Source organism: Lactuca serriola, chromosome 6 (genome assembly GCF_051521515.1).
Source record: "Lactuca serriola cultivar US96UC23 chromosome 6, Lser_US96UC23_V15, whole genome shotgun sequence".
NCBI classification, from domain to species: domain Eukaryota; kingdom Viridiplantae; phylum Streptophyta; class Magnoliopsida; order Asterales; family Asteraceae; genus Lactuca; species Lactuca serriola.
In genome coordinates this window covers 37,753,733-37,825,821 of record NC_136413.1, presented here as the reverse complement: position 1 = coordinate 37,825,821, position 72,089 = coordinate 37,753,733, and the positions used below count along the sequence as shown (strand labels likewise).

The 72,089-nt window shown below is 37.1% G+C and overlaps 4 protein-coding genes across 5 annotated transcripts in view; all 4 read right to left on the bottom strand.

The window, feature by feature from the left end:
* The window catches only part of LOC145057882 (ARM repeat superfamily protein), a 10,428-nt gene extending 3,604 nt beyond the window's left edge, over positions 1-6,824 (bottom strand). The window contains exons 1-34 of one of the 2 annotated variants that reach the window (XM_079005798.1): positions 6,652-6,824; positions 6,484-6,574; positions 6,347-6,401; positions 5,967-6,098; positions 5,780-5,851; positions 5,584-5,674; positions 5,380-5,475; positions 5,164-5,242; positions 4,999-5,062; positions 4,781-4,884; positions 4,598-4,700; positions 4,355-4,444; positions 4,184-4,261; positions 3,936-4,103; positions 3,662-3,838; positions 3,451-3,540; positions 3,235-3,300; positions 3,052-3,150; positions 2,865-2,939; positions 2,719-2,778; positions 2,510-2,599; positions 2,264-2,385; positions 2,063-2,192; positions 1,920-1,999; positions 1,701-1,836; positions 1,526-1,607; positions 1,284-1,429; positions 1,109-1,189; positions 930-1,030; positions 678-862; positions 495-604; positions 282-410; positions 109-183; positions 1-24 (exon numbers count right to left, since the gene is read on the bottom strand). The exon at positions 1-24 is cut by the window's left edge and continues 110 nt beyond it. In XM_079005798.1, the coding sequence (XP_078861924.1) occupies positions 1-24; positions 109-183; positions 282-410; positions 495-604; positions 678-862; positions 930-1,030; positions 1,109-1,189; positions 1,284-1,429; positions 1,526-1,607; positions 1,701-1,836; positions 1,920-1,999; positions 2,063-2,192; positions 2,264-2,385; positions 2,510-2,599; positions 2,719-2,778; positions 2,865-2,939; positions 3,052-3,150; positions 3,235-3,300; positions 3,451-3,540; positions 3,662-3,838; positions 3,936-4,103; positions 4,184-4,261; positions 4,355-4,444; positions 4,598-4,700; positions 4,781-4,884; positions 4,999-5,062; positions 5,164-5,242; positions 5,380-5,475; positions 5,584-5,674; positions 5,780-5,851; positions 5,967-6,098; positions 6,347-6,401; positions 6,484-6,574; positions 6,652-6,688 (3,318 nt within the window). In that variant the 5' untranslated portion in view covers positions 6,689-6,824. Of the gene's footprint in view, positions 25-108; positions 184-281; positions 411-494; positions 605-677; positions 863-929; positions 1,031-1,108; positions 1,190-1,283; positions 1,430-1,525; positions 1,608-1,700; positions 1,837-1,919; positions 2,000-2,062; positions 2,193-2,263; positions 2,386-2,509; positions 2,600-2,718; positions 2,779-2,864; positions 2,940-3,051; positions 3,151-3,234; positions 3,301-3,450; positions 3,541-3,661; positions 3,839-3,935; positions 4,104-4,183; positions 4,262-4,354; positions 4,445-4,597; positions 4,701-4,780; positions 4,885-4,998; positions 5,063-5,163; positions 5,243-5,379; positions 5,476-5,583; positions 5,675-5,779; positions 5,852-5,966; positions 6,099-6,346; positions 6,402-6,483; positions 6,575-6,651 lie in introns of those variants that run through there. The other variant, XM_079005799.1, reaches the window with a different exon arrangement.
* Positions 6,825-10,510: 3,686 nt separating this feature from the next.
* Positions 10,511-13,028, bottom strand: LOC145059316 (uncharacterized). The gene is made up of 5 exons (XM_079007170.1): positions 12,606-13,028; positions 11,579-11,747; positions 11,333-11,460; positions 11,154-11,224; positions 10,511-10,897 (listed from the first exon to the last, which is right to left on the bottom strand). Exons 1-5 carry the CDS (start codon positions 12,754-12,756, stop codon positions 10,793-10,795), a joined length of 624 nt encoding a protein of 207 aa, XP_078863296.1. The 5' UTR covers positions 12,757-13,028; the 3' UTR covers positions 10,511-10,792.
* Positions 13,029-18,005: 4,977 nt separating this feature from the next.
* LOC145057881 (transducin family protein / WD-40 repeat family protein) lies at positions 18,006-22,174 on the bottom strand. Its single transcript, XM_079005797.1, has 12 exons — positions 21,859-22,174; positions 21,478-21,693; positions 20,204-21,394; positions 19,949-20,130; positions 19,619-19,850; positions 19,344-19,550; positions 19,090-19,218; positions 18,931-18,999; positions 18,708-18,830; positions 18,552-18,602; positions 18,280-18,457; positions 18,006-18,178 (listed from the first exon to the last, which is right to left on the bottom strand). The coding sequence occupies exons 1-11, from the start codon at positions 22,096-22,098 to the stop codon at positions 18,293-18,295; spliced, it is 2,805 nt and encodes a 934-aa protein (XP_078861923.1). The 5' UTR covers positions 22,099-22,174; the 3' UTR covers positions 18,006-18,178; positions 18,280-18,292.
* A 12,995-nt stretch (positions 22,175-35,169) lies between these two features.
* LOC145059656 (uncharacterized) lies at positions 35,170-35,813 on the bottom strand. Its single transcript, XM_079007469.1, has 2 exons — positions 35,792-35,813; positions 35,170-35,723 (listed from the first exon to the last, which is right to left on the bottom strand). Exons 1-2 carry the CDS (start codon positions 35,811-35,813, stop codon positions 35,170-35,172), a joined length of 576 nt encoding a protein of 191 aa, XP_078863595.1.
* Positions 35,814-72,089: the final 36,276 nt, after the last annotated feature.

The window sequence follows — 72,089 nt, the reverse complement described above, 5'->3', positions numbered from 1 at the left end:
ACAACCATTGAGAGTAGCCACCAACTGTTTTATCAAATTTCCAACAAAAAAAGTATATTAATAATCAACACTCAAACAAATTTCATATGAAAAGTCAAACAGTCTTACCTCATCTTTTGTTAACAAAACACAAACAGATGAAATGACACGATTAAACACTTCTGAAGGATCAATAGATGTGTCCTAATCACACACAAAAAAAACAACATATGAGTAATTTTTATAGAAAAAAATCAGGGCATAGTATTATTGTATTATTGTATTATTGTGGTAAAGGTTACTTTTTTCAAAATGGCAATAACGTCCTCGAGAGATGACAAAGCAGCATAGGAAGATTCAACAGGTGTGGTGTAACTAGAAGCTACATGTCTTGGGAGAGATAGAGATATATCAAAAAACTGGTCTAAAATCTGCATGGAGTAAATAAAGGTAAAAGAACAATACAAGATTTTATAAACTTTTTTAAAAAACATTTAGTAAAAACTTTTAAATACCTGAGCAGAAACTTTTCTAACTTGAGAATTTGTATCAGCACAACGTGGAAGATACACTATCACTCTATCTCCCAAACACAATGCATCTCTACTTGGCAAAAGAAAAGCAGCTGCAATTCCATATCCATATATCATAATTCATTTATAGAAAGTGAAACATTTTTATAAAATATAAAAACTTACATGGTAAATTTGAAACATTTGACTTTGAGTTGCCAGTGACACAAAGGGTACGAAATTTGAGAAGCATTTCATAAACTGCATTGCATCCTCTTTTTCTTTGGTAATCAAGAGGTGAAGAGACAATGTGATCGATTTGTTTCAAGATATGTAAAAGTTGCTCTGCACGACTTCTTCCATCTTCCCCACTATAAAATATAAAAAAATTTATATAATGTTGTGGAGTTTTATGTAAATTGTTAACAACATGAATACCTTGTGAGAAGAATTGCACATAGAAGAGTGATGAGATTGTCTATTAGAGGATTCACAGCTCCAGCTGGATCATTAGGTAAAGAAAAGAATCCCAATGTTGCCTGTAAAGTAATAAAAAAAATTGAATAAGTAGACTAGAAAATTAAAAATTTTTAAAAAAAAAAAAAATTTAATGTCACCTTCATGACAATATTTCGCATTTCGGTTGTTAACTTTGGATCCACGGATACTAAAGTAGTGCAAGCACTTAAAGCAAGGGCCTGAAATACATGTAACAAAAAAAAAAAGAATAAACATTGAAATAGTTCTTCAGAGTGATTGTAATTTATAAATTATTAAATTAAAATTAAAAACCTGAGTGTGTAAAAGCTCAACACTTAAATCAGAAAAGCCTTCTTCATCATGTCTACGCATTAGGGTTAGTATGTAGTCAAGCAACTGGTCTCTTTTTTTCAATGGGAATGAAATTCCACTTTCAGCAGCATTAATAACAGCACGCCCTAAAGAATATAAATAAGATTTTTTTTAAAAAAATTAAAAAACAAGTAACATATTTGTAAAAACTGTCTATAATATAGTAATAATAATATACTAACCTAGTAAGTCAATAGCAGTGATAACAGCTTGTTTTGCACTAGGGTGTCTTACAATAAGAAGATGTGATAACATATTAGTGCCCTAAAAAAAAGAACACATAATTCCATGAGAAAATTTGAAAGAATACATGAAAGACACAAAATGAAGACAATTATTTGAAGTTTTTAATGTTACCACAAGTGCATCTATTCTGGCTTCAATTACAGTTGAAGGAGCATATCTTGCAGCATATCCATACATGAGAGCTAATGCAGCATGAATGTCATCAGAATCTTTAATCTTAGTTTTATCTGAGAAGAAGGATAGAAATCTGCATTTCAAACAGTCTTTTGTTGTCAAAACTAAAGATAAAATAAGCATAAACAATAAAAAAAAGTATATTATATATAATACCTCTGTAGAACACTTTCTCCAATATTGTCAAGAATGTCTTTAAGTTTATCTAAAACAGTATCCAAGTGGGATGCTGCAACCTGCAAGGAATTGACATGGATTAAATTTACTTCACAGGGGTAATTTGGTAATTCCATACATACCAATCCCATGGCTTTAGCCAAACCAAGTCGATTTTCAGGAATGGTGATATTTGCTTGTTTGTACATCCAGTCAATTTTATCACGAACATAAGTCCTGTTATCAACTTTCTGAAGAAGTATACCAAGACATCTGTAGGAAAAAAAAATATATTCTCAATAACATAATTTAATAAAATAATGAGAATGAGAATGAGTTCATACCTGTGAAGAAGTGCAGAATGCTCATCATCAGATGTATAAAGCTCATACTGCTTTGCAAAAGCATTTCCAAGAGAAATGACCCAATCAGTGTCTTGAACAACATCCAAAGTTTCTGCAAGAAACTGCAAAAAAAAATATATATATATATATATATATATATATATATATATATATATATATATATATATTAACACATTTTTAATGACATGAAATGTAAAATCTCTATTTGGAAGTGATGACACATACATTGATTATCATATCATCCCATGTTTCTTGATAATTAAGGTCTTGTTTAAGGTCTTCAGTGTCGCTGACATAAGCTTTCATTTTTGGAATCTAGAGCTTACCAAAACAATATATTAGTTAGAGTTAGGTCAAAGCATCAAAACTAAACCAATCAACATTTTAAAAATAAATAAATAAATAAAAAGATTATCGACTACATAACTCGGTACCTCATCTTGCCAAAACAAGTTTATGTTTTTTGGAAATAGTGAAGCCAAGTAACACAACACCTGAAAATCCCATGTAAAAGCAAAGTAATTCTCTATTTTTATTAGTAAAACTAAAAATAACTTACAAAAAAAAAAATATAACTTACTGTTAAAATTTGAGTAGCAAGTTGTTCTCTTGCAAGAGGATTGTGAAGAAGCACCACTAAACGTGCAAAAAGCTCCTGAATTTGTTCATTTGAAAACCAATCATTCAATCATTCAATCAATAACTTCCATTTGCTTTCAAATTTCAATCAATCAATCAATCAGTTGAATTTTCTTTGAATCAATTACCTCAGGGCGTGGAATATCAACACGAGTTCTACATTCACGTATCATTTTATCATTATGAAGAGCTCTATGTCTACACATATCTGATATGCATCTGCAAACCTGTAAAATACCTTTTCATTATTCTAAATTGTAAAACTTATAATTTATATCATATGTTGAGATATAAGAGAGATTTCAACATACTGTGGCAACTGCACCAGTGTATAAACGAGGTATGATCATCTTCAACATAAATGGCCACAAAACATGCTGCAAAATTCACATCCGTTTAGCTATTGTGGAACATAAAAAGTAAATAAATAAATCTTTTAACAAAAAACAATGTCATACTCATACATGTTTATTCTCATCATAAAGAGGGAAATTTTGGACAATTTATTAAGGTTCAACTTACTTTACCTCCATTTCAGGAATAGTTATGGTTATTAAAAGGAGACCCTTTTCACATATTGCCCTTAACTCTGTTGGACGAACAGCTCCAATCTTTACCTTCAAGAAACAGTGAAAAACACACACACACACACTCCATTTGTTAGACATTATACAAACAATTCACAATCACACATAGATGAAATACAAATTACAAATTACAAATTACAAAGTTACAAACCTCTGATCTCTTTTGCTGAAAGGAATAATAAAGATTGCTAGGTCTAAATGGGTCCCTCAAGCTCACAAGATCATCAATTTCTTGATCTGACATGGCACAATGTCTTACAAGATATTCAACAAACAGCTCCCCAGAAGGACCAATCAAGTAACAGTGGGAAGCCATAACAACTATTAGCTGAAAAAGAGGAGGAATGAAAGTTAAAAGTTATGTTTAAAATCTAAATTTTAAAATTTGAACTCACAATATTGGAAAAGTTGAAAGAAAAACGTACTTCTGCAAGTGCTTTACGAACACCCAAATTTTGCTCTTCTAATAATACTGTAATGGCTTCAATTAATGCTGGCCTTTTATTATGCCAAGCTTCAGATAACCTTGGTAAAAGATGCTTTAGAACACATAGAGCACCAAATGTCATTTGATCTTCTTTCAACTTGGATTTCTGTATAAAAAGACACATGTTAGTTTATCAAGAAAGTTATTTTTGTAATTATGATATGAGGAAGAAACTATGGGACTCACGCTTAGAAGAAAAACAAATAGATCTGCAGGATACACCAATCCAACAGTGAGAAAGCAATGTTGAACTTCATTATATGTCTGCAAAAAAAGGAATATATGAACAGCATGTCAATGAAAAATCAGATATTTGAATTTGTTGTCATTGAGAAAAGAAAAAAAAAAAAAAAGCACCTTGAGGCCAACACAGAAATTTGAACGCTGTTTGATGTCAGTATAACTACAAACAACTGGTAGAAGTGTTGATAATACAACTGTGAGATCCTGAAAAAATTTAACATATAACAGTTGTCATTGAACAATTAGCATTCAGCAATGTTTCTACAATCACAAAAGGCAATTGGATTTGTTGATTAGAACCCTGAATTTGTTGGAGAAGAAAGTATCAAAAGATTGTGGTCTTAGACTCTTACTAACCTCAAAATCAAGTAAAGGAGAACCGTTTTGAGGGAGTGAAGCATTCAATAGATTGTGAAGACTACATGTAGCCAAAAAGGCAATATCTTGATCCCTTTTATACCTGCATAAATGACAAAGATTTTGAATGATCATCATACTATGTTTCAATCAAAAATCATTATGAATGATCATCTATCTTACAATTCCAATATAGTTGGAACAAATTTTGGTAAAGATGCCTTCAATAATGTTCTTGTAACAAGCCCAACTAACTGACCCAATGCTTCTACAGCAGATGTCCTAACCTGAAGCAGAAGCAATATTACCAGAATTTTTCATTAAAAGAAACACCCAAATTACTATGTTTTTTAGTCCCAAGTTGTGTAATTTTAATGATGTTGTAATTCACAATTGCAAACCTTAAGATCACGTGAAGTTGCCCAATTTTGCAATAATAACTCAAAGGCAGAATTTAGAAATGACCTGCACTTAAACCCATAAGATCAAAAAGAAAGAAAAATAGTGTTTACATATATCATAGAATCAAAAGGAAACAACAATAAAAAAGAAAAATGATTTCTCACGTGACATCACTATCAAGAATTGATGAAAGAGGGTACTCCACACTGTATTGCCAACAGGCTTGACACCAACACCTGAAAGCTGGAAAAAAAAAAACAATAACACAAATAAAAATAAATGTAAGATTAGAGATAACAGATGCATGTGTATGAAAGAACCAATAGATGATAGTGAAAAGGAATCATGGAAACAAGGAGTTAAAGGGTCTTTCAGCATACCATTTGCAAAAATTGGCCGATGTTGATCTTTAACATTCCCTAAAATGGGAAGAACTCGGGAAAGCACACCTTTAAGTCTTGGGGTAAACTGCAGAGCTTCAAATAAATGATCATAGCACCAAAAGATATTCAGTTTCAGGACTTAGTTTTGAACACATGAAAGAAGACTCACAAGGATGCTAAATAGTTGGATAGAGGACTAACCATCAGAAGTAGCAAAGTCTGCAAGTATTTGAACCATAGCTGGAAGAGCTGAGTTTTGTGCAGATAAGTGAAGAAATAGTTCTTCCATCATCTATGGAAGTAAATCAGAAAGCTTGAACAATCAGGCATACATTTTGGAACAAAGATAGATGTGAAAGAATGATGATATTCTTTTTGACTGTTTCTATCTACTTACAAGGTCTGGTAAATGAGAACCAATAGCAACAAGTAGAGATGAAGCAGCCCTTTGCCAATCAGCTTTTATTTCCTACATGGCATATTAAAAGATAGATGCCAAACAATATTATAAGCATTATATTACAAATTTTGAAATGATTAACAATTACAAAAACAATACCGAAAAAGACTAGACCCAAATTTACCTTTGATGAAATGATCTCAGCAGTGGCAAGTTTAGCAAGTTTGGTCATATAAGCGGTGTCAACTTCCCCTTCTTCAAGGGCACTAATTGCAATTGACATGACTGTAAATACACCAGCAATATTCCCAAACCTCTGCAAATAACAGGAAAAAGAAGTTCAAATAGTCTTTCTTTTTTCTGATTACGTGTGTAATTTATGTTACAGTGAGTGATAAGCCGTATAGTAACACGATGCTTGCTGTGAAATTAGAGTCGCCTTTACCAAATTTTGAGAAGAGTGTTACAGAAAAAATACAGCTTTATTAGTGCACAACTATTGAAATTACAGTAATTGTGGAAATAAGAAGGCTTTGTGAGTTTATGCAATAAGAATGTAAATACCCGACGGCCGCCTCGAGATACCGTTAAGCAACAATCAAGAACTAAAAGCGGGTTCCTGCAATTTCATTCAATTTCAATTCACCAATTCAATTAAGACTGAAAACTTAACATTACGTATAGAATACACGTATGCTTACAAAGGAGCGAGGGCTTTAAGAGACGCCATGGACGCTTGCTTAACCATTGGGGATTCATCAGCGAGCGATGAAACCAGAACCTGAATCGCCTCTGGGAATCGAAGATAAAAATATATGATGAAAATTCTGATTTAGATAATCGAAAAAACCGTAGAATTAGGGAAGTACCAGGAGCAGGAAGCGAGTTTCCAGAACTTGATGCCATCACTGCATTGAATCAAAGGAAAACAAAGAAGAAGATGAAAAGCGAAGAAAATTGGATCGCAAATTCGCAGTGAGAAGGAAGAAGACAGCCCGTCGTGTATAATTGCCAGGTGGCTTGCGGTGCTTTTTTATTCACCCTTCCAGAAAATTAATACATGTCTCAAAGTTCCTTAAAAAATATAATGATTATATGATCCTAAAATATTTTTAATAAAATAATAATAATAATAATAATAATAATGTTATTATTATTATTATTATTTTGAACAGCAAAGTAGGATGACTATTATTTTATTGTTATCTCATAATAAATATATATGAAAAAAAATTCATTTGAACGGTTAAGATTGCAAGATATATGTCAAGTGGTTTAGTTTGATGTTATGGTTTTACAAACCAAGTTATCTACATTGCAATTTGACAGGTTTGATAATTTAGGCCAAAGGATGAGAAATGAAGGATAAGATAACTGAATTTTGTTTTTTTTTTAAATTTGTTTAACTATTTTTAAATTTATTGTTAATATATTATTTTTTTTAAGCTAACATTAACAGTTCACTTTAAATTAGTAATCGAACTCGAATATTGGGTTCATCAATTTTGTAAATTTATCAAACAAGTAATACAAATTATTATAGAAGATAATCTAGACGAACCATAACAAAGCAGACCCAAAATGATATAGAAGTTTTTGTCATATAAATAGATGTACCTATCACAAGCAATTATAGACGGTTTGCTTGATCGAAACAGGAGTTGTTTGAAACAGAAGTTGTACTATTGCAAATAGGTGGAAATGGTGATTAGAACTAGGACCATAGTAAAACAATTATATGGGGTATAGACTATAGAGACATCTTGATGCACTTATTAACATTCTAGAATATGTTCATATTTCCGAACAGAAAGATATATGGCGATAAGATGTAGGGGTTGCGGAAATTAAGGTAGCTAGAATTCGTCATTTAATGGATGACACTTGGTTGTCGGATGGTACAAGGGCTTCTCGATGAAACATGTTTATTCCAAGGAATATTAATATCTTCCTTTGGCGTGCTCTCCTTGATTGACACTATGGGCAATTTGGAGACATCGAAACGGTGTTATGTTTGGAGACATAAAACTCATTAAATCTTTACTTTTCGATAGCATAATTAATTTTTCATTGAGTTGGTTCGTGCATTGTTACAATAAGGTTAAGGTTAGTTGGGTTGATTGGTTTAAAAACCTAAGTCTAACTATTTTTGTGTAGCTTTCTAGCTTCTTGCTAGTTTCGTTATAAAATACAGATATTCTATAAAAAGTTGTACAACCAAGGCACTCTAAAAAGACCCAAGCTACTACATCTAATTCGCAGCATAAGTTGCAATGAAGTCGCAGAAGTTGTTCCCGCCATATTGTTTAAGTTCATACAACGTTGACTACGACGTACAATCACAAAGCATCTTGGTACTCTGTAACCTCTCTTAATGTTGAGGTGATTGGGAATGGGGTGTAAATCAGGTATCATCAGGGTCGGTCCAAAGATATAGTAGGCACAAGGCAAAAAGAAAAAATAGGCCTTCAAATTCATAAATATAATAAAAATTAAATTGAAAATAGACACGGCGTTATAAAATTCATTATTAATATTAAAAAACACAAATATTACCACAACATTACAAAAACAACTAACTAAAAAAACTTATCCTACCATTTTTAGGTAAGTTAACTTTATATATATATATATATATATATATATATATATATATATATATATATACATATATATATATATATATATATATATATATATATATATATACTCTAAGAATTTTTGGCCCTTTAAAGACATGGACTATGGACGACTGCCCAGGTTGCCCACCGTCTGGGTTGGGATTGAGTATCACAAAAGTACAATGATAACATATGAACACCGACTCATGTACACGTCATATAATGGGTAGTTTTGTTGTAAGTAACATGAGACCTCGTGTCACTAAATGTGAGACGTGCAACTAACAGAGCTCACATCTTAGTGGATGTACGCTCAAAAAATATTTTGCTCACGCCTTAATGTTGAGTGAGAAGTCAACATATTTACACATCAAGACTCTCCTAAGAAATAATATCTTTCATCCCTTTAAACTCTTCTTAACTCTATAAGGTTCAATATCACATATTAAATGTAAGAACTTCGTATGAAAACACTAATTCAGTAAACACCAAAAATGAATAAAAGTAGAAACCATATGTAGTAGTTTGCACGGATTTACATACCTCTTAGTATGGCTTTGCACCCATGGTTTACAAACTTTCCTCATAAACACTTGTCACTATTCTTAGGAATAAAAGTAGAAAGCCATATGTAGTAGTTTGCACGAGTTTGAAACCCTCTTGGTATGGCTTTGCACCTTATTCACGTCTTTACAAATTTTCCTCGTAAACACTCATCACCACCTCATATGAGTAATGAGAAAATAAATTACACACACAAGCTCAATGTGATCTACATCTACAGGGTAGGAGGGAAATATTCTTATTCATGAGCTTGAAAACCAATAGTATGTTTCACAAATATTCTTATTCATGAGCTTGAAAACCAATAGTATGATTGAAACACTGGCTATTCGATGTATTATATAGGTAACATATAAAACATAGCACTAACTAGAACAGGTCGGGCATAGATACACATATCAATGTAGGTTCATACCGAAGAGGCCCCCCCTCCCCCGACCACCCCATGGGATAAGTGTTTGTCGTGTACGGATTCGGGTCTAACGAACCTCAACCTACTCCGAACATTTATCTTGTCGATATCGGGTGTCAAGTTTCTTTACGGGTCGATATCCATTCGAGTCATCAAATTTCAAGTCACATTTAACATATATGCATGGTTTGTACAAGTCCTCTATAAAGTTGTACAAAAATATCTTTACCAAAATTCTTATAAACGCATACCTACATGATACGACTTTACCAAGATCTTGTAAAGTTATACACCCCCCTAAACAAGTTCCCAAAACCTACTAGCACGATGGTATGCCTATCTGTGAAGTCCTACAAAAACTCATCATCACACATTTGATGTGATGGGACGATTATTGGAACCAATGTCACTTTTTAATATGGAAAACATTAGTTACAAATGAGTTCGCTATCTTGTAATGGTTGCATCATATTATCAGTAGACCACCACATTGAAGGAGTACATGAGCTCAAGCAGTTATTTGAGAGAATTTGCAATAAATACGAAAGAGTACCTGAGTTAAGGGTTATTTGAGAGAATATGCAATGAAGTGGATGGTGATAGCCGATAAGCAATTACTCCCGAATTGTTTAGCTATTCAACCCCATTTTGTATGAATTAATAGTCTGGATAACATAAGTTATACGTTTAAAAAAACCATCATCTTTATCGACATCTTTAGATATAAAACTATAGTGTGATACAATATACATTGCTAAGTTTTGTAGTTTTGAAAGTAAATTAGCCCAAAAAAATTAAAGCTTTATCCTCATTAAGACATGAAAATCGTGTCTCACATTTATATCATAATACTCAAACATTTTTTATATAATATGCTTTGGTACTTTAATGATATTTGTTCAAACATTTTCTATGCTCCCATTTGTTTAAAACTTCTCTTTTTCTGACAATGACTATAGTGCATTAACTATGAAATGTTTCTTGTAAAATAAATTTCACAATTACTTCTTGTAACCAAACTTTGGTTACAAAATTGGTTGTCTTGTTTTCAATTTGTGAAAGAGTTTATACTTTTACACCCTCATGTTTTAATAATGAACAAACCAGTCCTTGGTCTTTGAAACATTGCACTAACAATATAAACTTCATGTTTGATGTTCCTCTAAACAAATTGAGGAAACACCAAATTCTGATTCCTCAAATATTATAAACAATTTCAACCTATCTTGCAAATATTCAGTATGGATTCTTATAATTTAGCTCAATGTGGAGTAAAAATGCAGCAACTATACATACTCCATAGTTTCTATACTCGTGTTCATAAAAAAACTTATTCCTATTTTCAACTTTAACAATAAACTGAACACTTGTATTATAAAATTATCAATTGTAAATTTTAATAATTGGATTCATTCATGAAGAGCTAAAAGGTGATCCAACAGGTGCAGCAAGTCCAAGAGATCGCATTATTTTAAACCTTCTAACTTTTCTTGATGTATATAATGGGCAACTGACCTCCTACATAACAATAAAAACATGTCACTTTATATCTATATTTTTAAATAATTTGCAAATTTGGTCCCTGAGGCTTTTGTATTTCCTTTTTGCAAGTTTGGTCCTTGCTTCAAACATACAAAAACCTTAAACAAGAACCAAATTTTCAAAAAGGAAAAATTTAGGAACCAAAGTGAAAAAATGAGATAAACTCAGGGACTAAAATTGTAATTTATGAATGTAGAAAAAAAACAGCAAATTTGAGCACCCTTTAACTCACATCAAAATGGACTTTTGGTTTTCTTTCACGCTTGCTTCTTGCTCTACCTGAACTCGATGAGTTATCCCTTTCTGAATGAGCAAAAAAGAAAATATAAAATGTTTGAAGAAAATTGGAGCAATTTTTATAAAAAGTTACAATATTTCCTCTTTTGGAAACTTTCAAGATTTGAATTTTACCTATTTGATCATGTGTTTTAGCCCAAACAACACTTCCAGGAGTTCTGGATACTTCACTGATTTCTGTTGGTTGTGATCTATTAGGATTCAGCTCCAAATCCAATGCATCATTTCTATCTTCATAATTTCTATATTCCCACATAAAAAAGATAAAAACTTTGAGAATTTATATTAAGGGTACCAAAAAAAAGAGTTAAAAATGCATTCTTGATATTGAGGAAAGATTCAAGTGTTAAAAGTTAAAACCTGTTACTGCATGGTTGAACATGTGCTTTTTGACCAAATGATTTAACATTGTTTTCAGGCTCAATGGATTTAAAAAATGGAAAAATTGTATTTGTACGCCTTATTGTGTCATTTGACATATTTAACCTCCCTATAGTGTCACTTGTCTGAATCTCTCGAAGCTCTATATCTGTTACATTAAGAAAAAAACAGAAAAAATGGAAGATAATTACTTGTGTTGTCATAATAAACAAAAAGACATCTTTTTTAACCCTAAAAAACACAAGTAGACACATGAATTCCATTCCATTTCCCCCCAACTAAATGCATGACAGAATTTAGTTCCTTCATGATCCAAATCCTTCAATTCCCAATTCCATTGATGGATTTTGATTCATTCAAAAATAGTCTACACCTTTTAATTTATATGTACAACTTTGCCAATGTTATGGGGGCATTCTTTTCACAAATATTCAAATATCTCATAAATGCAATTATCCACATTTCCCTCCAACATTACTTGATAAAGCATATAAAATCAAATCAATCAGAAAGTAGAGATTTCTTATGGATTCAATAAATATTTTCTATTACAAACATAAATTTTGGTCAAACAGATGAACCTATAGAGTATAGACCATTAAGGTTACTCATATGTGAAACCTAAGGAACCTTGAAGTTGAAGGTGCCTTTTTTCCATCAATTATGTTCTAAAGAAAGATGAAACAATCACACTTTAAAAAAAAGGACTAAAAATCATGCAAACTATCTACAGTTTAGCAAATTGTGCACTCAATGAATAGAATAGGGAAATATAAATTGCAACAGGTTCAATTTTATACATACATGAACAAAGGAATCTAAAACTATTCATAGAAACCCTAATCCGAACAAACATGCAAAAGTACCCATATTTTTTTCGGAAATGGCTGATAGATCAAGCCAATTCATACATAAATCAACACATATGCTTCATATATCAAATCGCAAGTCGTAATTTCCGGAACACAAGTTCGAATTTTGAAAAAGGGAAAGAGGTAAACAAGACCTTTGGAGGAACAGATGGGAAGAAAGAATTCAGTGCGAGGTTTGGATGTAGAAGCACTTCTCGGAAGCTGAAAACACTTGGGTATGTGATCAATTTGTCGGGTTTTCTCCGTCTTATTCTTTCTGCAATACACCTTAACCTCCATTGCCATTGCAGCGGTAAGTTGCGAAATAACGAGAGAGATGGAGAGGGAGAATGGAAGGCTATAGCTTTTGATGGATTATTTGGGAAGGAGCATGTATATATGTAGGAATTGACAACGCAAAAATTGGATTGGGGAATCTTGAATGGGTCGCATTGGATCACTCTCTTCTGACCCTTCTTCCCACAAATTTCTTTTGGGGTGAAAACTTCAAATACAAAGTTTCCCAAATGCATTATGAACCCACATCATTCGTTTTCTTTATCGTGTTAACAGAAGTCATTCTATAATAAAAACGTATTGGATAATGTCACCAAGTCATTCTAAGTTTAGTAAGTTGGTTGTTGATATAGAGCTCTAAAGAAACATTTTATCATTTAAGTTTAGAAGAAAAAAACATAAGATCATATAAATTTTTTCTTCAATCTTGGTGATTGATCTATTTGACGATCTTGTGGTGATCGATCTATTTGCCAAGATATCGATTCTTTATTCTATTGTCTTGAATATCAAATTGCTATTAATTAAAAAACATCTTTGGAGCAAGAAGGAACTACACTCGGAAAGATACGTGTTCGAGCATGTTGAGAAATTTAAGACTTTCACAAAATAGTCATTAGACCATGTGTTATACTAATCTTTCATATTTCATTGTCACGTCAATGTCATATTATTTTTCGACATTTATATTTCATTCAATTTTTCACTCTATGTTATGTTACAAATCTTTTATCTTTCACTCATTTTTTTAATCTTTTTAATAGAAAAAACTAGAAAAAAAAGAGGAGAGAGAAGTTTCCGCCACGAGGGTGGAGTCACAACGGGATCGTTGTTGTACGAGCCTGTAATGGCCGACATGGTGTTCTGATGTCACAATGGCTAGTTAGGACTTTATTGTGTGCGGATGAGTATAACACTCCACCTTTTAAAATCTTTTTTTTTCAAGTTTTTATGTTTACTTTAGGTTTAGTTACAAGGCATGTGTTTGATTAGAAGTGAATAAATACACCATACGTACCAATCAATTTTTATAATTTAAATATATTTTTAATCTAATTGTAAGTAAGCATATTAATATCATCCATCGAGAACATTGTTGCCCACCTTTCACTCATGAATATGATGTCGTTTCTTGCATTCAAAATCATCCAAATGGTAACATAAACAAAAGATAATTGCAACTTCTAAAACCTTTTGCATCCATCACCCATATTCAAAAAATCTAAAAGATCATAACACGACCCAGGTTGCCCCTACTGAATCGAGGACCACTCCACAAGCCATTTCCAAACAATCAAGGTGAAGGAGCATGTGAAGAAAACCTGATCAATCAACTTAGAGCAAATGTAGTTTGGGTGGAAGTAGAGAAGATGGATTAAGGGTTGTCTTTCCTCGAGTAAGGCCTCCGTTTTAGTGAACGGCTCTCCTGCTAAGGAATTTGACATATCCAGGGGTATTAGTGTTAGTCAAGGTGATCCATTGTCCCCTTTTCTTTTTATCTTCTCTATGAAGGGTCTTCACATTTCTATTAAAGTGGCATGTGAGCTTCATTATTTTCGTGGGCTTTCGCTTCCTCACAATAATATCTCCTTTTCACATCTAATATGTGTTGACGATGTGATTTTCATTAGCGAGTAGTAGGAAATCAACTTTGTTAATCTCATTCGATTGCTTTGTTACTTTTTCTTTGCTTTGGGTTTGAAGGTTAATTTACATAAGAGTAAAGTTTTTGGGGGTTAGAGTAGATAGTGTTGAGGCTGAAAGACTTTCTAGTATCTTGAAATGTGAGCTCGCTTCTTTCCTTTTTACTTATCTTGGTCTTCCAGTGGGAACCAATATGAGGCTCGTTAAGCATTGGAATCTAGTGATTGATAAAGTCAAGGGGAATCACTCTAAGTGGAAGGCGAATTGTTTATCGTTTGGTGGAAGGCTTACCCTTTTCAACTCAGTTTTAATCAGCCTTCCTCTTTTTTGTTCTCACTTTTTCGGGCTCCGAGAAAAGTTGTCAATGCTCTTTATGGTATTCGTAGGAGTTTCCTATGGGGCGGAGATGAAGATAAGAGAAAAACTCAAGTCTGTGGCTTGGGAGGTAGTCAATAAACTAAAAGCTCTTGGAGGTCAGGTGTGGGATGTCTTTGAGTTGGCTAATTTGGCTCTCCTAAATGGTGGTGGAAGATCAAGAATGGGCATGACTCCTTTTGTACCTCTTATATCAAATCTATTCATAATATAAAACTAATTGATGGAAAACCTTTAGCTAAAATATCTATAAAAGGTGTGTGGCTCAATATCTCGCAAGTCGACATGGATTTTACAAGAAAGGGTATTGTGCTTACTGACTTTTTCAAAAGGAAGGTCGATATAGGAGATAATACATTTTTTTTGGAAAGATATATGATGTAGGTACATTTCCTTGAAAGATGTTTTTCCAAATCTTTACATGTTGGAGCCCAATAAAGATTGTTATGTTTTGGATAAAGTCTTAATGGGAGCTGATCGGGTGAATTGCTATAATTAGGGTGGTCAAGACAATTTATGAGGGGTAGAAAAGGTAATCAGTTTCTCTTTGACCAACCTTTTAGTTACATTTCAGATGTCAAATGATCATGATAGGTGGATATGGAGCAATTCTAAATGTGGGAAATTCTCTGTCAAGTTATTGATGTATGTTCTCCATACTTCTGGTGTGGTGGCTATTGTGGCTCTATTTAAGTGGGCGAATTGGATCCCTCTTAAGATCAATTGCTTCATTTGGAGAATTTTTCAAAGCAGGATCCCTACTTACACAAATTTCTCGAGGAGGGGTATCATTGTCTCTTCCGTTCTTTGTCCATTATGTACTCCGTAGATGAGCTGATTGATCACGTCTTCTTCACGTGCTCCTTCACCTAAACTGTGAATAGGTCTAAATTAAAAACAATTAAAAAAACTTGAGTGGCATGTATGGTGTATGTATCATCTTGCTTTTGTTCTCTATATTAATGCTTGAGCTTGAAACTCATACTTTTTTAGTATGTTTCTATCAATTTTATTTAATGAAATTAATTGAGAAAATAAGGGTTTTACAAAGAAAGCAAAATCACGACGCCACAATGCTTGGTTATAGCGGGATGAAAAACTCTAAGTCGCGGCACGACCTAAGTAAGGATTATGGCGTGACACCGCTATTTTCACAAAATCCTAAATCTCGAGTCTTGGGCCCTATATAATGACACTAACTCCTAGGGTTGCCTCATCTGGTAGCCTCCATTCTCCAGAATCATCGCCCACGAAACCCTAGACTTTATTTCTTGATTTCCTTGAGTTTTTGTCACCTTGATGTGTAGCTTGAAGGAGAATGAAGCTTATTTGGTGCAAGGAAACATAGATCCAGAGAAGATGTATCCTTCTCAAAACATTTTGGAGTTTTTAGTTGATGTGTTACTTGCTTAGATATAGGATTTGGTTGAGCATTTGTCACTTTTGGTCCCATCCTCTTGATGCTCTTGGAGTTTGGAAACTCCAGAGCTTTGTACTTGGTACTTGGTTCTTGTTGTCTTCTGGTGCTTTGGTGGAAAAAAGAATGCACGTTTGTGCTCTCTTGGCTCTATGCAAGAGAGGTCTTACCACTTATGGACTTCATTTAGACCTAGAATATATGGTTTTTTGCATGAGGCTTCCTCATAGATAAAGTTGGAAACAATATCCATTAAGACTACTGATAGAAGGGTTCTGGAAAGTTTGAACCCTTGTCTTAAGGGATCAAGTGCTTAATAAGAAATAGGAATATGCCTTGAAAAACGTGACGCAACCAAGGAAGATTTGCACCACGAATAAGCAATCGCCACTATTTTGTCGCCTAGTGGTAGCGACGCGACCATGAGTTGGGTCATGATGCGTTGACCGTTGACTTTGACTGGTTGACTGTTGACCATTGACTTTTTGACAAATCTGACTTTTGTTTAAACTTTAACTAATTCATCAAAACAAACTTTAATCAAAGCATTAACACCACTTTTCTAACCTTTACAATTCGAGCATTTAGCTACTCTGATTGGGTTGGTTGCGCTGCCTAAAGAAGACACTGGAGAGTCGTTGATTTCATGGAAATCAAAGAAACAAATTGTGGTTCACATTCATTAGTTAAGACAAAATACCATGTTATTGTTTTGACTACAAGTGAAGTCATATGGTTACATTTGCTATTGACTTTGGAATCTTCTCTCATGACCCTACATCATTGGTGTTTTGTGACTACAACTAACTATTCACATTGCATCCAATACAAACTTCCATGATCAACCAAAACATACAGAAATTGCTTGCCAATTTATGCAAGACAATTCTAGATCGTACTATCAAGTTGATGCTTATACGTTCTCAACACCAAACTAAACTGCTTCCCATTATTTTTCACGATGGCTCTAAAAAATCTCTACGAGTACATCTTGAGTGTGATTAGAGGAGACATAAATTGACACGACACGAAACCCGACACGAAATAAACGGGTTTGGATAAGATGTTTCAACTCGTTTAAGTAAACAAGTTGACACGACACGACACAAAAATTAAAAAGGTAAGGTTACGGTTGAAAATTTCAACTTGAATATGACTCGAAAATGATCCGTTTATTTATATGCAAGTTTTTTGAATTATTTAAATAAACTAGAAAGATACAAAACAAAAACAATATGTAAAAGAAAACATTTGGATTGATTCGTTTTGTAAAGTTGAAATGATTTAGCTGTCTAGATCAAGAATTTATTTTCAGTTTTTCCGTTCTCTCCCAAACTACACAATCCCTTTGACCAATCTCTCATCTTCATGTTCTTGTCTTCCGCCTCGCCAACTCCTACTCTTTCAATTTTTCATCTGAACTTGTTATGACTTCATCTATTATGTCTCTAAAATATTAGTTTTTCTTTTCCGCCTACCCAACTCTTACTCTTGCTACATGCTCAATCTTTTAACATCATATGACACGTCGTATTTTAAGGTATACCCCTAACACGAACTCGACACAAAAATAAATTGTTGGACATGACATGACACGACACATTAATTAAACAGATCAGGTTAGAATCAAGCACTTTTTACCCATTTAGTGTTTCGACACCAACTCAACACAATTGCCATCTTTAAGTGTGATGTTGGATATATTTATATGTACTCAAAGATAGTACTTGACTACTCAAATCACTTTGTTAGTTAACAAATTCTATTAGTTATGTGTAGCTTAGCATCTTGGGCAAGTTTACATTGTATATGTGTAACTATGTTTGTTTGCAAGGATAAGAAGATCATTTCATCATTTTACATTTCTTGTTTTCCAATTCTCCTCTCATAATACTATTGAACAAATATTTCAAAAAAAGGTACATTGCACAAAAGCACAATACTCTATAACATCCCACAAAAAACCAATAATTGCCTCAAAACTCCCATCTCCACCTACAAAATTTGGATCAACAAAATGTGTAACTTACAATTCCATAATACAAAAATATAACTTCATCAAACATTTACACATTTGTGTATTTCTGTAAACATACCAATCATTCAAACTCAAGACCACACATGTCCATCATCCTTCTTTTGCTTCTTCTTCTTCCTTCTTTCCCCTTTCATGTCCCCCCTTTCTTCAACGCGTTTTGACTGTTTTGCCCTTATTTCTTGCAACTTGCTCTTTGCATCTCGAAAAGGCGCATCAGATTTTGAAGCCATCAATTGCTAAAAACAAATCAAAGTTATTTCAACTTTAGCCAAATCGATAAAAATGTAATTTACAGATTTACCACATTACTCAAGTCAAAAAAAGTCAAACCTTAATGTGATCCATGGCTGCCAGATTGAATCCAAGAGTATCCTTACATTCCTGAAACAAAAAAGTCAAAATTAAGCTCTCTTTTTTTAATAACCAAATGTACAATTTGCTTAAAAAATACAAAATAAGTCAAACATAATATGTTGACTTTTGTACCTTGACTTTAGCATGAAGTATGTCTTTAAGAAGAGCCAAAAGAGGCCTTGTACTTGTGGTTGCAACTAACTGATTATGATGCAACTGCAATAACACTGTTGCAATCCTGCAAACTAGCTCAACCTAAACATTTTTTTTTTAAAAAGTTAAAAAATAATAATCATTAAAAGCTTATGATCTTTACTTCTTTAGTGAATATTATTAGAAACTTAATAATTTAAACCTTATCAGGATTAGAAGACCAATCTTTTAAATTTGATAAAAGCTTCAAAGCATCTGAAAACGGTAAAGCCTGCAAATATACAAAATCAATTACAAATTTATGTAATGATCTTTCATAATTCATATACAAATACATTATTTTTAAATTTTTTTCACTTACAAGTAAAGTTTGTTCCAAATCATTTGTATGAACTTTTGAAACTGCACGAAGAATATAATCAGAAGGAGAGAGCCCAAGCATGATAACATTTGACCTAAATTCTCCACCTTTTCCCTGTTTCTTTTCCTCCTAAATTTTTCAAAACCAATAAAAAGAAGTTAATGTGCATAGAAATATATATATATATATATATATATATATATATATATATATATATATATATAAAAGGAATTTATAACAAGATCCAGAATTACTTCATTTTCAGCCATTCTTTTCAATTCTTCAGTTGCAATATCTAATGCTTCAATAATCGAGTCAGTTCCTGTGAGGGTATCTTGCGTCTTTTTACCAGCTATAGCAACAGCACCTTCTTCCGGAAGCTCTTGTTGAGGTAAATATCTGTTTTCCAAATTCTCCAAATCAGCCTCAAACATTTCTTCCAATCTTTTCTCTTTTTCTTCCTGAAATTACATAAGCTACATATTAAGTAAAATGTAAGAATATGCCAAGGGCAAAATCGTAAAAATACCTCGAGAAAAAAGGGTTCTTCAGTCCGGTCCCACCGTCTTATTGACCTGTCATGAGACCCCGTGACTACAAAATCACCACGATCACTAATTGATAAACACCAAATTTCCGCATGATGCCCTTCTAGGGTTAAAAGTAACTCAAATTTATCAGCATCCCAATATTTTACCACACGATCTTTCCCAACTGTAAACATGTAATGTGTGTTTCGGACAAATTTTACCCCTGTAACACTACCATATTAAAAAAAAAGTAATCAATTTTATGAAATGAATCGATTTGTAGAACTATAAAGATTTTAACTTTTTTTACTTAATAGAGTAACACTTACCTATCAGCATGAGCAAAAATGGATTTGTGACAATCACCAAAATCCAATCCCCAAATTTTTATATTTTTGTCTGCGGACCCCGTTACAATAAGATCCCCATCAGATGATATATCCATGCACAATACTGGAAGCTTGTGACCATATAATGTAAGAAAAAACTTTGAAGTATCCATGTAAAACACCTGAAAGTTTTCAAGAAAATATTAGCAACTATTCAACTAATATAGAATAAAGAATCAAAAAGACATATCTAACCTTCACAGTGCAATCCAATAGTGCAATAGCAATATGTTTCCCATCAGGGGAAACAGCAACAACGATGACATCATCATTCATTGATAAGTTCTTCACAGTGGAAACCGTTAGATTGACCGAATCTTGACCTTGAATCTTTGTGGTTTCATATTCCCAGAACTTAACATCATGATCAGAACTACCTGTCACAAAACCACCACCATCTGATGTGGCGACAATTGATTGGATGGCTCCTGTGTGAGCTTTTACTACTTCAACTAAAGTGCCACTTCTTACATCAATAATTTCAAGATTGCCACTTTTTGTACCAATGACAGCGAATTTGTTCCCAGGAACAAATAAACTACACAACCCGTATCCTGAATCAATGGTGCGAAGGCAAGAACCAGTGCTAGGGTTCCAGATTTTGACAGAATTGTGACTTGTTGACATTAAAAGAGTGTTATCTGAACTAAGGGTAACACTTCTTACATCAGAACGATGCCCTTGAAGCTCAATGGAACTGGTTTTTGTAGTGGAATTGGTATCTATTGAATATATTTCAAGTAAATTGTTGTTTAATGATATTGCTAATGTAGCTAGTGAGTTTTTGGAAGTGATGGGGGAGAATGAGATGGAAGAGATTTTCTTGGTGGCTCTTACAGTTTGTAAAAGCTTAAATACATCAGGGACTGTAACCTCTGTTACCATGGTTAGGTTTGAATCTTCTGTGTTTCCATTTTCAACCATTTTAGAAGATTTCTTCTCTTTCTTTCTGTTGACTCGCCTTTTTGCTTTACGTTTTGATTCGGTTTCATCTAATACACGATATATCTCCACTGTTTTTCCTGCAGCTTGACAGGCTAAAAGCGTACCTGATTTGTTGAATCTTACTGTTGCTACGCGATCTTTGCTCTGTCTTTGAATTTCACCAAAAGGTTTTAGAATTTCCCATTTGTTTTCAATAGAAGAGTCTTTGTTGTTAGTATCTAGGTTTTCTTGCTTAATGGTGTAGAATCGGAGCTCTGAATCTGCTGATCCTGTGACTAAATACCTTTCTTCAGGATCGACATCTATGGACCAAACTTCACTGTGATGACCACCGATTATTTGTGTACAATGTTGGGTGTCAAGATCCCAAACCCTTAAAAACTTGTCCTTTGAGGAACTAACAAGCTTTTTACCAGAATCCAAGAAAGCAAGATCAGTAACCTACATTCCAAAAGCAATTGATAGAAGAAATTCGTAAGAATAAGGTGACAAAAACACTTTGATGGGTTTTAAAAGATATAAACCTGATCCCGGTGGCCACGTAGACGGAAAAGTCCAACTTCGCCAATAACATCCCATAGAACAATGTCATTGTCTTTGCTCCCAGATGCAAGTAATGATCCTGTTTTGTTGAAACGAAGGATTGTTGTAGCCCCTTTGTGCCCATTCAATGTTGTCTCACAGGTTCCTCTCTCACAATCCCAAATTCTTATACTTCCATCAGCATGCCCACTAGCTATCTGTGACAGATAAAAATAAATAAACACACGAGAAATCTCATTTTAGCGATAAGTAAGATGCTCTCAAAGCAAATTTGAGCTAGATAAGATAACAATACGGGACAAGTTTTGATACGCTATACACTAAATACGACATGTGCACGCGTTATAGGGAAAAGTAGGCACCAGAGATGAAGAAGAAGGCACGGCTGCAATGGAGGTAACGGCTAGAGAAGGGCCGCGAGATTGGGTAGAAGGTGTAAGCGTTTTGGCGCAGACGCCTTGACGGACATGCCAAACACCGACCTTCTCAAGAGCTGGAGCTAGTAGATGTTTACCGGAGGTGTCGTATGTGATGTTGGAATCGACTGAAGCAATCACTCCGAACGCCGTCGCCGGCTCATACCGGAGATACGACTTCACCATTTTGTTGCTTTTGCCTTGTTTCTCTTCTGGCGTTTGATGCGATTGTTTCGTTAGAGGTTTTTGGGTGCTAGGGTTTAACGGTTTCAGGTTTTGCGAGTTTGACTTATTTTGACTAATTAGACTCGGGCCAATATGGGCTTATTTAAACCCAAAATTAATTGGACACAGTTCACAAACCGGGTAGGTTCAAATTCAATTCCATCATCAACTAACTCACGGCCTCATGCTATCTATTTTATTTATTTTATCCAAATCTTTAGAAAAATCTCAATATTTACGGGAAAGTTATACTTTAGTCCTAAGAATTTTTTTTAATGAAAAATTTCTGAAAACCGGCAAAAATTTGCAGTTTGACCCTTTTTGACCATTTGAAACCGTAACCAAATTAATTTGAGACTATTTTGTAAACTAATCCAAAATATTATGACTTTTCTATAAACAAAAAATATTATGACTTTTCTGTAAACAAAAATATTATGACTTTTCTACAAAAAAAAAAAAACTTTATTATTATTAGACAAAATTGCAAAAATAGTCCCTATGGTATGCAAATTTTGGGGGTTTTAGTCCAAACTACGACTTTTTTTGGATTGATGGTTCTTTTGAGCTAGTTTCTTTGCATTTTTGGTCCCTCAGTAAACTGAAAAGACTATTATGCCCTTCTGATATATTTTTTATGATTTTTCTATTTAATTTAAATGAAAAATAAAATAATTACCTAATTTGGGGCCCACCTCTCTCTCTCTCTCTCTCTCTCTCCAGTTTTCTGTGAAATCCAAAAGGAGTCAACACCCTCCTAGTCTTCCAATCAACCCTACTATCTTTTTTTTTGTTGCACTATCAAGAAACGACACCACTATTTGTGGTCTTGAACCACCATGTTGCACCACCAAACATCATCCAACCTTATCCTTCTACATTATTCCTCTCGAAGACCTGCTGCTCATAAAACGAAGAAGGGAACAAGAACCGCTAAGGACAGCCACCCACGACTACCCACCATCACTAATGTTGTGGAGTTCCGGCCATCATCGCCACCACCAAGCTGTTGTTGTCAGGGCACTCCAACCATCACTAGTCACCGAATTCAATCACCACCAATCCCCGTAAAGGGTAAGCCGTAAACAAAGCAACAAAAGCCGTCGGAACTCCACCACTCGCCTACATCATCGCTCAGTGCCACCACGACCACGTCTCCGTTACTGTGAAGCTCCGCCGTCGTCAGCTGTTGCTTCCTCTTGACCCCTCATTGAACTCATCGGAGCAGTAAGAAAATGAAGTAGTCGGAGCTACCTTCGACTGCCATTGCATCCCACCACCACTGCAGTCTGCCACCATTACCTTGCTGTCATTGGTAAGTCTGTTCAAAATTATATGTTTCTCATGACAGTAAATCCTTGAAACCTGATTATATGAGCCAATAATAATCAATGAAGTGGATCGATGGAGAAAATCTTCATTCCATGTGGCAGAGAACAGAGCAAACATGAAGTTCTAATTTCATCATCTTCTTCTGATTCCATCCAGAAATTAACCCAAATCAAGTTTCTTTTGGGTTTAAAGTCGTCCCACCGGATACCTGCATCTGGATCTGTGGGCGGTGACAGGTGGTGGTGGGGACTGCCCACCACAGCAACGGCGGCGAGTAGTGGTAGCACAACAGCTTTGTTGCTTCCGTCTTCCCAATACAACGGTGATCGAAGAGGAAAAAAGGAACAAGGATTGGGGTTTGTTTGGGGTTGCTCAGATCAATAGAAAAGAAAAAAGAGATGGGGTGAGGCTAGAATGGTTCTATGGTAGGCGGAGATGTAGTGGTTCACGGTGGAGTTTGGTGGTCGAATGGAGGCTAGCAGGTGGTACGATGGCAATCTCCGGATTACCGGAGGTAGCAGCCCCTTCTTGTTCGTTGAAATCGGGAACGAAAGAAAGAAATGGGTAAACGACCCAGAAAGAGAGAGGGAGAGAGAGAGAGAGAGAGAGAGAGAGAGAGACTTTTATTTTTTTAATTAGTTCAATAAATAAATAAGTATTTAGATTTTAAAAAAATTGAAAGAAATGAGAAATAAATAACCTAAGGGTATTACAGTCATTTCACTATTTAGATGGACCAAAAACGCAATGAAACTAGCTCAAAAGGACCACCAATCCCAAAAAAGTTGTGGTTTGGACTAAAACCCCAAAAAATTGTTTACCACAGGGACCATTTTTGCAATTTTGTCTAGTTATTATTATTATTATTATTATTATTATTATTATTATTATTATTATTATTAAAAATATAAATAAGAATATTATTTTTTGAACTTGTTATTATTAATATTGTTACTAATACATATAAATGCATTTAAATGAAAAAAATAATATTAACGACATTGTTTAAGGGTGGAGGTGGAGGAGATGGTGATGTTTTTAGCATTGAAATCGTGAATGTCTGCTTGTATATTTTTACTTTGTATATGGCCATTTCACATTTGTTATTATTGTTTTCAATTCAGAATATTAATACTTAACAATTTTAAAGAGGTTGCATATTTGTAAAAATGTTTATAAATAGTTTAAGGTATAAGGGTTTCTCACTTTGTATATAAAATTGTTTAAGGTAGAAGAACTACTTTCCAAATCCAACAAATCCACTACAAACATCTACATAGGTAACCCATATCAAGATTCAAAAGTATTAATTACAATATATTGTTTAAAAGCATTCCATCGGACCTTCATTATGGGTATGCGTGTTGATGCAACGAGGGAAGGTAACTGCTTATGCTTCCCGACAGTTGAAGAGTGTTGAGGCAAACTATATTTTGCATGATTTGGAACAAGCAGTTGTGGTCTTTGCTATGAAGTTATGGCGTCATTATTGTTGGATTAGTGTCTAAGTCCATAACTATTTTGGTATGTACTTGACCCGATGGTGCATGGTCCTTTTGGGTTGCCTTCACCAAAGCAACTTGATAGGATGAATCATGGAGAGAAAGGATTAAATATGATTTATTAATATATTATGGGAATAATATATTAAAGGAGAAATCATATTGTTTAATTAATATTAGTCATGGATTAATTAGTAATTAGTTTTGTGACTAAAAGATATTAATTAAACTTAAGGGACTGGAATTGTAATTATAAGATAATTGTAATTTGGGCCATGGATTGCCTTGTATTAAGGAGTGAACGAATTCTATGGGGAAGCCCATAAGGAAATCGTCCAAGGCCTTAATTAAATGAGTTCATGGGTTGCTTAGGGCTTAAGCATCCAAATTAGGGTTTCCTTGTTAGATAACCCTAATAGCCTCACTATATATAGACCCCTTAAGGACCAAAAAACGTGGCTAAGCTTTGTTCTAGGGTTTCACACGTTTTTGGGCAGCCTCTATCCTCTCTCCTCTTCATCCTCTTGCTTATGGTGTTTGTGAACCGTTAGAGGAGTGACATTTGTGACTCTAAGCTTTCTAAAGTCAATACAAGGAGGAATTGGGATTGTTATTGCTACATAACAATCAAGGTAATATCTTAAACCTATTCTCATGTTAATATGATTACTTGAATGCTAGAATTAGGGTTTATAGTCTTGGATAACTTGCATGTACAATAGAGAAACCTAGATCCAAGAATTAGGGTTTGTATGAGCACATAGGATGTTCTTAGGACCAAAACCCATCAGTGGTATCAGAGCCTTGATTGGTTTCTATTGTATTGATGCATTATGTGTTTATTCAAGTTGCAAAATCGATTTTTGAGCCATCTTCCTGATCAACTCGGCGAGTACCACAGTGTACTCGGCGAGTAGGCCTCAACTCGGCGAGTACAGTGTGGTACTCGACGAGTTCGAGCGTCAGATGGAGCTATTTTCGGGATTTCTTGCTGTTTATCTTTGAGATACTTGCCTTTATCATATTAGATCAATATAAATTCGATTTTATGATATATATGACTATATTCTTGATCTAATTGAAGATATTTATCAATTAATAAAATATTTGTTTCCTATGTGATAATTGATTGATTATTTTGATTAAATTGGTAAATTATTTTGCAAGAAATCATTAAATAAATCAAATATGGATAATTATGTGATTAATTGTTAATTTAGATTATTTGTTATTTGATCCTTATGTTATGAAATGTTTCATATTTTCCCTTTTAGGTTTTATAGTTTAAATTTGACCTCAAAAGTTTTGTTGTTTTGAAATTTAAATAGTTGAAACCCTAATGTTTTGAAAAATGTTTCAAAACTTGCCCTCAAGTTTTGGAATTTAAATTTTGATTAATTGCTTAATTTTGATGTATATTTAAATTCTAAACCCTAATGTTTTGAAATGTTTCAAAACTTGCCCTCAAGTTTTGGAATTTAAAAAGTTGATTAAAAGTTTAATTACGAATGTTAAATTCTAAAACCCTAGTATTGTTTTGAAAAAGTTCAAATCACACCCTTATGGTTTTATTAATTATTTAAGGTGTATAATTAAAAGAGGTTTAATAAATGCATAAAGTTTTTGGTTTAAAATTTAATTGAATTAAAAGTATAATTGTTAAATTTGACCACCTAATATTTTAAAAGTGTAAAATACACCCTACACTATATATATAACATTAAAAGTCTAACATTATATATATGTATGAGTAAAAGTCAGTCTTACCGTTAGTAGGCCTTATTCACGAAGCTGGTCTATAAGGGGTGTTTAAGGAAATTGCCTATAAAATGGCGATTGAACGGGTATCCACTCTTACCCACCGCACTCTTGACTAGTGGAGGGTCGTTAGCCGAACGGGTAGGATAGGACGAAACCTTCCATTATAAGTATAATGAATTACTAAAGTAACTAAATGTTTTACAAATTCCCGATCTTAGTTACTTAGGCTAAAGTAAATTGATGCAATTCCATGAAATTACACTTTGTGCCCTTGCGAAGACGTTAGTGGAACGTGTGTGGTTTCCCGGCACACTAAATGGTTCTAAGCAAAGGTAGCAAAGGGTGACTCAATGTTTGTCATAGTTCGATGGAGCGTGTGTGGTTTACTGGCACATCGAATAGGTGACTGTAACATGTGAGGGCACCATGTAAGTTTGCATGGTTATTCACACCCGCTTTGTGATCCTCGGCATCCCAGTCACAAACAAGAGGGGCATATCGAGATTTAAACATGCCATTGAAATGTTCAATGAATCTCAAAGGATCTAGGAGTTTTCATAGATTTAAAACTTCAATTTCTTTTTCGTTTTCATGGTGGAAATTAGTGAATCGTCATTCACTTACCTTCAAATGTTCTGCAATTTGGGTTACGGCATCCCTCTCCCGAGTTGTAGAATATTGTGTTGGGTCCTAGCCTTAGTATCTCATTTGGGTGATTTACTAAGGACTCAATCAATCAACTAACTTGAATTCGTTTTCTCCCGTTTTGTAGATGTCAAAGTTCGACAACTATGGTTTTCCCAAATCCCGTGGAACAAGCTTTCCACATGAAGATGATATTCCACGATTCGATCGAGGAACAAGAAATCATGCTTCACTTCCTCCACCTCCTCCAATTATTCTCCCTAACCCACATGTTCAAAGGCTTGAAAAGTTCAAGATCACTCAAGCCCTTTTGGCAAGTAAACAAAAGAAGGAAAGTCGGTGTGTGCACACGTCCTAGGGATGAAGTCACACATTGATAGGTTAAGAATGTTGGGATCCGTTGTCTGTGAGGAAATGGCTGTTGATTGGGTTCTTCAGTCACTTCCTAACTCATATAGTGAGTTTGTAAGAGAATACTATATGATGAACCGCGATGTGACCCTTATAGATCTCACCTATATGCTTATTGCTGCTGAATCAGAAATGGTTTGGCGCAATAGAAAAGCAAAGTTGATTGGTGAATCTGACTTCAAGACCTCTATGGATATAGACAATGGCAACGAAAGACATGCTATGATCGAAAAGTTTGATCATAAGAGAAAGGCAATGTCTGAAGTAGTTCCATGTCATGTTTCAAAAGATTCAATTTGCTTTTATTGCCAAGAGAAAGGGCATTGGAGACGAAGCTGCCCCATTTACCTAAGAGATCTAAGAGATGGGAGAGTCGAAACGTATGGCTCTAATATAGGTAAAATCCATTAACTAACTCTTTTAAGCTTCTATTCTAGATTCTTAATACATAATGTGATAAGATTACAATTGATGTTTTGTAGGATCGAAGAAAAGAAAGGAAGCTTAAGGGAAGAAGTGAGCAGAATCTAACCGTGAAGGAATGGATTTCGATCGAATTTCTCGAAGATTAGATTCTTGAGCTACTACTTAGAGTTAGAATTAGATTGCTAAGAAAGATGTATTAGCATAGTTTTTCAATGAATTGCATTGTAAGGACAAATTTTTCGCAATAAAATAAATTTTGATTTTATTTATCCTTGCAATGGCGTATATGAAAAATTAATGTTTGAATATTTCTATTATTAGCAATAATGGATTTGGTTCTTATTATGTTATTTGTGGAAATGTCGAAGAATTTACCAAATAAGGAAAGTTTCTCATCGCCCAAGTTTCAATTGGAATCATGCAACTTGGTTGCACGATGAATGAGAAATTTCATATTTGGAAATTAGACTAATTCATTTACAAAGTGTCAAGTGAAGGACTAGGAGATCGAATACACAAAGTTGTGTGTTGATCAAGTCCACCATAAGAATAACAAAATATTCATCATGTGGTTTAGTAAATATGATTATACTTACAAGATTAAGTGTAATTCTGAATTGATTGAAAAAGTTTAAATCAATAGCAGAACGAATAAGAAGAATCAAGTAGGCAGAAAGATAAAAGTTTCTCCATTCTAAGAAGAAGGGAGAGTACCTTTTATGCTTTATGATAGGTCTTAATGATTAAGAACCATATCTCAATTGATCCTCTAAGAGAATCTTAGTACAATTGTATGTCTAAGAAGAGGAATCAAGAATTGAAGAAATGGTTAAATCAAGAGGTCAATCATACTTCGTTCCAAAACAAGTCTTAGAGTTAAGATTGCGACATTGAGTGATAAGTATTAAGAAGGTTTATAACATTCATCAAATGTGGAAAAGTTGTGATGTCTTGGATAAGACAAAGACCAACTAGGACCAATTTATGAAGTATTTTGATAAAAACTACACTAACTCTCGAATATTTGGTTGTCAAGAAATGTTTATTGACAAGAGAATCTTATATGTCAAGGAGTCAGAGGGAGACTTAATGGTCTTGAAAGGTTTCAAGAAAAAATCAAAATAGACCTTATTAATCATCACTAGCACACGAGTTGAGGTTTACAACCTATCGTGTTGACATTATTTTGTTTCTGTGCCATTCCAATTAAGTTAATTATGCATGTGAATTCTATGAGTTCTCATTTGAATGCATAAAAGGCAAGGACCTTGATCAATGAAAAGTACATTGATAAGAAAAGGTGAGCTGCTTAACTACTTGGAAGACATGGTGGGCAGCTGTGCTACCATAAGGCAAGAAATCAAGATTAAGGAAGTTCAGTCCATATGAGTTTGAATTTGTCGTAAACTTTGGTTTTGACAAATTCACATGGACAGGAACACATACACCGTTTAAATCTAAGTGTCATAAGATTTCCTCCTTCATGAAAATGATTGTGAGGAAATGCTTTCACTAAGAAAGATTTTAAGAAGATAGTGATTGTAAAATTGCATTCTCGAATTCGATTATGGTTACGATATCCCTTTCCATAATTTGAATTGTGAGGTTTGGCAATTGTTTAGACACACATATGAATTATCTAAGGCAAAGGTGTATAAGTTCAAGAAGCCTTGATAAAAGATTATCAAAACACTAAGTATTAGAAACATGAACTTAAGAAATTCAATAAGCATTGTTTTCTGAATGTTAAGCTGTTTCTGAATACATGTCAAAGCTAGTGGGAGCATAAGTGTTATGTTTATGATAATCATCATGATAGTGGGAGCATAAATGTTATGATTGTATGATTATTAAGGAAAGTATTGCAAGTTGGCAATATTAATTATAGAAAACAAGAGTCATTCTTTGCAAAGTTGTAAAGATGGAATAGTTTTTTGCTATAATTAAGGGAGAGAATATTATGCTTCATTTCAAATCTAAAGGCTTAGGTTGAGAAATGTTAATAAATTTAGTCAAAGGTAAATAGTGTGTTCTTAAAATTTCGATTATAATTACGGCATTCCTCTTCACAATTCGATTTTTGAGAACATAGCAAATAAAACATTATGCATCGTGTCTCATACGCTTCAGGTATAGGATCGATTGCAAATGCTTTAATATTTGACCATTCTAAAATTTTTCAAATGTCTAGCGCATTTAGAGGGAAAAGGGACTAGAATCGGTTTTGACTAAAATAATTAAACAACTATCAAAGGACAATCCAAAGTTCGACGAGGATTGGTTGCTTGTGAGTAGTTGGAAGCATGGTATTGAATGGACCATATCGACATTATTGTGAATAGAAAAGATTCTATTAAGAATGAGTTGTCATATGGAAAATATGGAAATGTTTCCATATTGGATGGACCATATCGACATTATTATAGATAAGATTCTATTAAGAATAAGTTGTCATATGGAAAATATGGAAATGTATCCATATTAGAAATTGAATATTGAAAAATCTATGACTAGATTAGAAACCTTTATGCAAAAGGATGTTCAAAGGAATGTACTTTGAGTGAGAGACATCATATCTAAGGAATTGTCTTGTAACAATCTCCGATAGAAGACTTTGTAATATCATTGGCAATAGTCTTTGTGACTTTGGTGCAGTGACATTACGAAAGGATCATTGCATAAAATGTTAGAATCTAGCATATTCTATAAGTAGCAAGAATTTGATATTCTTTCACTTATGAAAAAAGGATTTGGGGTTGTGAAATGAGAATGATTGGAAATGTGCTCAATTTGGTCTATTTCACAAAGTAAGAACCATAGGTAAACATTGTGTGCATGCTAAGAGCATGGGACAAGTGTAATAATTCAAGTAAAAAGTTGATTACCCGAAACGACAAATAATGAGTAATCGATATGGTGATAAATAAAAGGTGTTTTATTTATACTCAAAGGTTTGAGGCCATATGGGATTAGTATTATTCTTGTGTTTCACATTTGCATGTTTTGACTTCCTGAATAATTTAATTGGTTAAGAACAGTTAAATTATTCGAACGGGCCACGGTCGTTCATATGTTGGAAGTAGGTATGAATGAAGACTATCGTGAATTGGTGTGTGGATTGTCTAAAGAGCATTAGACATGAGCAAATCTTTGCTGCAACATTCATGAGTGCTTATGAATATGATTTGAGCATTGGATTAAACCCACACTCACTTGGATCACTCCATGGATTGTATCACGAGTGATTGGTGAGACGATAACATCTTATATTCTTGAAACCGAGATGTGTGAGTTGTATCTTGCGAATCGGTTGCACATTGATAATATGTAAACGCACTAGTAACTTGGTGTCACAAAACATATTGTTGTGTGTGATTCGGTGAGTGAGTGCAAGCAAGCATTGTATCAAAGTTTATCCGTTCCTTTTATCCAAAGTAGGATAAAAGCGATATCTTTGGGCCCCTCGATGATTTAGTGATGACAAACGTAAATGCTCGGCCGGGCTAGGGCTAATTTGATTTGTTTAATTAATCAGTCGTCATAAATCGGAATCGAGAAATAGTACAAAGAGAATGATTAGAAATCATGTCTTACGATATCTAGAATGGAAGAATATATGATCCCTTATCTAAAGGACACGCGTATCTGATAGTATCAGAGTTGACAGCGGCTTTGGAAAGCTACGATTGCAGATCAGGATCAGAAGTCGTACGCATAATAGTTATTAGACTTATCCAAGTGGGAGACTGTTGGATTAGTGTCTAAGTCCATAACTATTTTGGTATGTACTTGACCCGATGGTGCATGGTCCTTTTGGGTTGCATTCACCAAAGCAACTTGATAGGATGAATTATGGAGAGAAATGATTAAATATGATTTATTAATATATTATGGGAATAATATATTAAAGGAGAAATCATATTGTTTAATTAATATTAGTCATGGATTAATTAGTAATTAGTTTTGTGACTAAAAGAGATTAATTAAACTTAAGGGACTGGAATTGTAATTATAAGATAATTGTAATTTGGGCCATGGATTGCCTTGTATTAAGGAGTGGATGAATTCTATGGGGAAGCCCATAAGGAAATCGTCCAAGGCCTTAATTAAATGAGTCCATGGGTTGCTTAGGGCTTAAGCATCCAAATTAGGGTTTCCTTGTTAGATAACCCTAATAGCCTCACCATATATAGACCCCTTAAGGACCAAAAACGTGGCTAAGCTTTGTTCTAGGGTTTCACACGTTTTTGGGCAGCCTCCATCCTCTCTCCTCTTCATCCTCTTGCTTATGGTGTTTGTGAACCATTAGAGGAGTGACATTTGTGACTCTAAGCTTTCTAAAGTCAATACAAGGAGGAATTGGGATTGTTATTGCTACATAACAATCAAGGTAATATCTTAAACCTATTCTCATGTTAATATGATTACTTGAATGCTAGAATTAGGGTTTATAGTCTTGGATAACTTGCATGTACAATAGAGAAACCTAGATCCAAGCATTAGGGTTTGTATGAGCACATAGGATGTTCTTAGGACCAAAACCCATCAATTATCTATATGGAACGAAGTGTACGTTATACACTGACTTCAAAAATTTTACAACATATTCATAATCAGAAAGAACTGAATATGAGACAATGATGCTGGATGGAGTTACTAGATGAGTTTGATTATGAAATCAACTACCATCCGGGTAAGGCAAATGTGGTGGCTGATGCCTTGAGTCGTAAGGAACCAAGAACACCTTATCATCTAAAATGTGTGGGTTTGGTGGTGGTTCTTAACATAATTAAGAATGTAAGAAGTTCTCAAACAGAAGGACTAAAAGATGTGAATGTAAAGGATGAGATAATGATTAAACAACAAGATCAGCTTGTGGAAGAAAGTAAAAGACTAAAGACCTTTCGGGGGCGACTATAGGTTCCTAAGGTTGGAGGTATTCATGACATATTTGTTGGGTTTTGAGCATTCTAACACTCATATGATGTACATGCAACCCTAAATACCTTGGATCTATGTTTTCTCTATTATACATGCAAATATGAATATTCAAAGGTATTGCCCTAACTAACATACAATCTTTGATACTTGGGGTAATAAAATAGATAGAATACATACCTTGTTGATGTAGCTTGACTCCATGAAGCTCGAGAGCCTAGTGCCCCAAGTGTGACACCTCAAATGGTTCACACAACATCATCAACACTTGGAATAACCATGAGAAGAAGACACTCATGCTCAAATCGGCTAGCCCTCATATATGTATCACTAGTGCCGATTTCTTGAGCCAAAGGGGTACTAATATAGTGTGCACATTAGGGTTACACCATGTAAAAGATGCTTAAATAGGGGTAAAACCCTAAAAATGAGGGTTTATAGCTAAAGGGAGTATGCTCGGCGTACTCAAGAACCACCAGCGACCTGACAGCCATTACGCCTAAAGCACTTAGTGAGTACGCCCCGCATAGTTGACCAAGCTCCAAAACACTTAAACTTCATTTCGCCATAACTCCATTGATTTAAGTCCAAATGCATCAAACTTTATATCAACGGAAAGGTGACGAGAATCCCTACACTTACTTCTAACAACTCACACCTGCCTTAAGACTTCTCGAACAAAAACTCAAAATTCATAAAGGCCCAAACTATCAAATTACAATTATAACCTTGGGCTCTGAAACATAATCAAACACTCGGATCACTTAATCTATAATACCCACGTCTAAAAAGGGCTAACTCTCTCTTCCCCCAAGGCCCGAAGCCTTAAGATAACTGATGATCGGTTCATGGCCCCGAATAATGAAGCAATTCAAAACCGAGTTTTACATCAGTGTAGATCGTACACCTAACACCATACAGATAGTGCCTCCGGATCTTGAGGGCAAACACCACAACCCCCAACTCCAAATCACATGTAAGGTAATTTGCCTCATAAGGCTTCAACTGCCTCGAGGCATAAGCAATCACATGTCCTCTTTGCATAAGAACGACTCCCAAAACTTATATAGAGGCATCACAATAAAACATAAAATCATCCATACCCTCGGGAAGCATGATAATTGGGGCCTCGGACAATCGCTGCCTCAGTGTCTCATAAGCCAAATGTTGATCGATGCATCACTGAAAGGTAACATTCTCCTTTGTCAAGCGGGTCAATGGCACAACAATCTTGGATAAATCCTGGATAAATCTCCGATAATATCCCGCAAGACCTAGGAAGCTCTGTATATCATATGGGCTTCTCAGAACCTCCCATCGTATCACAGCCTTGATATTGGTTGGATCAACTAATATACCCTTTTGGTTGACGATGTACCCCAAGAATTGCACCTCGTGCAACCAAAACACGCATTTAGAGAACTTGGCATAAAGTCTATCCCTCCTCAGAGTCTCCAACACCACCCATAAATGATCATCATGCTGCTCCTTGGTCTTGGAATAGACCAAAATATCATCAATAAACATGACTGTTGACCGATCCAACATTGGCCTACATACCCGGTTCATGAAACCCATGAACGTTATTGGCGCGTTGGTGAGACCAAATGGCATCACCACATACTCGTAATGACCGTAATGAGTTTTGAAGGTCGTCTTCTGCACATCCTCGTATTTGACCCTCATATTATGGTAGGTAGATTGCAAATAAATCTTGGAAAACCAAGATGCACCCTGAAGCTGATCGAATAAGCCGTCGATCCTCAGAAGTGGGTAAGGGTTCTTCACTGTCAGCTTATTTAACTACTGGTAGTCAATGCACATCCTGTGTGAACTGTCCTTTTTTTTTCATGAACAAGATCGGTGCTCCCCAAGGTGAGCTGCTTGGCCAAATGAATCCATTGTCTATTAGCTCCTAAAGATGCGTAGAATAGTCATGCATCTCTAGTGGTGCCAAACGATACGGTGCCTTGGATATTGGAGCTTCACCAGGTACCAGATTAATTCGAAACTCGACCTACCTATCGGGAGGCACTCCTGGAAAATACTCAGGAAACACATTGGGAAAACCCCAAACAATGGGCACCTCACTCAACGTCGTTGAGCCCTCAACCCGAGTATCTGCCACATAAGTCAGAAACCCAGAACAACCCTGTTGTTGATACATCATGGCTCTCACAGATGAATAGAGGGTTGGCCCATGCGAAGTTCCCTCACTAGGAATAACCATTTCTCCCCTACTTGGGGTTCGAACTCTCACTAGCTGGCACTCAAAATCAATCATGTCCCCATTGGGACCCAACCAGTCCATCTCGATAATAACCTTCGACCCTCGTAGAGGAATCGACACCAAATCAATAGAGTACTTCTCGCTGAACAGGTTCAGGATGCACCTACGATGAACCCTCGAAGTAATCACAAAACGATAATCAACAATCTGGACCTCCAACGGATAATCCAAAATCCCAAGAGCATCACTAAACTTCATGTTGAGCACAAGAGATATAAAAGAGTGGGTAGCACCCGAATCAAATAGAATATGAGCAGTCATAACATTGACTAAGAAAGTCCCTATACAAGATCAAATATAATAAAAGTACAAATAAGGAAATCAATAAAGATATAATAAGATTACATACCTTTAACCACATATTGTGACATCCCCAAAATCACGGCCAAAAAAAGACCGGTTTGTTTATGCTTTGTTTAAAAATCAGAGTAACATTTTAAATAAAGTGTGCGGAATTTGTCCCAAAACAAAATATGATAAAGATTTATCAAAAGCATTTCCATAGAAATGTATTTCATTAAAAGACTTGGGATGTCATGTTCGTACATATCAAAAGCATAAACAGTACAATATAAGCCTTACTACATTATTTCATATCTACATGCCTATATTCGTAATCACTCGTCCAAACATCATATCTATGCTCAAGCACCACTACCTGTAATACATAAAACTGAGTGGGTCAGGCTTGGGAGCCTGGTGAGCACATAGGGTTTTCAACCCGCAATAAATAAGTTATTAGCTTTATTAAACCAAACAAACCCGATTACCCGTTCCCGTTATCCTCACTTTACGTCCCTAAAACATCTAACACAAGGGACCTAGTCTAAGGACTATCATCGGGATGGACACTACTGCTAAGGGGATTCCTCAGCAATAAATGTCCTTAAGGCAACCATGTGGGGGATGGAGTACATCTGGTGAGCACACAGTTCAAATAAACACACAGTTCGAATAAACACCAACAGGTTGCGAGCCTGCTAGTGTTCCACTGGACTGTCTAGAATAGTCCGTGGTCGTCATTTATACTCCGCTAGATGACTGGATCATAACTTCTTCGTTATAACTCGGATTTCGGCGTTCCTTATATGTACGGAAACCTTGAGATATATTCTACAACTTTATTTAGAGATATTGGGCTTATCTCACACTTTAATTTTGACGCTTATTTTTATTCTTTATTAATTATACATTTATAATTAAATAATAAACACATAAACACACATAATTCACATAATACTCAAATATTTCATCTTTATTACTTCAAAAAGAGTTACAATAGTTGACCTAGACTATTACATTGACAAAAATGCTTAGCCCTGAAACCCGGGCGTTACAATTCTCTCCCCCTTAGGATGATTCCGTCCCGGAATCATGCATCAGCAAACAGATGTGGATAACGACTCATCATGTCATCCTCTGTTTCCCAAGTGAGATTCGGCCCATTCGAATGTTTCCATCGGACTAGCACTAAGTCGACCATCTTGCGTCGTAACTTCTTAGTCGTACGGTCAACAATTGCCTCAGGCTCTTCGATCAGGCTTTTATTCTCATCCATCTTTAACTCTGAGATTGGAATTATGTCGGGAACATCTTCCGTGAATTTCCTCAAATAACACACATGGAAGGTGTTATGAATACCATTGAGTTCTTCGGGCAACTCCAGCTTGTAAGCTTGGTTCCCAATCTTCTGAAGAACTTTAAACGACCCAATAAACCTTGGACTCAACTTCCCTCGTTTCCCGAATCTTATAAGTCCCTTCCACGGTGAGACTTTTAGCAAAACGGAATCCCCAACTTCGAAGGTCATCGGTCGTCTTTTCTTGTCAGCATAGCTTTTCTGACGATCCTGAGCTGCTAACATTCTTTCCCCTAATCACCTTCAACTTTTCAGCAGTCTCGTGGACTATCTCGGGGCCCATAAACAACTTTTCTATGGCTTCAAGCCAACAAGACGGCGTACGACACTTCTGTCCATACAAGGCTTGGTAAGGTGCCATCTTGATGCTCGAGTGAAAACTATTGTTGTAGGAAAATTCTACCAGAGGTAAGTGCTCATCCCAATTCCCTTGGAATTCAAGGGTACATGCTCTCAGCATATCTTCCAATGTCTGAATCGTTCTTTCACTTTGACCATCAGTTTGCGGATGGTAAGCCGTACTCAAACATAATTTCGTACCTAATTCCTCTTGTAAACTCCTCCAAAACCTTGACGTGAAACGACTATCACGATTTGATACAATCATAAGAGGGACACCGTGAAGTCTTACAATTTCCTTCACGTAAGCATTTGCGAGCTTATCCATAGACCACTTCTCGTTGGCTGCTATGAAGTGTGCACTCTTGGTGAAACGATCCACGACTACCCAAATCATGTCGTGTCCGTTCTTCGTCCTGGGCAGTTTAGTCACAAAATCCATGGTGATTTCTTCCCATTTACCCATGGGTACAGGTAAAGGTTCTAAACTCCCATACGGTTTCTGATGTTGCGCCTTAACCCTTGCACATGTTACACACTCGGCCACGTACTTCGCAACATCGAGCTTCATCGTCGGCCACCAGTAGTAGGGTTTTAGGTCCCTATACATTTTGGTGCTACCGGGATGAATCGAGTACATGGTATTGTGTGCTTCCTCCATTAGAAGATCTCTTATTCCTCCCGTCTTAGGTACCCAAATCCGATCTTGGAATACCTTCAGTTCTCGACTGTTTGTTCCGAATACTAACGTTTTGCCCAAACGTTCTTCCTTTCGGTCATTCTTCCCTAAAGCTTCTTCCTGAGCCTTTGTGATACTTTCCACAATCGTCGAGACGACTTCAATTCTCAACACTCTTGGCCTTTTCCTTTCAAGATTGACTTTCCAACTGAGAGCATCAGCAACAATATTTGCTTTACCTGGGTGGTAAAGTATCTCGCAGTCGTAGTCCTTGAGTAGTTCTAGCCAACGTCGTTGCCTCATGTTCAACTCCTTCTGATTAAAGAGATACTAGAGACTCTTATGATCAGTGAAGAGCTTGCACTTCATGCCGTAGAGGTAATGCCTCCGTATCTTTAGAGCGAAAACTACCGCTGCCAACTCCAGATCATGAGTGGGGTAGTTCTTTTCGTGCTCTTTCAATTGTCGAGATGCGTATGCTATCACCTTTTCTCTTTGGGTCAGCACACAACCCAACCCGACTCCAGATGCATCACTATAAACCGCAAAGTCTTCAACTCCATCGGGTAGAGAAAGTATCGGTGCTTCACATAACTTCTTCTTTAGCTTCTCGAATGCCTCATCGTGCTTCTCATTCCACATATACGTAGCTCCTTTGTGGGTCAACGTTGTTAATGGAGCAGCTATCGAAGAAAAGCCTTGGATAAATCATCGATAATATCCGGCTAATCCTAGAAAGCTTCGGATCTCCGTGGGACTCTTTGGACGTTCCCACTTCATTAAAGCCTCGATCTTTGCTTGGTCAACCATTATCCCTTCCTGGTTAACCACGTGACCCAAGAACTGGACCTCTCGTATCCAAAAGTCACATTTGGAGAACTTAGCGTAAAGCTTCTCCTTCTTTAATACTTCCAACACTTCTCGTAGATGCTTGCCATGATCCTCCTAACTTTTAGAGTAGATGAGAATTTCGTCGATGAACACTATCACAGATTTATCGAGGAATGGTTTACAAACCCTATTCATCAAATCCATGAATGCTGTTGGAGCATTGGTTAGTCCAAACGACATAATCAAGAACTCGTAGTGTCCATATCTCGTTCTGAATGCAGTCTTCTCGATATCCTGATCTCTCACTTTCAGCTGATGATATCCCGACCTAAGATCAATCTTTGAGAAGTAGTTCGAACCTTGCATCTGATTGAATTGGTCGTCAATCCTCGACAATGGATACTTGTTCTTCACCGTTGCCTTGTTCAGCTCTCGGTAGTCTATACACATTCTCATGCTTCCGTCCTTCTTCTTCACGAATAACACCGGAGCTCCCCAGGGTGATGAACTAGGTCGAATTAAACCGTTGTCCAACAGCTCCTGAAGTTGCGTCATAAGCTCCTTCATCTCCGTTGGTGCTAATCGGTATGGTGCTTTTGCTATCGGTGTCGTTCCTGGTAACAAGTCTATACGAAACTCCACTTGTCTATTAGGTGGTAATCCGGGAAGATCTTCGAGAAAGACTTCCGGATAATCGCACACAACCGGTATATTCTGCACCTCTTTCTTCTCCTTCTTAACATCGATTACGAATGCCAAGTACGATGCACATCCTTTGGACAAACATTTCCTGGCTTTCATCAGGGAGATGATTCCAGAATTCACTCTGCGTTTGTCCCCATACACCATAAATGATTCCTTTCCAGGTGGGTTTACCCTTACTATCTTCTTTCGGCATTGAATCTCAGCATCGTTGGCGCTAAGCCAATCCATACCCAAAACGATGTCGAAACCATTTAACTCTATGGGTAATAGCTCTTCGTGGAATTCGTTTCCGTTTAGGTCGATGACGATTTTCCTAATACGATTACTAACAGGTACGAATTTGCCACTGGCAACTTCTACAATCAGGGCATTATCAAGTTTTTCTACAAGCAATGCTAATTTCCCACCAAATCTATGCGATACAAAGGAATAGTTAGCTCTGGAATCAAATAGTATATTGGCAGGCAAACCATTTACAAGAAAGGTACCTGAAGCGACGTCTGTTGCCTCCTTCGCAGCCTCGAGCGTCATCTGGAAGGCTCTTGCCTTCGGCTTCGGTGGTATGTTGGGTCTTCCCGCATCTTTCTTCTTTGGGCAATCCTTGGCAATATGCCCTTCTTCACGACACTCATAGCACACCTTCTTGTTGGTGGTGCACTCATTGGCATAGTGCCCCGTTTTCCCACACTTGTAGCAGGTTACTTCCTCACCACATTTTCCCGAGTGCTTCTTCTTGCACTTCTAGCACCATTTAAATTCATTTCCTCCTCCGAACTTCTTTGAACCGAACTTGCTCTTCTTTTTGTTAGGTTTAGCAGACCCTTCAAATTTCCTCTTCTCGCCAACCTCGACTTTGCTGGCAGCTCTTCCTTAATCATATCCTCCACAGACTTGGCAGCCCAGATAGCTGCCTCCAAAGTAGGTGCCTGACGCACTGGCACCGCGTACTCCCATGGTAATCCCTTTGCGTACTTATCAATTTTTGTCAGCTCATCCGGAACAAGACGCAAGGCAAATTCCATCTTTTCTGTGAAGTTGTTCGTGTATTCATCGATTGACATGCTCCCCTTTTTCAGGGTTAGAAACTAGTTCTCTAGCTCGAGCAGGTTTTGAGCTGAGCAGTACGTCCGTGGTCGTCATCTATACTCCGCTAGATGACTGGATCATCAATAACATCTATAACGAGGCCTCTCATTATTTTATTTTGTCACACAGCAACTATTACATCTACCCATGTTTTACCCAACACATTTTGTAGATTTAAAATACATATACAGTTTAAATCATTGAAAACATGTATAAAACGTTCATCCAGCATAGATAGCAAGTATTCAGATAATATGCACACATAGCACGTAATTTATATAAAATACTTCATATCTATGTGTAAGCTGAAAGTAACTATGCACTCACCTGAAAGGTGGTGACTCAGCACTCGGACAGCGCTTCGATACTCTCAAAACGATATTCCTTCGATAAAACCTAGTATCGATACCACTAGGGTTTAGTCTAACGATAACCGCGACAAATTAATTGTCTGACTATTATTATTATATAAGCGTTAATAACACTCAATATAACTCATAATAATAGCCCAAATAATTATTTTAAGGACCTAATAACATTCCTATAATTATTTGAAAGCTATATAAAAAATTGCGTAAGCGTAGCACACTTACAGCGAATTTTATCGAAAACCGGAACTTAATTGGAGCAGTGTTTCGAAACCGAAAGACTCCTTTTTCTCGGGACTCCGGGAGCCTCGGGGCTTCCTTAGGGTGCTAGGGGATTTATCTGGGGATTAGGGGGGGGTTTGGGATACTTAGAGAGAGAAAGTAGTGAGAGAAAGAGTTGATTTTTGGTGTGAAAAACCGGCTGCCTTCAGACCCCTTTTATAGGCGCGAAGCCTCGGTGGTACGCTGGGCGTCCAGCAGCTACGCTGAGCGTAGTCTCGGATAAGAATGCCAGCACCGGTCCAGTTGTCTCGCACTCATCTCGGAACGATCGCACCGAAGTTACGTGGGGCGTAATAGCGAGGCTTCGTGGCATGATCCGAAGCGAGATCTGATCAGCGATGGACGACCCACAACGCGCCACGTCATCAATCTCGCAACAGACTTCGCAATTTCGAGTTACAACTTCAAAAATTCGTAACTTTCGCCTACGACCTCCGTTTTTGACGTTCTTCATATCCACGCGAAGGTGGGAACGTACTCTACAACTTTCGTTTAGACTCCGTCGGCTAATTTTGGCTCGATTTTAAATTTTTATATTATTAACAGACCGGGACAGGATTGGTCCGTTAAATCCTCATAACTTCTTCATCCGACATCCGTTTTCGCCCATATTTTTCTCGTTATGCTACTTTTAACGAGATCTTTGATTATCGTTTAGGTCGCGTCGGCTAAAAACCGCTCGATCTAATATTCGAATTTCGGGTTGTACACTGCTAATCCGAAACTTCGAAAAATCATAACTTCTTCATACGAAGTCAGATTTGGGCGTTCTTTTTATCGATGTTCTTAGTTTAACATATTCTATGACTTTCGTTTAGATTGCTAAGGCTAAATCTCGCTCTATCGTAAATTCACTATTTACGCTTCCCGGTATCGTGTCGGTTCTGTCGCGAAACTTCGACGGGTCATAACTTCTTCGTTATAACTCGGATTTCGGCGTTCTTTATATGTACGGAAACCTTGAGACATATTCTACAACTTTATGTAGAGATATAAGGCTTATCTCACACTTTAATTTTGATGCTTATTTTTATTCTTTATTAATTATACATTTATAATTAAATAATAAACACATAAACACACATAATTCACATAATACTCAAATATTTCATTTTTATTACTTCAAAAAGAGTTACAATAGTTGACCTAGACTATTACATTGACAAAAATGCTTAGCCCTGAAACCCAGGCGTTACACATATGGTGCTGCTCGAGCCTCATTGGTAATCAGCTGGAGTGTCCTGCTCTTCACCACAGGTGTCTCCACCTTGCCCTGGTGGCCATCAGTAATCCTGAAGGTAGTTGGTGCAGGCGACGCCACTGCCCTCCTTATAACCTCGGATAATTGGCCTTTATGGTCTATTTGGTTGTAGTGAAAATAGGTCAATTGTAACGCCCTGTTCTAAAATATTCGTTTATGGAATTTCAGAGGCCAAGGCCAGGGGCGTTTTAGTCCTTTATTAAATTTGGAGTTATTTTTCGAGAAGTTTTCGGGCCGGGTTGTGTTGTTAGAAACGTAGGGTTTCTCGTCACCTTTCTGTGGATATAAAGTTCGTCAGAAACGGATCTAGAATGAAGGAGTTATGACACTTGAAGATTTGGAATGAATGGCCCTTATAGCGAAAAGTTTGCATGGAAGGCCATGCTTGAGTTTTTAGTGCACGCGTGTTTAGCTGAGTACGCCCAATGTAAGGCTGGTGTACGCCCAGCGTATAGGGGAAAAAGATCGCGGGTCCTATAGGCGTACGCCCGGCGTACGGGAGTTACGCCCAGCGTACGCTAACAGCTTAAAAACCGTAATTCTTGGACAAGCACTATATAAAGGACATTATAGCTCCAACCCTAGCCCCCATATCAGCCTCCCCAACCTCAGAAGGAACCCTAGAACGTCCCTACCTTCATATTGTGAGATCTTGATCTTGGAAGGCTTATCTTGGTGGTCTTAGCTTGGAAAAAAGAAGAGGAACATTAGCAAGGAAGAACCTTGGAGGCCAGGGCTTATAGATCTGAGACAACACCATCCTCTGGAACACCTGGAAGGTAAAAAGCTCATAACTTTGTCTATGGATGCTTAGATCTAGTATGGGTAGTTATGGTAGTTTTTGGTCCAAAGGTGAAAGCTTTATAGCTTGAATCCGATTTGCAGGTCAAGGGTTGCCACCCTTGGTGCTAAATGACTCCCTAGAACAAAAGGTTGATATCTTGAAAGCCCTAATGAGTTCATGCATGAGTTAAGACCTTCTTTCATGGAATTAGAACATGGGTTTTGGAGTTGGGACTTATGTAAGTCATGGAATCCATAAAGTAAGCAACTTTATAGATTAGGGCATGGAATAAGACCTAGATCTAAGTTTATGGCTCTTGAGTCGGAGTATTAAGCGCTTAATGGAAAGTGTCTTAACAGAATGAGTACGCCGAGCGTAATTGCAGGTACGCGCCGCGTACTCTCTAGCAGGCCAGTACGCTAAGCGTACATTAGATTATGCCCCGCATAACGCAGTCAGTTGGGCTTATTGCATTTTGGGCCTCGGTGTGGGCTGAGTTGAGACTTAGGGTCCTTGGGTCTTATTGGGCCATCAGAATTCGGTTGCTCAGGACCAAGGATTTAGCATTAGGCTTGAGTAAGGTCCAATAAAGGGTTTTGGGCCCAATATAGCAAATTGGGCCAATAGTGAGCTTGGAAAGCCTATATTGTTATTGGACCTCCATAAGTTAGATTATGGGCCAAGGTTATGGTGGGGCCCATATGAGGAGATAGGCCCAATTCAAAAAATTGGGCCATTAGTGGGCCTTTAATGGGCCATTGATGGACTTAGAAGAATTTAAAGGTTTTGGGCCTTGGTTATGACCCACACCATAGTAGGGGTAAAATAGTCATTTTACCCATAAAAAGATTCCCCTTTTTGATTTAGTGTTTGACTTGTCATGATAGCCGGAGAGCAGCCGGGACAGCAGTCGGGGATCTTTCACTCGAGTTTTCAGCAATCAGCATTTCGAGGTGAGTTTCCTTCCAGTAGGAACAGGTCTAAGGCCATAATGTCGGCCCGTTTAGCTAGCAGTAGTTTCCGGACTTCGGTCCGATGCAATAGTTAGTATGTTTGATGCCTTCGTGGCTCAGACATGATTTATGTGTTATGTGTTCCGGGCTTTGGCCCAATGCAGTATGCAGTATATGTGTGTTCATGCTAGTTGATATGTTTATGTTATGCTATGTTCAGTTAGTTTCCGGACTTCGGTCCGATGCAGGGGACAAGGTCCCAGTTAGTTTTCGGACTTCGGTCCGATGCAGGGGGCAAGGCCCCAGTTAGTCCGGACTTCAGTCCGATGCAGGGGACAAGGCCCCAGGATGCAAACCCTACCTTTTCCCCATTTTAGGCAAAAACTCGCCCGATGAGCATTCTCCATGTCAGCGACCCAACGTCAGCTAGCAATGGGGTGCTTGGCCCCGAAGAACTCTGAAGCTGCATAAGCCATGAACTCCCATAAAGAGGGAGTTCGCGCTCCTAACTGACCTGCAACAATTCCGACTCGGAATTTCCTGAGTCGATTATCCATACACACCATAATCTCCTCCTTGATGGTACCAAACGTCATAGGAGCAGCATCCACGATACCGCAAGTGACCTCGGCCGCAGTAAACTAACGCAACCTCTTATTAATTGTTTATGTGCCTGAGCTAGAACCAGAACCAGAACAAGAGCCAAAACCTCATCCTCGAGTGATCACCACCATAATCAAACTGAAATACAAACATATAAATGACCATCGTAAAACTCAATGGAACTCTCAGTATACATGTCTCCTTAGAATCCACAGGTCCGTCCTTGTCTCAAGTGAAAACCTTGTGCTTCCAGAAGTACGAGACCGATCCTACCTTCCACACCTATATGTACCCTCCTTAAGAGCCGTAATGATTCCTCTAAGTCACCACACTATATATATATATATATATATATATATATATATATATATATATATATCAATCCTATGTTATACATCATACAAATCTACTATGGCATTACCTAAGCTCTACTAGGAATTTTCAATCTGACCGCCCTTACCATACAAAAATCTCAATCAACATTTTCGGTTACATTATGCATGCAAGTTATACACAAAGTAGGACCACATAGACTATCAAATGATGATTCTACCATAATTCAACAACCAAACAAGGAACAGGAAATGAAGCTAAATCAATCATTCTAGGGCTATATGATCCTAATCGTATACTTCAGATATCAAATATGCTAATTATAACACATAAGTATGGGTATTTGGGATTTACTTACTCGAGCTCGGCTGATTGCACACATAATACCCCCTTTTACTTTGTGAAATCTATTTAAAAATTAAATTTTCTTTTGAAAAGATTATCATATCCTCAGTTTGAGTTCTGACACACCTGGAGTGTGCCTGGATCCCTCAAACTAAGGCTCTGATACCAAATTATAATGACCCAAAATTTATAACTAAAAATTTCATTTTTACTTTCACCAATCCATAGATCAGATGTCTCAAAATCATCCAAAAATACAAGCTATCATAAAATATCAGAGTAAGAGATGTCATAAAATGCGGAAATCGTGAGGGGAGAATCATGTGCCATCACGTCGAGCCCTTACCTTTTGTACCAGAGGTCCCTGAAACCAAAAACATATATGTAAGCACAATGCTTAGTGAGCTTCCCCAAAATACCACATACATCATACACATAATATAACAACTCGTGGTCGTGTTAGGTCTGTATCAACCCCAAGTAACAACAAATAGTTGTGTCGTGTCTGTATCAACCCCCTGGTCCGTATCAACCCCGTGTCCATAATTACTCCGAGCCTAAATTGGCTCCATGCATATATCATATAATTGATGGGTTTTGAGCATTCTAACACTTCCTAAGTGTACATGCAACCCTAATAACCTTGGATCTATGTTTGTCTAATTATCATGCAAAGTTGAATTCCAAGGTTAGATTCCTATCTAGCATACATGGGGAACAATTTCTAACTTGAATGAAAGATAGAATAACTTACCTTGTTGTTGCTTATGTTCCTTGAAACCTTGTGAGCCTAGCACCCCAAGTGTGATGCCTCAAATGCTTCACACAACACCAAATGCTCTTGGAAAGACTTTTGAGAGAATACACACTACTTGAAATCGGCCTAGCCCTCTTGTTTCTTATGTGTAGCCGATTTTGGTGGAGAATGGGATCCTTATATAGTGTTGACACATCTAGGGTTACACCATGTAAACCCTAATGTGTCATGACTCTTCATTTCCATGACCCATGGGTTTGTAACACCCATGGAGCATCCTATGGGTAGAACCCAACTTGATAATCCATGGAGCCTCTTAGCCCACTATACAAGATATGAATGATTTACATAATCAACCCATATATTTAATTAGTTATCTTTTGATCACTTAATTAATTCTAAATTAATTCTTGATCAAACTAATCAAATAATATTATTAATATATTAGAACTTATAATATATTAATAATCTCCAAGTGTTATTCCTCTCATTTAGTCTATCCAATTGCATGGTGCCATGCAACCCAAATGGACCATGCCGGGTCGGGTCAAGTACTAACCCGAAATAGTTATGGACTTAGACACCCTATCCAACAGTCTCCCACTTGGATAAGTCTAATAACTATAACTCCAGTACTTCAGGAACCGACCGGCAATCATATCTCTTTCAAGGTCTCTCGGAACTGAGAAGATGTTGATACGCCATTTAAGATAAGTGATCATATAATCCTCTATTCTAGATATCAGTCGGACAAATACATGGAACAATGTCTTACTTATTGTCCAGCAGTTTGTTTCCCGATTTCCGATTTGTTTGACAAAGAACTTAATTGAACACATCAACTTAGTTCTGACCGGGACCGGTACATAGGTCAAAACAAAATCATCGAGGGGCCCAGATATCAGCTTCTAATCCAAGAAGGAACATATAAACTTCGACTCATATGTTTGTTCTACCACTCATTGATTTATACATAAAAGCACGTTTTATAACATCGAGTTACCAATGCGTTTTCGTATAATCAATGCATAACCAACTTGTAAGTAACAAATCATATCTCTAGGTTTGAAGACTTATATGATATTACCGTCTCACGATCACTCGAGATAGAATTCCATGAAGTGATTCCAGTGAGCGTGGGTTGTGTCCAATGCTCAGAACTTATGAGCACTCATGATTGTTGTAGCCTTGTCCAACACCTTAGACCTCTGCAACCAATCATGACAGTCTTGATTCATACCTACTTCCGACATATGACCGACTGTGGAGGTTTGAATAATATGTTATAACAAACAAAATTATTCTGGAAGTCAAAACATGCAAAAGAAATATAGTAAACGATCTACAAGAGATAGCAACACTTTACTCATAAATAAAACACCTTTTATTCATCATCTAATGTCAATTACACTTTACAAATTTCATAATTTATCTAACTACTAAAACTTATATCATCCTTCAGCCCTATGCTCCGAGCATGCTGGAGATGCTTAACCCTACTCAGTCCCTTCGTGAGAGGATCTGCTGGGTTCTCATCCGATGATACCCTCTTTGCCACGAGGAGTCCTTCTTCTATCCGATGTCTGATAAAATGGTATTTTCTGTCGATGTGTCTGGATCTCCCGTGATCCCTTGGTTCCTTGGCTAAGGCAACAACACTTTCACTATCACAGAAAATTTCCATTGGCTCTTTAATAGCTGGTACAACTCCAAGGTCTCCAATGAAGTTCTTTAGCCATATCGCCTCCTTTGACGCCTCGCTAGCTGCAATATATTCTGATTCACAAGTTGAATCAGCCACTGTCTCTTGCTTGGAACTCTTCCAAGAAATTGCTCCTCCATTTAGGGTAAAGACCCAGCCCGACTGAGAGCGAAAATTATCCCTATCAGTCTGGAAGCTAGCATCACTATACCCTACAACTCTCAAGTCATCACTCCCACCGAGGGTAAGGACCCAGTCCTTAGTCCTCCGTAGGTACTTGAGGATATTCTTTACTGCAGTCCAGTGTGCCTTGCCAGGGTTCGCCTGATACCTGCTAACCATGCTCAGGGCAAAGGCTACATCAGGTCGAGTACACGTCATAGCATACATGATCGATCCTATTGCCAAAGCATAAGGTATTCGACTCATTTCTGCTATCTCAGCCTCAGTGCTAGGGCTTTGTGTCTTACTCAATCTGGCGTTACTCTGGATGGGTAACTCTCCTTTCTTGGAGTCTTGCATGTTGAATCTCTTCAGCACCTTATCCAAGTAGGTACTTTGACTAAGTCCAATTAGTCTTTTACTCTGATTTCTCAAGATCCTTATCCCTAGAATATAGACAGCTTCTCCTAGGTCCTTCATAGAGAAACACTTCCCAAGCCAGGACTTAACTTCCTGCAGAGTTGGGCTGTCATTTCCTATGAGTAGTATGTCATCCACATACAACACCAAAAAGCTAACTATACTCCCACTAGCCCTAACATACACGCAAGACTCATCTTCACTCCTAGAAAAGCCAAATTCCTTGACCTTTTCATCAAAGCAAAGATTCCATCTGCGAGGTGCTTGCTTCAATCCATAAATGGATTTCTCAAGCTTACACACTCTATTAGGGTACTCATTGCTGACAAAACCCTCTGGCTGACTCATGTAAACATCTTCAGCCAACTTTCCATTAAGGAAAGCGGTTTTGACATCCATTTGCCATATTTCATAGTCATGAAATGCAGCTATGGCCAACAGAACCCGAATAGACTTAATCTTGGCTACTGGAGAAAAGGTCTCATCATAGTCCACTCCAGGAATTTGAGAGAAGCCCTTTGCAACCAGTCTAGCCTTATAAGTGTGTACTTTACCATCCATGTCGGTCTTCTTCTTGAAGACCCATTTGCACCATACTGTCTTACGACCTGGTACATTCTCAACCAAGTTCCAAACTTGATTGTCATACATGGACTGTATTTCGCTGTCCATTGCCTCTTTCCACTTGGCTGACTCAGGGCCTGCCATGGATTCCGCGTAACTGTTAGGTTCATCCAGACCTATCAGTGTCTCGTCACTGATAAGTGTATCTCCTTCTGCAGTAATATGGAATCCATAGTAATGCTCAGGAGCATTCCTAACCCTTGTGGAACGCCTCAGAGGTACAGACTTGTCAATTGGCTCAACAGGAGTTTCCTCCTCAAGTTGAGTGCTAGGGTTTGAAGTTCCTTCACCGCTTGACTCTTGAATTTCTTCAAGATCAACTTGCCTCCCGCTGTTTCCTTGGCTTATGAACTATTTCTCTCTAAAGAAACCCCTCCTAGCTACAAAGACCACATTTTCACTAGGTCTGTAGAAGAGGTAACCAAAGGATTGCTGTGGGTAGCCGATGAAAATACACCTCTCGCTTCGGGGTTCGAGCTTTTCATGAGTCTCGCGTCTCACGAAAGCCTTGCAACCCCAAATCTTGATGTGGTCTAGTTTGGGTACTTTACCAGTCCACATCTCGCGAGGAGTTTTGGCAACTTTCTTTGTAGGGACTAGATTAAGGATATGGGCGGCAGTCTCTAAGGCATACCCCCAGAATGAGATTGGTAGTGAAGCTCGACTCATCATGGAACGAACCATATCCAACAAGGTTCGATTACGCCTCTCAGCCACACCATTCAACTGTGGTGTCCTAGGAGGTGTCAATTGTGAGACTATCCCACATTCCCTTAGATAGTCAAGGAACTCTGAACTAAGATACTCACCACCACGATCGGATCGAAGCATCTTAATGTTCCTGCCCAATTGATTCTCGACTTCCTGTTTAAATTCCTTAAACCTTTCGAAAGTCTCTGACTTATGCTTGATCAAGTAGACATATCCATATCTACTGTAATCATCAGTAAAAGTCAAATAATAACGATTAGCATCCCTTGTGGCATGTTTGAATGGTCCACACACATCCGTGTGTACAAGGTCCAACAAACCTTCACCCCTCTCACACGAGCCTGTGAAGGGTGACTTTGTCATTTTTCCAAGTAAGCATGATTCGCAACTATCATCTGACTTTAGGTCAAATGACTCCAAGACTCCATCCTTTTGGAGTTGGCCTATGCGTTTCTTGCTTATATGTCCAAGACGACAATACCATAATGATGCTTTATCCAAGTTATTATTATTAACAAAATCAATACACAATACATTATTTCCTAAGTTATCAACCACAGATACTATTTCATACACGCCATCACAAGGTAATGCTTTAAAATAAAGAACATTATTAAAGAAAGCATTAATCGAACCAACTTCATTATCAAACGAAAAGGTGAAACCTTGTTTATACAATGCATGAAAGGAAATAATATTTCTTGCCATTTATGGCGAATAACAACACTTATTCAAATCTAAACTAAACCCACTACTTAGCGATAAAGTATAAACTCCAATTTTGGTGACATGTAAAGCTTTCCTATTCCCCATTATTAAGTTTATTCTTCCTTGCTCCACATTCTCACTTCTTCTTAGTCCCTGCAAGTCACAACAAATATGAATACCACAACCGGTATCAAGGACCCAAGATTTATAATGGGGTGAGTTATTAGAAATGATAGTGTAAATACCTGCATGGTTGGATTTAACTTTCCCATCCTTCACATCTTGCTGGTATTTTGGGCAGTTCCGCTTCCAATGTGATTTTTCATGGCAATAGAAGCATTCAGCCTCTTTTGGGTCAGAAGAAGGAGTGACGAAACCTTTCTTGGTTCCACTTGAAGAAGAGCCATCAAGGGTCCGAGCCTTGGTACCCTTAGAAGAGCTCTTTCTCTTCTTCCCTCGACTTTTCCCGATTGCCAAAACCGGAGTAGAATTTGGAGTAGGAGTGTTAACAACCGTCTTCCCCTTAAGACCTGTTTCTGCGGTCTTGAGAAGTCCCTGAAGTTTGCTGAGTGTGACCTCTTCCTTATTCATGTGATATGTCATGCGGAATTGATCATAGCACGATGGTAAGGAGTGCAAAATGATATCTATTGCTAGCTCCTCAGGAAATTTCACATTAGGCTTCAGCAATCGATCCACATACCTTTGCATTTTTTGCGTGTGGCTCGTGACGGATTCCCCGTCCTTCATCATGGTTGTTATCATGGAGCAGATGATTTCATACCTCTCTTGTCGTGCACTTTGATGGTATCTTTCCATCAGATCTTGGTGCATTTCATAAGGGTAGAAATCCTCATAAGACTTTTGGAGTTCCGTTGTCATTGTGGCCATCATGATGCATGCCACTTTCGTAGCATCCCTTTCATGTGCCTGAAAGTCAGCGATCTCCTGAGGAGTTGCAGTGGTCTCATCAATCTCCTTAAGCTCCTTGTCAAGGACATATTCTTTGTCATCGTAGCGGGTAATCATCCTGATGTTTCTGATCCACTCATTGAATTTGGATCCATCAAAAGTGACTTTCCCACACAAGTTCATAAGGGTAAAGGAGCCATTAGGGTTAGAGCCAGAAGCAGCATTGTTTGAAGACATCTGAAAGAGAAGGACAAGATTAGTTTAGATATTAAGAGAATCCTTAATAAAACACCCAAATGTAATATTAAGGCTAGGACCCAATCACAATATATTATAACTTAGAAGAGGTATGCCGTAATCCAAGCTATAACATATTTGAAAGGTAGGTGAATGATGATTCACCAATTTCCACCACGAAAACCGAAATATTAAATATTAGGTTTTTGATTGGTTCTTAGAAATTCCTAGATTCTTTGAGATTCAATGAACTTTTCAAAGGCATGTTTCAATCTCGAGTGTGCCCTCCAAGTTTTGTGACTGGGATACCGAGGATCACAAAACGAGGTGTGAAGTAACCATGCAAATCACTTGGTACCCTTAAAGTTTATCACTCAATCGATGTGCCGGTAAACCACACACGCTCCACCGATACTATAATAAACCTTAAGTCACCCTTTACCTACCTTGTTAAGTCCAAGTTAGTGTGCCGGTTAACCACACACGCTCCACCAACGACTTAAACAAAGTGTAAAGTGTAATTTCATGGATTAGCACCTTATTCACATTTTTCCTAAAGTAACTAATATTGGGAATTTAATAAAACATTTAGTTACTTTTATAATATTCATCATACTTTTAATGAGAATTTATAAGTCCTTGTCTTACCCGTTCGGCTAACGACCCTCCACCGGTCAAGCAAGCGGTGGGTGAGAGTGGACACCCATTAAGTTGCCATTTTATAGGCAACAACCTTATACCCACCTTATAGACCGACTTCGTGAATGAGGCGTACTAGCGGTAAGACGACTTTCTTCTTATACATATATATATATATATATATATATATATATATATATATATATATATATATATATATATAATTATTAAATCATAATAATATAAGTATAAGGGTTGAATTTTAACTTTTAAAATTATAAGGGTTGGAACTAAAGTTTTTTTTAACATGACTTTACTTGTTCCAAAACTTGAGGTAAGTTTTGTAAACTTTCAAAACTTTTCATTTCTTGTAACTTATGAGTTTATTAGAGTAATAAAATGAATACTCTTCATTTTTCTAACTCTTGTCTTCTTTTAATGGTTTTTAAATCAAGTGACTTTTGGTTTTCCATAACTTGAGGACAAGTTATGGACTCCATTAAAACACATTATGATCAAGAATTAAACTACCACATAGGTTACAAATAATTCCTATGATCATCTAAACATCATAAGATCAAGAACATGAATATGAACACTTTCATGAATCAAAATTACACTTAAAACTTTGTAATTTTGATAACTAGTTGTTGTAAATGGATTAGCAAAGACATTACACCATCTAAAACAAGTTTTCAAGTACCAAAACAGTTTAGGGTAATGTTTCTAGTCCATTTCCAGCAACTAAAGTCGAAAATCTGCACTCTGTGGCTCCTACTCGCCGAGTGCATGAACCTACTCGGCGAGTAGGTTGAAGATACAAGTGAACTCGGCGAGTTCATCAGGCAGACAGCAAGCTTTTCGACTTTTTTCAACTTTTAAGCACAAATAACAAACAAACAAGCCTAGGCTATGATACCACTGATGGGTTTTGAGCATTCTAACACTTCCTAAGTGTACATGCAACCCTAATAACCTTGGATCTATGTTTGTCTAATTATCATGCAAAGTTGAATTCCAAGGTTAGATTCCTATCTAGCATACATGGGGAACAATTTCTAACTTGAATGAAAGATAGAATAACTTACCTTGTTGTTGCTTATGTTCCTTGAAACCTTGTGAGCCTAGCACCCCAAGTGTGATGCCTCAAATGCTTCACACAACACCAAATGCTCTTGGAAAGACTTTTGAGAGAATACACACTACTTGAAATCGGCCTAGCCCTCTTGTTTCTTATGTGTAGCCGATTTTGGTGGAGAATGGGATCCTTATATAGTGTTGACACATCTAGGGTTACACCATGTAAACCCTAATGTGTCATGACTCTTCATTTCCATGACCCATGGGTTTGTAACTCCCATGGAGCATCCATGGAGCATCCTATGGGTAGAACCCAACTTGATAATCCATGGATCCTCTTAGCCCACTATACAAGATATGAATGATTTACATAATCAACCCATATATTTAATTAGTTATCTTTTGATCACTTAATTAATTCTAAATTAATTCTTGATCAAACTAATCAAATAATATTATTAATATATTAGAACTTATAATATATTAATAATCTCCAAGTGTTATTCCTCTCATTTAGTCTATCCAATTGCATGGTGCCATGCAACCCAAATGGACCATGCCGGGTCGGGTCAAGTACTGACCCGAAATAGTTATGGACTTAGACACCTTATCCAACAATAATCACATACATACATAACGTACATGACAGTGGGCCGAACTTGGTGCCTTCGACCCACTAATGTGGTAAGAAGACTCACCTCTAACTAAAGATAACTAAATCGCACACTCGAGTTGTTGCTAACACGGCTCCTCACATTAATCATAACCCAATAACATCCCTAATTAATAATAGGGATTGACTATAAATGAATGTCTAATTCATCCTTTGTCTATCTAAGGGAAAAGACACTTTTTCCTTTCTCATTCATGACCCAACTAGTTAAGGCCCAGAATCTCTAATGTCCCAAGGCCCAAAAGTGTTTCCTAGTAGAATGCCCTACGTACAATCATATGATGTGAAAGGGTTTATGGGGCAAAAATACAGCATGCACAACATACTTATAGTTACAGCCAACGTACGCGTCAGAGACCTAGACCTTCTATTAAGGTCTTAATGCTTTAAGACCTAACGTCCAAACTTCAAATCCAACATCCAATTGACATCTAAAATCATAAAGTTGCAACCTTTATGGCTTTTCATGGAATAAAGGAAGCTAAAAACCAAAACCTGACTTAAATCATCATCTAAACTTCCATAACTATTTCATGGAAGAAAACCAAGGACTAATCTTGCATTTTTGTGACACTATACACCCTAAAATGTTTGAAAGGACAACTTAAAAGCTCTGGAGTATTTCATACTCATAAAGATCAAGGTTTTGGGACAAAAAGAGTATAAATCTAAGCTTAAAGAATATCTAGCAAAGAAAGCTCCAAGGTATGAACTTTATACCTTCTGAAGATACACAAGGATGAGAAGAATCTGGATCCAAAGGATTGAGAGCAACACCACCACTCCAAGGTTCTTCCTTCACCATCAAGAACACCAAAATGTCACTTTAAAGCTTCAAAACTCTCACACAAGGATTAGGTTTTCGAGATGGAGGCTATGAGAGATGGATGATGAAGATAAGAAAGGGTTTAAGCACAATAAGTTCTTTAAATAGAGTCCAAACCCTAAAATTAGGGTTTTTCCTCGATTTTCGTACGCCCAACATACATGAGATATTTCACGAGCATCATTTAAGGTCCTACACCTGGCATACCCATCTCGTACGCCCAACGTAGGGACCAATTTTGCAAACTTTTTAAGAAATCATTGCTAAAATGAAAAATTACATGGAACACTGGCGTTACATATCCTTGAAGATTTCTGGATTGAGGACATAGTTTTGAGTTACTTGAGGATTTAAGATTAGTAACCTAGTAGGGAATCACATTTGACAACCCGATATTTCAAGTGAATGTAATGACCAAAAAGTTGAGGAAGTGTAATCTACTTTTGATATAATAAAAAAATAGCGTCAAAAATAAAATGTTCAAAAGTCTCAATTGGGTTGCATAAAGTAATAGATATCGGAACAAGGTTTTCAGAAATGTAAAGAACACAAAAATCCGAGTTATAACGAATAAGTTATGACCAATCGAAAATCCGCAGCAAAACCGGTAAAACACTGTTAAACGTAAAACACAAAATCTCAATAAAATACTTTTTAGCCTTAGGTATCTAAATGAATGTCGTAGATATCATTAAACCGTGAACGTACATAAAAAGAACATTCAAATCTGACTTCGTGTAAGGAAGTTATGGTTTTTCTAAGTTCGAAATAGCAGTAGACAACTAAAAACTCGAAATAAAGATCGATCGACATTTATCCGACACAACCTAAACGAGAATTGAAGATCTCGACAATAGTAATGCAATGGTAAAAAGACAGATGAAAACGGACGTCGGATGAAGAAGTTATGAATTTTTTACAGACTTTTCCTGTCCCGACCTGTTAAAAATGTAATATTAAAAATAAAAGTCAAAATTTGCCGATGAAGTCTAAACGAGAGTTGTAGAGTATATTCTCACCTACACGTCGATATAAAGAACGTCAAAATCGGAATTCGTATGTGAGAGATATGAATTTCCGAAGTTCGGGACACGAATTCCCACACTAACAGAGGACTCACGATGTGAGCCTGAAGCTCACGACGTGAGCTAGTGAATGATGTGTGCCAGAGACGGGCTATCAGGCGTCGAGTATATGGAGGGGATAAGATCGAACTCACGACGTGAGCCACTCCATGCTCATGACGTGAGCTCCACAATTGCACCCTATAAATAGAGACCAAAGGTCTCAGGTTTAGGTGCTCAATTCTACTCTCCCTTCCTGCTTTTACTCAGTGTTAAGCATCCCGAAACTACCTCGACGCCCCGGTTACTTATCCAAGCTCCGACGAAGGTCCGAAGGTCTGAAACTCCTGAGAAAATTTCCACTTTCTGGTCGAAGTGGTGCCCGAGAAAAGTCTCGTTTTCTTCAAATCATCACACTTACCAGGTGAGTTCATACCCCTATATTTTTACGTTTTTACTATATTTTAGGGGAAAAAATACAAGTGAAACGCAAGAAAAACTTATGTTAAAATGCAAATCGTTACATACAATTTCTAATGTTTTATGTACATTTAGTATATAAATGTTAAATAAGTAAAATAACGTTATTACAAATGTTATACTTTACATGCAAAGTTGGTAATATACTAAGGTTTATCATTCAAATGAAACACACTTTTGAAAAACTATAATAGGTATAGTTTATGAGATATTCATGATATTTTACACTCTTTGAACACTATAGAAAGGAAATACTTACATTTACAAGAAAAATGGACTTTTCATACGTAGATCTATTTGATACAAACTTTTGTGAGACATTTAACTTCATGTATTTTCAAGTACACATTTCAAGTCCTGTGTTATAAACCATAATCTCCTGTAGGGAGAACGTGATACTTGGGTATAGATCTATACTGGATTGACAATCCCACACCTAAACTGTTAGCTACAGTTGGACCGGCAAATCTGGGGTGACAAACGTCATATCATTCCAACATCTGAAGACCGTTGTGACAGACAGTCTGGGTCAATAGTACGGTTATAAAACACACCTGAAGTATTAAAACATTTGATTTACGGGGCTATCAAATGCCTTAGTGGTTATATATGCATATATAAATCTAATCACACTATTTTAGGTATGGAAAATACTTACGGATTCCGGTTTTTGGAACTTTTAAAAATACTATTCATTTACGGAAAATATTGGATTTTCTAGAAACAAACTCAGTTACTTTATACAAAAAATTCTTATACAAAAATGCCTATGAACTCACCAACTTAATTATTGACACTTTTTCAAAACTACTTGTATTTTCTCAGGGATTCAGTAATACAGATAAACAACAGCTTTTGGGGAAGGGACACTAAGACATCAACTTCAAACTTATTATATCATCATAATGTAATTTCTTTTGAAACATGTATTACAATCAACAATGTAACTTTTTAAATTATATTTATGATGGTTGTGTTTGCTTTCTTTACTATTTACTCAACTGTTATGATACTAAATGAAGTCATCTGCCCTCGAACGATTCCGTCGTTCTGGTTTGGGGGTGTGACAAATTGGTATCAGATCATTGTTTATAATGAACTAAGTATATCGAACCACATAAGATATACAAATATAATTGCAAAGGGACTAAAATTCTCTAACAAAACACTTTCACACCAACCATACTTCATTAAATTAAAATGTGAGTTTTCATAAATGTACAAATACATGCATGCAGCAATTTAATGCCATAGTTAGAACTATACAAAAGTACTAAGACAAGTTGGATACTATGACTAAGCCTCGGAATATATAATCAGATCTAGGATGAATATAGCCTGATCAACTATATTTATCCGAGATATGACCAACGTATGTCGGGGAATGGTCGTAGTGAGCAACAAGTCAAAAATTACCAAAGTAACACTAGAATCAAACCTACAATTTTAAATAATGTAGGAGTATTTATGACATAATAAAAACTATAACAAGCGAGTAAACCCCGACATTTCGTTAGGACTAGGATCACCAATTAAAATAAAAATTAAGCTTATAAAAACTAAAAACCTTCACTGACAGGGCTATAAATGCAAAGTGGATACTTTAAAGTTACACATGATTGAGGTTGCACAGACTTCGGGTTTCTTGATTTTACTTTAGGCTCTTTTCCTTGTTTGGATGTGGGCTTAGAGTGAAACTACTTATCCAACAGTCCATTCAATCTCAATTGTTGGTAATTCATATACACTAGGTAATTATAGGAGGACTCGATGTAGGTCTTATCATAAAATTTTCTCTTTACTCTTAGGTCTTATATATATATATATATATATATATATATATATATAATTCTCTTACCTCTATTCTCGATCAGACGATATGGTAGGATTTCATATCCCTGGGGACCCCTACTACCCAAACTAGGGCAATGGAGGTTGGATTGAGGAGGATCTAGAAGAGGATCACAAAGAGATTCCCGAGGAAGATCCAGAAGGGTTTGATCGGTCTACATTTATAGCATAATAAATTATACTAAATATGTTGAATTGGTGCATAATTGTCGAAGAATGACACTACTTTGATGAGTTGTTGAACTTTATATGTAGGTCAATATATTGTACTAAAAATGGGTGGAAACTGCAAGAAAAACAAGCAAAAGGAAGCTAACGAGCATCGGAGACGAATTGCTAAAGGAATGAAGAAAAATGTTGTTGAGAAATTTGACCACTCTTCAATGTTTTGATCATATCTCAAGATCTAGAGCTCCGATTGACATGAGTGAAGAATTTCCGGAAACTAGACAACATTTCCTACAACTTTCATGTTTTGCGTTTTTACTGATTCTACCGTTTTCATCACCAAAAATGAGGGACGTCCTAGAACGCGTCTAAGATGCCTCCTAGGACGCCTACCCGTTTTAGGCCATTTTCAAGTGCAAATCAAGGATGATGGATGACATGTAAAATGTCCCAAAGGATGCCCAGACGTCCTATATGACGTCGAAGACGCCCACTATGACGTCGACGCGGAAAACAGCTCCGAAAATCAGTTTTTCAGCACCTATTTAAAGGAGATATAACCCTAATCAGTTTTTCAGCACTAGTTTTGGAGGGTTCCAAACCTTCTCTAAATGTGTTCTTGATCATAAATTTCCAAATCCGAGGCTACGAATCATCAAGTTCATCATCATTTAACGATTGAAGATCGTTCAACCGACGAATCATCACCAATTCCATCAAACTCCAGATTTGGTTACTTCTTCTCCAAGGTTTCATCATTCCATGATTAATTGATCATTAGACTTTATTAGTTTTATGATTTCAAGTCTGTTTATGAATTTTAATATGAATTCCATTGTTTTTATTCAATTTGTGTGGTTTTTGATTGTTATGGAAGACTAAACCACCTAGGTTACTTCCGGGAATGTTGTACGATGTTAGGATGAACACGTTTTGATTATTAATTTTATTCTAGTCAATTTCAGTTATTATTTCATTCTTAAAGTTATGGTTTTTACTTACATTGATTGGAGTTGGGTTTTCTTATTGTGTGATATTCCAACTAAGATAGTGTATTGTTAATTCACTAATCATTCTGAATTTAAGTTGTTTAGGAACTAAGATGATGAGTTGAACCCACATACATTATTCCGAATTTGTAGTATTATATACTCAACATTGTAATAGGTAATCGTAAGACACATATTGCCAAACCACTAGTTGTTCCTAATCCAATTATACATAGAGAGTATGATAGCTAGTTGGGATAACATACTATGTGCTCAAAATTATTTGTTGCATGTTAATCAACCTTAATTATGTCTAGGTAATTAAGCTGGAATTTAAGGGAAGAAAAACGTGTAAGTCTAACCATCCGAACAACTGAAACGGAAGTACCTTGTTTTCTCATTCATAGTATTTGTTTTAACAAACTTTTGCAACATAAAGTTTCTAGTTGTTTAGTTTATTTTAGTTTAATTTGAATTCGTGACAACTGCAAGCATTAGTTTTTCCATTTGACTATTTTAACACAAGGTTTAACCACAAACTCCTCGTGGATTCGACCCTTACTTACCCAAACTATCTAATGGTTTTTGAGGTTATTTTTGATTGAGACAATGACCTCGATCAAGAGGATACCGAAGAAGGGGAAGAGGAAGCAGATGATGAGGGCACTGACTCAAAACCCGATGTCTACAATCCTCCCCAGAAGGCACCAAACCCCCGTTGGAACTTTCAGGGTCCGACGCCCCTCTGGGTTGTAGATCTGAAACGATGGAGCAGGGAACAAGGACAACGTCCACCCTACGGCATGGGACAAGGCTTTTATAACCTCAGTAACGGAGGTTCGACTGACAGAGCACTCGCTTTCATGGTTTGCCGCATCGCCAACCAACGCGAGTAAGCAAGGGTAAACGCCAACCAAATCATGGACGCTGATGCCACTGCCTAAATCACGGCGGTACGTCTTCGTCGCCTGGAAGAAGAATATGATCGAACAATAGAGCACACCTTTTCCCTTCATAAGGACATTACCACTGCTAGAGCCAAGGTAAGGGAGTTCCGGAAAAACCAAGCCGCAACGGAGAGACGCATCATTGACGCTAAACGTCAAGTAGCTCAAGCTCAGACTTCCACAACAACATACCATGGTCCGCAGTGTACCACCCGCTCGGAGTAGAGCGTGTACTTCTTGCGCTATATGTAGACTTATAGAGTGAGCGTTGGTGCTATTCTTTCCTTTATGTATGTAAAACTGACGGATTGTGAGTACACAATTCGGGGGTCTGAATGCGGTCAAATTTTCCCATTTTCATTGATGTACTCTAGACCCGTGTTAAGGTCAAATTTTCCTGATCGATGTATCGAATATTAATATCAATGAGATTGTCACGCATTTATTATTTCATTGAGTATTTAATTAAGTTCTTAAAATACTAAGGAAATCATACACTTATTATTGTAAGTCTCCATTTCGCAATTAACTTAGAAATTCGGTAATGTTCGGAGCATAAAGCATTTAATACTAAGACTTTCCATAATCATTTTTGAAGACTTATCAAGAATTTGTCTTTTAACTTATGGCAAAATCATGCCGCCAAGAAGGAATCCCCGACGCTTCAATACTACAGGAATACCAACACTACCCCCATCAATGGATAATGATGTTTTTCAGGCTGTAGTGACAGTTGCTATTACAACAGCAATGACACAAATGAGTAACAATGGGTCGGGAGGAGGAATAAATAGCTCTACTAATGGCTAACACCAAGTTCGTTCCGGGGAATGCACTTACAAGGACTTCACCAACAGAAACCCATATCCTTTAATGGGAATGAAGGAGTTATGGCTCTATCCCAATGGATAGAGAAAACGGAAGCAGTTTTCGAGATCTGCTCCTGCCAAGAAGGGAGCAAAGTAAAATTTGTTTCATGTACTTTCTCCGAACGAGCCCTAACGTAGTGTAATGGACACGTCAAGTCACTAACTATGATAGTGGCTAACTCCATGGGATGGGAAAACTTGAAACAAATGCTCATGCAAGAGTACTGCCCGAGAGGCAAAGTACAGAAGCTCAAACAAGAGCTTTGGGGCCTTACAATGGTAGGTTGGAACATCACAACCTATACCAATAGGTTCCGTGACTTGGCAATACTTTGCCCGGGAATAGTTGCTCTAGAGAGCAAGAAGATCGAGAGATATATCTGGGGACTGTCACCCCAAATTCATGGAAGTGTACTAGCTTCCAAGCCAGTTACTTTCGATAGTGCCAAACAGCTGGCACAGTCCCTCGTTGACCATGGTATCTGCCAAGGATTCATGACTGCTGTTCCGAAGCAACCCATAGAGAGCAACAACAATACCAACAACAATAAGAAGAAGAGGTTTTGGAACAAAAGGAAGGGTCAATGTTCGTAAGAACCTTCCAAGAAACAACAGATAGTGGCAGTCCATGCCGCTACTACTCCCACCACTGTTCCTGTTACCCCTACACCAGTAAAGCAATATGCTGGAAACCTACCAAAGTGCAACAAATGCAATTTCCATCACAACGGAAATTATCGGGTGATGCATTGTAATAACTGCAACAGGAAAGGGCACACTGCACATTTTTGTAAGGCACCGACACAACCAATCACCCAAGTTCTTGGAGTCGGTGTGGGCCAGGTGTGTTATGGGTGTGGTGAAGCTGGGCACTACAAGAGAGATTTCCCTAAGTCAAGGAATGCTGGCAGCATAGGAAGTGTGCTGGCAATAGGGCAGAACGAAGCAATAGCTGATCCCACAGTGGTTATGGGTACGTTTCTCCTCAATAGCGCTTATGCATGAATACTCTTTGATTGTGGTGCGGAGAGGAGTTTCGTGAGTCATGAGTTCAAACACTTACATAAACAAAACCCCCAATCACTTAATAAGATATTTACAGTAGAAATGGCAAATGGTAAAACAGAAAGCACAAACGACATGTATATAGGTTGTACGCTAGATTTAAATGAACACTTGTTCCAAATCGATCTAATGCCGATCACTATAAGAAGTTTTGATGTCGTCATCGGTATGGATTGGTTAATCCTTCACCATGTCGATATACTTTGTCACGAAAGGGTCGTTCGCCTTAATCTGCCAAATGGCAAAACTCTTATCATTTATGGTGATAAACCCGGAACCAATTTAAAAATAATCTCTTGCATTAAAGCCCAAAAATACCTGCACAAGGAATACCATGCTTTCCTAGCCCACGTTGTAGATAAGGAAAAAGAAACGAAAGACATCAAAGATATTCCAGAAGTCTACGATTTCCCCGATGTCTTCCCTAAAGATCTTCCAGGAGTTCCACCATAACGTCAAGTCGAGTTCAGAATAGACTTGATTCCTGGAGCTACCCCAGTAGCAAAATCGTCGTATCGTCTAGCACCGGCAGAGATGCAGGAATTATCTAGCCAACTAAACGAACTACTCAATAAAGGATTCATCAGGCCGAGCTTCTCACCTTGGGGAGCACCAATCCTATACGTAAAGAAGAAGGATGGATCCTTTCGCATGTGCATCGACTACCGAGAACTAAACAAAATCACGATCAAGAACCAATATCCCCTACCGTGCATAGACGATCTGTTTGCTAAACTCCAAGGAGAAAGGTACTTCTCAAAGGTCGATTTAAGATCCGGGTATCATCAGCTGCGAGTCCTAGAAGGAGATGTTCCCAAGACGGCATTCCAAACTCGTTATGGTCACTACGAGTTTGTAGTGATGCCCTTTGGATTAACAAATGCACCGGCGGTGTTCATGGACTTAATGAACCGAGTATCTCGTTCTTTCCTAGATAAATTCGTGATCGTGTTCATAAATGATATACTCATTTATTCAAAGAGTAAAGAAGAACATAGTCAGCACCTCCGATAGGTCTTGAAAACATTAAGGGCAGAGAAGTTATACGCAAAATTCTCAAAGTGCGAATTTTGGATTCGGAAAGTAGATTTCCTTGGTCATGTGGTCAGAAAGGAAGGGATACACGTGGAACCTTTCAAAATCAAGGCAATCAAGAACTGGTCAGCTCCAAGAACTCCAACGGAAATCCGACAATTCTTGTGCCTTGCTAGCTATTACCGAAAATTCATACAAAACTTCTCAAATATTTCCAAACCACTTACCGCCTTGACTCAGAAGGGTGTAACCTACAACTGGGGAGAAAAGCAAGACGTTGCGTTCCAAACACTGAAACAAGCCCTATGCAGCGTGCCTATATTATCCCTACCAAAAGGAACAGAAGACTTTGTGGTCTACTGCGATGCATCAAACCAAGGTATGGGATATGTTCTTATGCAACGAGGGAAGGTCATCGCATACACCTTGAGACAACTCAAGACGCACGAAGTCAACTACATTACCCACGACCTGGAATTAGGAGCAGTCGTTTTCGCCCTAAAGATCTGGAGGCACTATCTTTATGGCACGAAATTCACAATCTTCACCGATCATAAGAGCCTTTAGCATATTCTCAACCAAAAAGAACTCAACATGAGAAAGAGATGATGGGTTGAACTACTGAGCGATTACGAATGCGAGATTTGTTATCATCCGGGAAAAACTAATGTAGTAGCTGATGCTCTTAGTTGAAAGGAATACTCGAGCCACCGAGTGAAGTCCTTAACCATGACGACCCATTCACACCTGTCCACACAAATCAAGGAAGCTTAAATGGAACCCTTGAAAACAGATAACGTAGCTGGCGAAGCCTTAAGAGGAATGGGTAAAAATCTTGAAGTTAAGGGTGACGGAGCTCGTTATTTCATGAATTGAATCTGGACACCGAAGTTTGGAGGATTCAGAGACGTTGTCATGAATAAGGCTCATAAGACTCGATACTCCGTGCATCCTGGTTTAGACAAGATGTATCTGGACCTCAAGAAATTGTATTGGTGGCCGAACACGAAAGCCGAAATTGCTGCCTTTGTAGGCAAGTGTCTGACTTGCGCCAAAGTTAAAGTAGAGTACCAAAAGCCCTCGGGATTGTTACAACAACCTGAAATACCCGAGTGGAAGTGGGAGCGGATAACCATGGATTTCATAACCAAGTTACCCAAAACAGTGGGCGGACTTGACACCATCTGGGTGATCATCGACAGATTAATCAAATCCATGCACTTCCTACCAATAAAAGAAACTGACAAGATGGAGAAACTAGCTCGAACATACATCAGAGAGATTGTACAACTGCATGGTGTGCCAATATCCATTATCTCCAACAGAGATAGTAGATTCACCTCATGGTTCTAGTAGTCACTACAGAAATCTCTAGGGACAGAACTAGACATGAGTACTGCTTACCATCCACAAATCGATGGTCAGAGTGAGAGGACCATTCAAACTTTGGAAGATATGCTAAGTGCTTGTGTGATCGATTTTGGAAAAGCATGGGATACCCATTTACCACTAGTCGAGTTCTCATACAACAATAGTTATCACACTAGCATCAAGGTTGCTTCATTCGAGGCCCTTTATGGCCGCAAGTGCAAATCACCTGTGTGTTGGGCTGAAGTGGGTGACACGCAACTTGTCACACCCCCAAACCAGAACGGCAGAAATGTTCGGGGGTGGATGACTTCATGTATAGTATCATAACACCGAATGTAATAGTGAAGAAAGCAGACACAACCATCATCAATATAATTGAAAGAATTACATCATAGAGTAAGTTTACATGTTTCAAAATCAATTACATCATGATGACAAAATAAGTTTTGAACTTAACGCCTTAGCGTCCCGTCCTCGAAAGCAGTTGATTACCTGTTCACTGATTTCCTGAGAATACAAGTTGTTTTGAAAAAGTGTCAACACGAAGGTTGGTGAGTTCATAAGAGTTTTTATTTGAGAAATAAACTGTTTTCCTTGTAAAAGCAATAAAGTGATTTCAGAAAAACCAATATTTTCCTTTAAGTGTGAAATGTAAGTTCCCATGTTATGAAATAGTGCCTCCTAGAATTCCCAATAGTTCCCTTCCATAACCTCCAAGTGTATAAAAGTTATATAAAATTAAAGTCAAATAAAGCGTCGAATATAATGGGTCTGCCCTAGGCCCACAACCAAACAAGGAACAGGACATAAAGCGAACCCACCAATTCTAAGTCGATCACAACTAAATTCTATATAACTCTAGCATATATACTTAGGATTTATGGCTGAAAACTAACAATTCTAGATAGAATGTAGTCTTAAAACCAAAGACCTAAACCAATCGTAGTGTAGTATATCAAATAGTAGTAGTAGTAGTAGTAGTGAACACAAACTATACATATCATGGTTCATCAAATAGTGATAGTGGTAGTGCACATGAACTATGCATATTATAGTTTATCAAATGTGGTGGTGACGGTGAACATAAGCTATACATATCATAGTTCATTAAATAGCGATAGTGATAGTGAACATGAACTATGCATATTATAGTTTATCAAAAGTGGTGGCGACGGTGAACATAAGCTATGCATATCATAGTTCATCAAATAGCGACAGTGATAGTGAACATGAACTATGCATATTATAGTTTATCAAAAGTGGTGGTGAGGGTGAAATCCCTTTTTGTAATAAGTTTGTAGTGTAGAGGAAACATAAACTATACCTATTATAGTTTATCACATTGTTTGTAATGTATATATGCCCTAACTGTACCGATTATAATTAATGTATTCATTTGTGGGGGTATAATAGACTTAACTATACTTATTATAGTTTATCATAATTATTCATAGTGGTAGTAACCCTTTTGTATATGTAATACCTTTAGTAATGTGTTTGTTATGTAAATGAATCATAAATTATACCTATTATAGTTTATCAAAATAATTGTTGGGGTAGTGAGCATAAACTATACTTGTCATAGTTTACCAATGTTTGTATTTCAATGGATATAACCCTGTAATACCATTTATATATTTACCATAATTATGAAGGTAAGAATCCATTTGTTTTCTGATGTATGTCTATATACCAAGACAAAATGACATATTTTGTAATAACATATATTCACATAATGATACACATTGCTCAACAAGCTACAAGGTGTAAATGAAATAGATCATATTTATCTAGTGTTAAGCATGTCTTTTCTGTTCTTGGAAAATTTATAGAAAAATAATCAGAGGTCCAAATAAGAATCCGTAATTTTTGAGAGTTTGGAAAATGTGTCTAGTTCGTTCATAAATTTTATTATGATTTTTAGTGATCTCTAACTTGTGTGAAAATATCCATAGTCACAGACTGGTCCGGATTTGTTCTTGAAATGATAGGCTGTTTCGTAAAAATCACCATAAATCGTAGAAAATTTGTATGGAGATGTGCAAGTAGCCATTTTAAAGCTAAGAACTTGAAATACTTGCAACTAATACAATTTTGAAAACTAAAATGTTTAAGTTGTCCAAAACAGTCCGTGATTGGAGTTCAACTTTTCTGATGAAAGCTGTTGGAAAAGTTTAGTTGTGTTCTTGGTGTTTTAACTTGTATTCCCCCCCCCCCCCTAAAACTTACGAAAACATGAAAATATAGGGGGGGTATGAACTCACCTTTTGTGTTCTTAGTGGATGGATGTTTGAAGAAAGGAAGTGTTCAACTCAAGAACACTAAGAAGATGCCTTGATGAATCGAGAACCTAACATGAATGTGATGATGTTTGTGTGAGATTTATATGATTTTGAGTAGAAGGAAGTGCAATAACCATAAGAAGGGTGATGATACTTACCAAATATAGAAGGAAAGCTTGAAAAATGTCTTGGAAATCTCGAAATTAAGAGAGAAAAGGTTGAGAGAAATGTGTTTGATCTTTTGGTGGAAATGAGGGAAAATGAGTGAAGTGAGGATAAAGTGTGGGTTGTCCAGCTCTTAGGACGTGAGAATGGCAGGAGATTGATGGAAAAGTACCAGGAAGTGACTAGGTATGGTGGGGAGGGTGTGGGTTGGTCATGGAGTGGGTGTGGGTGGTTGCTTGTGTCATAAACTAAAGAAAAGTCAACACTCCACCTCTAGTACTTCATCCACTCTTCTTGGATAATATTTATCCCCAAAAACATGATTAATTAATAAATATGTGGACTTATATGTTAAAATAAAGTTTTGGGTGAAAATCCCACGTTAAAATGATGAAAAACGGGCCTAAAACGAAGTCGTAGTCGAAAACCGGGTGATTTTGGGCTTCCTGTGAGACCTCTCAGTGCCTGGGTCGAGGTTCGGTCCTTGTTGCTGCTGGCCCGAAGGCGAAATGGACTAGAAGCAGTTGGAGCGAAATGGACCGAAGGCTTCGGGTTCGGTTCATGCGAGGTTCGGGTCCGAGAAGACTTTCGGGTTCGGTCCTTGCGAGGCTCGGTCCGAAAGGCAGGTTCGGTTCTTGGGGCTTCGGCTCAAAAGTTCGGTCCCTTCATGGACCTTCGACCCTAAGAGGGTCTGGCCCTTTTAGAGGGGTTTCGGGTCCTTAAGTCTATTTTACCCTTTTTACCCCGTTTTAAGCGGTTTTTGACCCGGTTAAGGGTCGGGATGACCCGAATGATTACCAATAGTTAAAGGAACTTTTGAGAGAGATTTGCTAGAGATTTCAAATAGAGAGAGATATATTGAAAGATATTTAGAGAGGTTCTGTTTATGACCTTTTTGAGTGTCCGGCTTCGCAACGCAAGATCCGTAAACCCTGTTAAGCCATGTTTTAGTGTCCTACACACTCCCGATGAGTGTGCAATAGTGTTTTATCGCGTTGGTTCATTGTTTAGCACTATTAAGGCTAAGGAAATTCAAATATACGAATTTTCCAAATGATGTTTTCTCATTAGAATAGTGAATTGTACAGTGATTACATAACGTAAACCCTAATGTACCCGGGTTAATTAAGTTGACCGGTTTGACTTGTTGACTTTATTTGACTTTGACTTGACCGGAATTTGACGATTGTCACACAACTAGCTAGAGGAGAAATACCCGACAACACTCTCACAGGCCCATAAATCATAAAAGAAATGACCGAGAGGATTGTATAAATCCGGGAATGACTAAAAGCTTCAAGAGACAGACAAAAAAGTTATGCGGACAAAAGAAGGAAGCCCTTGGAGTTTCAGGTTGGGGACCGGGTACTATTGAAGGTCTCACCCTGGAAGGGGTTAATATGTTTTGGAAAACGTGAGAAACTAAATCCAAGGTATATCGGACCAATCGAGATTCTTTCCAGGATCGGCCCAGTAGCTTACAAGCTTCGTTTACCGCAAGAACTCAATAACGTACATCCTACTTTTCATGTGTCAAACTTAAAGAAGTGATTGTCCGATGAGACCCTCGTCGTCCCTCTGGACGAAATCAAAATCAACGAGAGTCTCCAATTCGTAGAGGAACCCGTAGAAATCATGGATAGGGAAATTAAAAGAACTAAACAAAGTCGTATACCTATTGTGAAGGTCCGCTGGAATGCAAAACGAGGGTCTGAATACACCTAGGAGCGCGAAGATCAGATGAAACAAAAATACCCGCATCTTTTCCCTAGCCCATAAATACTTACCTCAGAATAAATTTCGGGATGAAATTCTCTCTAACGGGGGGATGATGTGACAACCCGATATTTCAAGTCAATGTAATGACCTAAAAGTCAAGGAATTGTAATCTACTTTTGATATAATAAAAAAATAGCGTCAAAAATAAAATGTTCAAAAGTATCAATTGGGTTGTATAAAGTAATAGATATTGTAACAAGGTTTTCATAAATGTAAAGAACACAAAAATTCGAGTTATAACGAAGAAGTTATGACCAATCGAAAATCCACAGCAAAACCAGTAAAACACTATTAAGCGTAAAACGTGAAATCTTAATAAAATACTTTTTAGCCTTAGGTATCTAAATGAATGTCCTAGATATCATTAAATTGTGAATGTACATAAAAAGAATGTCCAAATTTGACTTCGTGTAAGGAAGTTATGGTTTTTCTAAGTTTTGGAATACCAGTAGACAGCTAAAAACTCAAAATAAAGATCGAGCAATATTTAGACGACACAAAATAAACGAGAATTGAAGATCTCGACAACAGTAATGCAACGGTAAAAAGACAGACGGAAACGGACGTCGGAAGAAGAAGTTCTGAATTTTTTTACGGACTTTTGCCGTCCCGGTCTGTTAAAAATGTAATATAAAATAAAAGTCAAAATTTGCCGATGAAGTCTATACGAGAGTTGTAGAGTATATTCTCACCTACGCGTGGATATAAAGAACGTCAAAATTGGAACTCGTATGCGAGAGATATGAATTTCCGAAGTTCGGGACACCGATTCCTACACTAACAGAGGACTCACGACGTGAGCCTGAAGCTCACGACGTGAGCTAGTGACCGATGTGTGCCAGAGATGGGCTATCAGGCGTCGAGTCTATGGAGGGGATAAGATCGAATTCACGACGTGAGCCACTCCATGCTCATGACGTGAACTCCACAATTGCACCCTATAAATAGAGATCGAAGGTCTCAGGTTTAGGTGTTCAATTCTACTCTCCCTTCCTACTTTTACTCAATGTTAAGCATCCCAAAACTACCTCGACTCCCCGGTTACTTATCCAAGCTCCGACGAATGTCTGAAGGTCCGAAACTTCCGAGAAAATTTTCCACTTTCCGGTCGAAGTGCTGCCCGAGAAAAGTCTCGTTTTCTTCAAATCATCACACTTACCAGGTGAGTTCATACCCCTATATTTTTATGTTTTTACTATATTTTAGGGGAAAAAATACAAGTGAAACGCAAGAAAAGCTTATGTTAAAATGCAAATCGTTACATACAATTTCTAATGCTTTATCTACATTTAGTATATAAATGTTAAATAAGTAAAATAACGTTATTACAAATGTTATACTTTACATGCAAAGTTGGTAATATACTAAGGTTTATCATTGAAATGAAACACACTTCTGAAAAACTATAATAGGTATATTTTGTGAGATATTCATGATATTTTACACTCTATGAACACTATAGAAAGGAAGTACTTACATTTACAAGAAAAATGGACTTTTCATACGTAGATCTATTTGATACAAACTTTTGTGAGACATTTAACTTCATGTATTTTCAAGTACGCATTTCAAGTCCTGTGTTATAAACCATAATCTCCTGTATGGAGAATGTGATACTTGTGTATAGATCTATACGGGATTGACAATCCCGCACGTAAATTGTTAGCTAAAGTTGGACCGGCAGGTCTGGGGTGACAAACGTCATATCATTCCAATGCCTGAAGAACGTTGTGACAGGCAGTCTGGGTCAATAGTACGGTTATAAAACTTACCTGAAGTATTAAAACATTTGATTTACGGGGCTATCAAACGCCTTAGTGGTTATATATACATATATAAATCTACTCACACTATTTTAGATATGGAAAATACTTATGCATTCTGGTTTTTGGAACTTTTAAAAACTATTATTCATTTATGGAAAATATTGGATTTTCTAGAAACAAACTCAATTACTTTATACAAAAAGTCATACAATTCTTATACAAAAACGCTTATGAACTCTCCAACTTAATTGTTGACACTTTTTCAAAACTACCTGTATTTTTCAAGGATTCAATAATACAGGTAAACAACAGCTTTTCGGTAAGGGACACTATGACGTCAATTTCAAACTTATTATATCATCATAATATAATTTCTTTTAAAACATGTATTACAATAAAAAATGTTACTTTTTAAATTATATTTATGATGGTTGTGTTTGCTTTCTTTACTATTTACTCAACTGTTATGATACTACATGAAGTCATCCGTCCTCGAATGATTCCACCGTTCTGGTTTGGGGGTGTGACATCACATGATATATGTGTACTACCTATCACATAATTATAATTGGAAATTAGTTGTTTTTATTTGATCATCTTATCTTTCATAAACATTTATCATGTTTGATGTCTTATGTAGGTTTGTCGGAGCGTTATGGTAGCTATGGGGGGTGTGCATGGCAATTCCCCCACCAGAGGAGGTCAGGTGGTACTCGTCGCAGCAGACTCTAACGACACTCCATATCCAGCAGTCCCAACGATGCTCACCCTATGGATTTTGAAGAGGAGCTAATGGAGGATGACGATGAGGGAAATGCTGACGGTGCTATAGGTCCGGACACCTACGAGTTACCCAGGAGGGGCTTGAGCACATCAGTTCATATTATGAGCCAGAGGAGGAGGAGGATATTGCTACTTCCATGGGGATTTCTCCACCACCCACCCATATGTCATGCATGCTACACATTACTGTTCCTTGGGTGAAAACTATCCTAAGGAAATCAACTTCGATCCGCTCACAGAGGAGGCATTCATCTCCCCCAGCATCACTAGAACCATCTAAGAAAGTATGCGGGGAGTATTCATGGATGCCACAGATTGATGAGTGGCAACATGAGGCATGACATTGGGACCCGTTTTGTGGTGGGAGAGTCTTA

Bases quoted from the DNA above. Each gene is read 5' to 3' on its own strand.
- LOC145059316 (XM_079007170.1), bottom strand. From the start codon at position 12,756: ATGGCAATGGAGGTTAAGGTGTATTGCAGAAAGAATAAGACGGAGAAA. The intron at 11,225-11,332 runs GTAAAATTCAAA...TTGCTCATTCAG, and splicing joins TAAAACACATGATCAAATAG to AAAGGGATAACTCATCGAGT. The intron at 10,898-11,153 runs GTGAGTTAAAGG...ATTGTTATGTAG, and splicing joins AACCAAAAGTCCATTTTGAT to GAGGTCAGTTGCCCATTATA.
- LOC145057881 (XM_079005797.1), bottom strand. From the start codon at position 22,098: ATGGTGAAGTCGTATCTCCGGTATGAGCCGGCGACGGCGTTCGGAGTG. The intron at 20,131-20,203 runs GTTAGATATGTC...GAAAACTTTCAG, and splicing joins TATTGGATTGCACTGTGAAG to GTGTTTTACATGGATACTTC. The intron at 19,000-19,089 runs GTAAGTGAAAAA...GTATATTTGCAG, and splicing joins ATTTGGAACAAACTTTACTT to GCTTTACCGTTTTCAGATGC.
- LOC145059656 (XM_079007469.1), bottom strand. From the start codon at position 35,813: ATGTCACAATATGTGGTTAAAG. The intron at 35,724-35,791 runs GTATGTAATCTT...GATCTTGTATAG, and splicing joins GTCACAATATGTGGTTAAAG to GGACTTTCTTAGTCAATGTT.